The sequence below is a fragment of the Elgaria multicarinata genome, chromosome 6 (assembly GCF_023053635.1).
Source record: "Elgaria multicarinata webbii isolate HBS135686 ecotype San Diego chromosome 6, rElgMul1.1.pri, whole genome shotgun sequence".
NCBI classification, from domain to species: Eukaryota; Metazoa; Chordata; class Lepidosauria; order Squamata; family Anguidae; genus Elgaria; species Elgaria multicarinata.
Window position 1 is genome coordinate 23,837,476 of NC_086176.1, and position 72,089 is coordinate 23,909,564.

At 41.6% G+C, this 72,089-nt stretch overlaps 1 protein-coding gene across 5 annotated transcripts; it reads left to right on the forward strand.

Annotated features, from left to right (window-relative positions):
• Window positions 1-17,790: 17,790 nt before the first annotated feature.
• Window positions 17,791-51,390, forward strand: RAD23B (RAD23 homolog B, nucleotide excision repair protein). 5 transcript variants are annotated; one of them, XM_063129163.1, is made up of 10 exons: window positions 17,791-17,967; window positions 32,995-33,076; window positions 34,950-35,029; window positions 36,878-37,155; window positions 38,455-38,510; window positions 41,989-42,110; window positions 45,104-45,234; window positions 46,418-46,558; window positions 46,842-47,046; window positions 50,024-51,390. In XM_063129163.1, the coding sequence occupies exons 1-10, from the start codon at window positions 17,902-17,904 to the stop codon at window positions 50,135-50,137; spliced, it is 1,275 nt and encodes a 424-aa protein (XP_062985233.1). In that variant the 5' UTR covers window positions 17,791-17,901; the 3' UTR covers window positions 50,138-51,390. The 5 variants fall into 5 exon arrangements, with proteins under 5 accessions (XP_062985233.1, XP_062985235.1, XP_062985230.1 ...); XM_063129165.1 differs by having other exon boundaries at window positions 17,792-17,967; window positions 41,983-42,110; window positions 45,104-45,245; window positions 46,432-46,559; window positions 46,861-47,046; XM_063129160.1 differs by having other exon boundaries at window positions 17,792-17,967; window positions 41,983-42,110; window positions 45,104-45,245; window positions 46,432-46,558.
• Window positions 51,391-72,089: the final 20,699 nt, after the last annotated feature.

A 72,089-nucleotide genomic window follows, 5' to 3' on the forward strand; every position in this document is an offset into this window, starting at 1 on the left:
AGTTTGTTCAATCCATTTGTATTCTATAACACTGATAGGAGAGGGTGAACAAACACAAGTGCTCCCAGCAATGCAGGAAGTCGGAGAGGGTGGGGTGAAGGAAGGGGAGAAACAAAAAGAAGATACACAGGAAAACACACTGTAGGCAGTAAGATCTTAAGGCTAGCTGTGGTCTAAGTTCCCATGCATTAACTAACTGCAATACTGCTCCCCATCCAGTAACTTGCTATCTGCTGTATATCAGCATGGGAGGGCCCTTCACTATTGGGCCCTGTTCAGATGACACACTAAACCACTGGGGATCACTCAGAAAATGCAACACATGGTGGCTTAGCATATTGTGTGGGGGAAGATTTCCCTCCCTATGGTGGCAGATGACCCATGCTTACTAACCAGCTTCTGCAAGATGGTTGGTGGGTGTCCATGATGGTTCCTGTGTCACCTGGCGGGAACTCCATGGCAACCATGGTCCTTGGAGTAAAAGCAAAACTAGCCCTGACACTAAAAATGGCATTTTGAGTTAATAGCAGGTACATCAGGATTAGTGGGCATGGTCCTATTCCACTTCATATCTGCTTGTCTCAACAGCCCTGTTACCTACAGTCTGCGTGCAACCCACCAAGTGCTTATCAAATCAAATGGAAATCATACACTCACCTGGCTTTGGGCGATTTCACCCTCAATTTTTTCCCTTGATGCTACTATCTTGCATGATGAAACTTGTGGGCGGGATAGGGGAGATCAAGAAGAATTCATTACAGCAATTATTACACAAGTAGTAGGGAAATGCGATTGTGCAATTGATAAAAATGCAAAGAGCTCTGATTGTGAGTGGTTATTTTTGTAAACGATCTCTGGCATTAGCCAGAACTGGTCAACTGACGATAATAAGTGCAGTGGTAGAAGCTCAATCTACAGATTACCTACTAGATCAGTTGGGTTTTAACACTAGAAGGGGTAATCTTTTCCTGCACTGAAGCATTTTATATTGGTTTTGGAAATAAACTAAGGATTATCTGCTTTTCCATTCCCCTAATTGGTAACTGTATTTTGTGTTGTATTTTGGAAAAAAGACAATGAACAACAAAATAGTAGTAATTTCACATCTGGATCTGCAACAAGAGTGCATGGCCTAACTTTTCCAACAGGATGAGTGCTGTACTCAGACATCAATGCTGAGAGGCAACCAATCAAAGTAGGCTTCCCCCTCCTGTTACCAGAGAGGGTTGGTTGAAAATGGTGGCAATTGCATCCCATCGCCAAAAAAAACCAGGCACCCTGAGGACTGAGGATATCATGCATGAGTGTTGAGTGTTTAACAGCAGTTTATGGAGGTGGGAGATAACCTGATCAGTCCTAGGGCATGTCTACACCATCCATTTATCCTGGGGTCATCTCTAGGTTGTCCCTGTGTGTCCAAATGATGCACAGGGGATCCTGGGATCAACCGGGGATGAACAGAGATTTTCCTTGGGATAACTGAAACCGGGGATTTCCCAGTTTTCCTGCAGTCCCGGGACAACCCCAAGGACCATGGCCAGTGTGCCCAGTGCTCCCAGGTCCTCCTTCCGAGTAGTGGGGCTCTTTAAATGGGCACAGAACTGCACAGGGTGACTCCGTGCCCATTGGGGGTAGGAGCAATTTCGCCATCCTCAAGATGGCTGCCGGCGTGTTTGTTTAAAGATTATTATTTTTTACTTACTTTTTCAGAGAATCTGTGCACAATTGCGCGACCGGCTCCTCCTTCCAAAAAACAAAACAAAAAACAAGCCGTGCTGGATGTCCCTCTTTCCTTCTGGGACGTCGCACTGGCATATGGATGCTGGAGGATTGCGGAAGCCAGAAAGCCCGAGATCCTCCACCCCGAGTCCCGGAAAGCCCGTAGGTGTAGACATGCCCCTATTCTGCACTGCATGTGGTGTACAGAAGTGCATGCTCTCTCTCCTCTCTCCCTCTTGCTTTCTCAAGGCCTTGCCTCACTCTAAGTACAAGGGTAGAGAAGGTCAACGAATAGAACATTTGAGGAGATGTAGTAAAATTGAACAAGGAGGAGGAGTCTAGATATATCTGCAAAGGAATAGAAAGTGAAACCAAAAGTGAACAGAACACGTTCATGTAGTCCTGACTCCTGAGGAAAATTCTTCTGCATGTATCTTCCACTGTAGAAGGGAAATACCTAGCAAGGCAGCTGCAGGATATAAAAGAAACCCCAGTTGGATATATTGCTTTCTGTACCTGCCGTGGTTGAAATTGCCTAAATTTCATTTGTTACAGAACTTTACATGTAGGTGATGCAACTTCCGATGGCTGAGTAACATCTGGAGTCCCGAGCTCCCGGTCGTTGAAGCGTTTATAAGAAAATATCTCACTTCTGAGAGCAATTAAGAGTGAGTAAATTTTGACAGAGTGAAGCGAAAGCCTCTGACACTGAAAGCGAAAGGAGCTGGAGTTTTAAGAGGCAGATAAGGGGAGAATAAATCAGTTTTGTTACTGGTCTGAAACTGGCGTTTGGCGTTTGGTGTGTGGCCGAAAGCTGATGTCTGGAGACCCTAAATCTTCCTCTAAAGATTGAACAATATATAAACAACTTGAGCTGCTGCGCTGGGGTAGACATCCCTCAGATAGGAATTTGGCACATTTAGAAAGGATCGGAGATAAGGAGCAAGATAAGAGTTACACGGAAGCGGAAGCGGACGCTCCTATGGCTACTGGGAATCAGAAAGGAGTCAAGGCAGCTCCTGTTGCTAAGAAGCCAGATATGACTCCAGAACAGACGCTGGGGAGTGTCAGAGAGCTGATAAGGGATGAGCTACAAACATTCCGTAAGGAAGGAGAAGCAGCTAGAGAAAAACTGCTGCAAAGAGTGGAAGAGAAGATGAGAGAAGCTATTAAAGAGGTTAAGAAAGACACACAAGTTTTGCAGACAAAAGTGGCAGAAATGCAAAGAGGCATTCAAGAGGCAGCTGGACAAGCATCTGTCAGGGATGCTTTAGGGTGGATTCCTGCATTGAGCAGGGGGTTGGACCCGATGGCCTTGTAGGCTCCTTCCAACTCTGCTATTCTATGATTCTATGATTCTATAAGTCTTTGATTCAAGATTATTTAGGGAAATAGAGGAATTTAAAAGAGGGTATGTTATTTTAGCTGGAGATTTTAATATGGTTATGGATAATAGAGTAGACAGGTCTAACCCTACTAGGTTTGAAATAAGAAATAACATTACAATTTTAAATAAAATGATAAAAGAGAAGGATTATGTTGATGGATGGCGATTAACAGGATGGGGGAGCCTGGGTACACATATTATTCTCCAGTTCATAAAACTTTCTCTAGGATAGATTATATTTTTATCTCAAAGGATTTAGCAACAAAGTTATGTAATACAGAATTAGGGGTAATTAAAGTAACGGACCATGCATTGGTAAGCCTTGATTTTAAAGTAAAAAGAGATTATAGGGAGGCGAATAGATGGAAGATGAATACTAGGATCTTAAAATATGATAAGGTGGTAGAAAAAATGCAGAAAGAAATGTTGGAAATATAGGAAATTAATGAGAATGGGGGAAGTTCACCATCAGTTGTGTGGGATACAATGAAGGCAGTGACTAGAGGGATCTGTATTAGAGAAATGTGTAATTTAAGGAGGCAACAAGAGGAAACAGAAAAACCTAGAAGGAATTAAGAAGCTCAAAAAAGAGTATTTGCAAAGCAGAAATAAACAAATATTGATAGAATTACAAGCAAAAAAGAAAGAATTAGATTATAAGAATTTAGAAGAAGTACAGAAGAATTTGATTTATATAAAAATAGTATTTTGAGAATAGCAATAAAAACTCAAAGATGCTAGCGAGGCTCACACAAAAGGAAAAGTCAAGGAACTCGATAGGGATAGTGAAAGATAAACTAGGAAAAGGGAAAATAAAGATATTTCAGGAATTTTATCAAGAATTATATAAAGAGAAGGATACACTAAAGATGAAGATGGAGAGAGATATAAACATATAATAGAAGAGGATAAAGATTTAATGGAGAAGGATATATCTCAAAGGGAAATAGAGGAAGCTATTGAGAAATTGAAAGGGGGTAAATCCCCCGGATTAGATGTGTTGGGATCTGAGTATTATAAAACATTCAAAGAAATGTTGGTATGAAAATTACTGAAACTATATAATGGAATAGTAGAAGGAGAGAAGATACCACCATCGTGGGAACAATCATTAATTCCAAAGCCAGATAAGGACTTAATAGTCCCAGATTCCTATAGACCTATTTCACTAATAAATCAGGATGCAATTTTCCCCCCAGATATAATGGCAAGGAGGATGAATACTTTTATAGGTAATTATATTGGTGATGATCAGTGTGGTTTTGTGGCGGGTAGACAAATGCATAACTTAGTGGGAAGAGTTTTAAACATGGTACAGGAGGTAAAAAAGATAAAGACAAAAGCAGGAATAATAGCATTGGATATATTTAAGGCATTTGATTGTGTGAGTTGGCAAGCACTAAAGAGAATAATAGAAAAAATGGGGTTTGGAAACAGATTCAAAGGTATAATTGAACAATTATACTCACAAAACACAGCTTCAGTGGTGATAAATGATGGAGTTACAGAAAAGATACAACTGGCCCGAGGAACTAGACAAGGATGCCCACTCTCACCAGTCCTATTTGTATTGGTTATAGAAGTATTGGTAAATGTGATAAGAGAAGATTATAGTATAGAGGGAGTAGGATGTAATAAAAAAATAATAAAAATAAATATGTTTGACAATTAAGAATTGTCAAACATTGTACATTGTACATTGTTGACAATTAAGAATCCATTAGAGAAAATGGAAAGAATTAAGCAACATCTGAGGGAGTTTGAAGAAGTTACGGGATTGAGAATAAATTGGACAAAATCAGAGATGATGTTACTTAATTATACTAAAAAGGAAGGGAAGGATTGGGAAAGTAAAGAGAAGAATATGAAAATTAAAGAAATGCTTAAATATTTGGGAATTAAAATTACAAAAAAATTAGAGGATTTAGAAAAGGAGAACTTAAACAACTTGAAAAAAGAAGTTATAGATAAATTAGAAAAATATAAAGGATTAAATTTATCGTGGTTTGGAAGAATAGCTTTAGTAAAAATGAAGATATTACCAAAGGTAAATTTTGTATTTAGAATGTTACCAATAAGAATATCTGAAAAAGAGATAAAAAATTGGCAAAATATTTTAAATAATTTTTGTAATGGGGATAGGAAAGCGAGATTAAATAAAAAAAGGTTGTACTTAACACACAAAAAAGGAGGATTAGGACTCCCAAATATAAAATTATGTTACGTAGCTAATAGACTAAAACATATAATAGAAAGTATGTTAGGAGTAGGAGATTTAAGTTGGTTGGAGGATAGAAAAGGAATGGAAAAAGATTGGAAATTGGAAAATATATTTTTTAGAGAATATAATAAAAAATGGGGGGAAGAAATAGAGAACCCCCTTCTAAAAAATCACTGGGAAATATGGCGTGTATATAAAAAGGATAACACCAGTGATAATGTTAGGAAACTTTCCAGGGAACCTAAAAGATAAATTGGGGAAAATTTTAATGGAGAGGGATATAATGAAGCTAAAAAATTGGTTAAGGAGGATGAACACTCGAGAAAAATTAGAAGAGGCACTAAAGGAGAAGAATTTATCGTGGTTAAATTATTATCAATTAGAACAGTGGATGAAGAAATGGTTAAAGGACAACGAGAGTGTAGAGAAATGACGAAATTTGAGGAATTGATTTTAAGAAGAGAAGTTCAGAAGGGAGAAATTAAAATGATAAAAAGTTTAACGAGTGAAATATATAGAATATTGGTTGGGAACAGGGAGTCAGAAAATATGGGCAAGATGGTGTGGGAAACTGATCTGAAGGTACAAATAGGGCAACAGAGTTGGGAGGGAATATGGAGACAAAGAGTGATGAGAAACATGTCAGTGAGAATAAAAGAGAATTACTATAAGATTATATGGAGGTGGTATCTAACCCCGGTGAGATTAAATAAAATGAACAAGCTGAACTCAGCAAATTGCTGGAGAGGATGTCAAAAAAAAAGGAACGTATTTACATATGTGGTGGGAATGTGAATTTGTTCAAAAAATGTGGAAAATGGTGTTTAAAGAGATAAAAGACATTGTTGGAATGGAGATTGAAGAGACACCTATGGTGGCATTGCTATCATTATATGGAGAATTAAAGTGTAATAAAGAAACAAAAGAACTGATAACGAATTTGCTGACAGCAGCAAGGGTGATCATATCTAGGAACTGGAAGGTACAAGGAGATTATCATCTCGAAGATTGGTATAAAGAGATTTGGGATATTGCTATAAATGATAAATTGACATGTAATATAAAAGTAAGAAGAGGGATAATAAAAATGATTTTGAGGGAATTTGTAATCAGTTCCTAGAATATGCGCTATCTAAGGGGAGTGGAAAACCACCTCCAGAAGAAACAATGAGATTTTGGAAACAGGAATAGATTCCGGGGTTGGGGGGGTGCTTATTAACAGCAGCAAGATTAATAATAGCTAAGAAATGGAAGATACAAAGTGAATATCAGATTGAGGAATGGTATAAAGAAGTATGGGATATAGCTATCAATGATAAATTAACATGTAATATTAAAATAGAAAAAGGAAGGTGCAATTATAATGAATTTGAGATTATATGGAAACTGTTTTTGGAATTTGTTTTGTTAAGAGGGAAAGGATGTACACCTGTACAAGAAATATTACAATTTTGGGAAAAGGGATGAAGGTGTAGTTGGTCCTGGTGATGGGTGCACTGTTGTTTTATTTAATGTAAGGTATCTAATAAAATAATAATAATAATAATAATAATAATAACAATAATAATTAAAAAAAAAGTTTTGGGAAATGTTATTTAAAGAAGTAAATGAAATAATGGGGTGGAAGGTAGAAATAGGCCCAAAGATAGCATTATTATCAATATATGAAGGGGTCCAATGTACGTAAAATAGTAAAGAATTAATAACTAATTTACTAACAGCAGCTAGACTGATAATTGCTAGGAATTGGAAAGAACAAAGAGAATATAAAACAGAAGAATGGTATAAAGAAGTCTGGGATATTGCTAGTAATGATAGGCTAACGGGTTGTATGAAAGTTAAGAAAGGAATTTTAAAGCGGAACGATTTTGAGGAGATTTGGAAACCATTTGTCAAATTTGTATTAGGAAAAGGGAAAGGGTGTAAACCGTCACAAGATGTGTTACATTTTTATTATGGTTATTAATATTATTGTTGTTATTGTTATCATTATTAGATTGTTGTATTAAGTAGGTTTTTTCTTTGTTCTTTATCGTTATTATTGTAGTAAAAATAAATTTATTTATTTATTTTTAAAAAAGAACTTTACATTTATCTAAAAACTGAAAAACCATTAAAAAAACCCATGCTCGTGGTTTGTTAACCTTGTTTGTTGAAGAAGAAAGCTAACCAGAATAATAAACAATCTTATCAGTACAATTTTTAAACCTGTTTGGTGGTGGCGAGTCTGGCACATCGTGACAGAAATATCATGGTTAATTGAACAGTTGGAGCTGGTTCATCTCCTGAATGACTTCATAAGTTCATTTTGCTTTAGAACTAAAATGACCAAATTCTCATCCCATTTTTTGATGAAAATTAAACTGAAAACAATTCAGAATAATTGTTTAGCGTGTATCTACCTTCTAATGAAACCTACATCGCTGAAAATGTATTGAGGTTATATTAAACAATAATGTACTTCTACTTAAAAATGATGGTTTTTAAGACCACAAATAGGGATTGAAAGCAAATAGTTTTCTGTTGTTGTTCTACAGCTGCTGGAACGGAGATACATATTGCCTCTGAATCTGGTGACTTCATCTGGCCATCATAGCCTATAAAGACTACCTACAATTAAAGAGGAAATCATAACTGCTAAATCAGTCTGGAACCAGTTCAAATGTATAATGTAGATGTGTCCTTTGATTACATATTGTTGTTCTGACTTGTTCAAAGGTGAGTAAAATGATGATACTCCCTACCTGTGAAATGATGACACACCATAGTGCCTGCTTGTTCTGAAATGGCTATATCTTGTTTCTTTGTGCCTCTAGTCATGAAAGCATAAACTCATTTTACAGAGTATGTTGTGTTTTGTTTTCTTAAAAGCATGATACCAGCTTTACCTGCTGTATATTCCATGCACTGTCTGTAACATTTGCACCGAAAGGACTGTAAGGAGAAAGATTGATTTCTCCTCTTGTCTCAGTACAACTATTGTGATGGATTACCCAGACTCTCAAGCCCCCTGTTGCACATTTGGGGTTCTCCCCACCACTGTCTCCCTCCCCTTAAAAGCAACAACCCTACATCTCTGCTTGGGCAGCTTTCTTATTTCTGACGTTAGGGAGTGAATGTCACCAATTCTGCACCTCAAACTTGGATGGTTTCAGCACAGATCCTGGCTGTGGCGGCTACAAAACCATTAGTGAAGGAAACAGTTGAAATGGACAGGGCTTCACTCGGAGATATTCTGTGGAGGCAGCTGCTGCCACCTACAGGCCTCAATCTCAGACTTCGCTAATTCAAAAACATGCTGGTGGGCATCACTTGTGTTTGTTGTAAAATTAGGTAACGAGTAATTAGAATGCGTATATGAAAAATTAGTTTATAAGTGAAAACTATAAATCTCCAGAGGAGATTCGTCAACTTGACAGTCTTTTAGAATTTAAAAAAGCAATAAAGACTAATCTATTCCGGCAGGTCTATCAAGTGAAATTTTAGAATGTTTTCAGGATGTTTTCATCATGTATGGTGTGTTTTAATTCGTTTTAATGTGTATTTTATATCATGTTTTTATACTGTTTGTTTTACACTTTGAATTGTTTTAGTTTTTGTGAACTGCCCAGGGAGTTTCGGCTATTGGGCGGTATAAAAATGCAAATAATAATAATAATAATAATAATAATAATAATAAAACAAGCACTTTGAGCCTGAGCCTGGAAACTAACAGCAGTCTTACCCAACCTCATGCCCTCCAAATATTTTCTATTACTGCTCCCAGGACTTCTGACTACAGCCATGCAGTGGAAAATGTTGTCCCATCAACAGTACTGAAGACAACTTAATCTGTCCGTCCAGTCAGCTTTTGTACATAGAATGGGAGGGGTGCCATCTTGTTCATCACTTCAGGCAGCAAAATGTCTTGGGCCAGCCCCAGTTACAAGTCTTTTGGTTGGAATAGGTCAGCTGTGGGCTGCTCCATTCTGAACTAGCTGAAGCTTCCAGCCAGGGTGTACAGATGTGCATAATTTTAGAGGTCAGTCTGCTATGGAAACCCACTCACCACTTTTGTGATGCACATATACCCTTTTCCCCAGATGGGACTAGAGGGAATCCTGTTTTTTATCATTGTAGCAGAAGCTGGATTTGCATAGCACTGATTGGCCAGCCCTTGTGTTAATCACAAGGCCCTCCCACCCCAGCAGTTATTGAATTGTAAAAACAAAAGTGTTAACTTTTTTTTTTAAGTGACAAATGAAAAGTGACACATAAACATGCAGGCACTCTTCCATGGACAAAAGCAGATGGCTTCTGAAATAACAGAGTATTGCTGCTGGCAAATTGGGGGATGAGACCACATTTGTAGATTCTTCACTCCCCTGAAAATCCACTGAAGTGGGGGAGGTGGTGCTGGGTCTGCCGAGGGAGGGAGGAATCAGCAAAGATACCTTTCCACCAGTGGGAGCATTCTGAGTGGAACTGCCCTCAGGGAATACACCCACCAGCACAAAAAATTGTTGGGTCCAACCAAACCGTTCTTTGTGGTTAAACCAGAATTGAATAGGACAGCCCTTTAACTACAGGACTGTCCTCTTTACAATAGGACACATGTCCACCTAAGTTGTAAAACCCTTTCTTAAATAAGGTTCTGACATAGTTTTTTGTGACATAGGTTATGTATTTATTTTATTACAGTGACTTACCTGCTGCTGCTTGCTTCCTTCCTGTTTCCCTGAGTTCTTTCCCAGCCCACATGGTTACTGGTAATAAATTCCTTGGGAACATGGGAAAAATGGCAGCCAGCCAGAACATTCAGTCTCAATGCCCTACCTAAAGCCATGTAGACAAGAGGTTGGATCCAGATTTAGAACCATGAAGTTGGCCTAGCAGAAGTGCACTTCTCTGTCCTCTCCTGTCCATGGCAGCAACTCCAGTCTCTTGAAAATGCTACACACAGGGTTGGGGGATCTTGACTGGGGTTATCTGTGGTACAGTGGGACAGGGGATTCCTGAAAATTGGGTGGAGGCGCCTTCAATGAGTGGAGCTCTCCTATCCATGGAAAGCAGATTCTGGATCTAGTCCAATAGGGGATTTTTGCTTGGAGGTGATGACAGCACGGGGAAGATGTGTGCACAGCATCCTCTGTTGGGGACAAGAGAATGGTGGGTAGGAGGAAGTGATTGATGCAAACTCGGGAAGCGAGTGACTCCTTTCTTGTGGGATGGAGAGACAGTGTGTGTGTGGTTGGATGGGGAAAGGGTGGATGGGTTGTCACTGCCCTATCTGACCAAATCAAGAAATCACCCCATGCCTATAGCCACACACAAATAAGACTTCAGTACAATAGTGCTCATGTTCATTAGCAGAAGCATACTGCTTCTGATACTGGAGGTAATATGTAGCCATTGTGACTACTAGCCATTAATAGCCTTATCTTCCATGAATTTGTCTAATCCCCCTTTAAAGTTGCCTACATTGGTAGCCACCACTACATCTTGTGGTAGCGATTCCCATAATTTAACTAGGGGCATGATGTAAATAGAAAAGAAAGTCGAAATTCCACAAGGTGTGAGCAAATTCTTGGGTGTGTAGTAAAATTTGATCTTTGGGATGTGAAGATGTATCAGGAGGAGAGAACATTATAATGTAATGGTTAAGAGAACAGGCTATGAGCTGGGAAGTCCTCAGTTCAAATGCCACATCGACCATGAGTTCACTTGGTAAACTGCTTAGAGAAACTGCTATCATTCTGCTCGCTCCGGCTATTGGGTGGTATAGAAATGTAATAAATAAATAAATAAACCTCTCCTTTCCAACTGTAAAACTGAGATAATACTACCAACCTGCGTTACAGCCTATAAGGTAGGAAAAAAATAGTGAAATAAAGTACTACATACTAAAGAGTATTAACTATGGAGACCCAGAATATTGTTCATTGTAGGGTCCCCATGTAACCCAGTGTCAGTTAGTTCATTATGAACAAGCACTGTTTGTGGCTGTTTATGATCTCACCACTTTATCCCATGGGGATAAAGTTACATATGGTACATGGTCAACTGAAACGACCCTATGTTTTTTAAGACTACAATTTGATTGCAGTGACTAAATATATGGTTTTGCCATTATATACTTGTAACAAATAATCTACACAAACAGCAGATCACATGGTACAACTGTTCCTGGAGTGTACTGCTGTAGGTGGGAAATTACATGGCTGAATGACCCCCCCCCCCAACACACACACACAAAAACAAAACAAAACACTATATTTCATGAGGAAGGAGCATGCAGAGATTAGTTTGTTTGTTTTTAACATGAGAGCATTCAAACAAAACCTTCCTCACATGCAATCTGAAATAATGCAGTCCAAGAACAAATGTAGCAGATGATCTGCAGTATACTTTGCTGTGACTGTAGAAGTGGATCAAAATATTGTTGATACATTGTGCTTTAATAAATTTTGACAGGTATTGCGACCTATGAGATAGAATTACTTTCTCTTAAGTAACAGAGAAAGCAACAGAGAAGATGTATATTTCATCCTGATCCCTGATGAACCCACAGAAACTGCAGTCCAGCTGGAAAATTACCTATTTGCTAAGAGAACCATCTATTTTAGAAACAACATTATTCCACAGCAGATGGTGTATGCGGTTTGTTTAATAATGTGGTAGCAGCCCCAAGGCATGTTGCAGTGTTCTGTATTCTATAGTCATTATACGCATAATGTAGAAGTATGGGCGCAAAGGGCAACATACCCAAATCCATAATTAGGCTCCTAAATATAGCCACTTCTACCCTCCAACTTTAATCACATCCATTAGGAAATGTTGACCTCTGTATTTGCTCAGAAACACATAAAAATAGCTTTCTTAAGACAAATAGTTATTCTGGAGGCATGTTTAGAATGAGTATTCTGCGTCAAGCGTAGCCCTTATTATTGTATTTAATACTGTGTGCAATTACCTTTTTAGAGTAGGTGCTGTTGCTGATGCCAGCACTGCCTGCCTCTGTGATTGCTTGCTACCTGCTCAACCTGTATATTCATAAATATATTACAAAGACACCATAAATTTCCAGTACTCTGTCTTTACAAGGATGCTGACTCTAGAAAAGATTGCCTACGGAAATTCCTACTGCTTGAGGAAGCATGGAAGTTAACACAAGTTACACCTATGTTTGTAGTTACATGTCCTGAAGTCAGGAAACAAAATGTGAGTGAGGTTCTAGTACAAGCAAATTATATGCACTTTTCTTGCATCAAGGATTATATTTAATTTGAAAGCTTGCAACCCTATCTGATAAGCACATTTGGACAATAAAAGGAATCTGAACCTTTTAAATTCCATCCATACGACAATCTGTCTTGCCATTAGGGCAGTCTTATTCTATTACTACTTTTCCATCTTTTTATAACTGGCAAGAAACATCCCTAATAGATCTACTTTTCTAAAATGGAAATTAGCATATTTATCATGCTTTCCCCCAGGAACTTAGGCCAGCATACAAGGGGTAATCCCATTTCATTATTATGACAACTTTATAATAATAATAATAATAATAATAATAATAATAATAATAAATTTATTTCTTACCCGCCTCTCCTTTTAGATCGAGGCGGGGAACAACATTAGAACAGGAATCAATACATCTTAAAAAGTCATGATTTTACATTGATCTGGATAGGCCTGCCGGAAAAGGCTAGTCTTTAAAGCTGCCTTAAAATCACACATAGAGTTAATTTTACGAATCTCCTCCGGCAGGCCATTCCACAATCTGGGGGCGACAGAAGAAAAGGTCCTCTGGGAAACTGATGTCAGCCTAGTTTTAGCTGACTGAAGTAAGTTCAATTATTATGAGGTAGATTAGGCTGAGAGATGGTGACTGATTCAAGACCACCTAATGAGATTCATGACAAAGCAGTGATTTGAACATAGGTTTTCCAAGTAGAGATGTGAAGGCCTGGAAAAAAACCGGAAAAATTCGGGAAAAAACCGTTTCCCCCCGAAGCCTTTTTAGTTTTTTTCCGAAAAATTGAAAAAAATGAAGAAAAAACAGGTTATGGGATGTTTTATTTTAGCATGATGAATAAAATGTTTAAGACAAGGTGTTCAGATATTTACTTCTCCAAATGATTTCTAAAAACTGTACAGTATCAGATTATTACAATGTCTGTGCTCCAAGGACAAGCAAGTCCTAGGTTGCAAACTCAGACTACAACTTTCAAACGCGAGAGGAAGATGCATTTCTGTATCTAGGGGGCAATGCCATAGAATCATAGAATAGCAGAGTTGAAGGGGCCTACAAGGCCATCGAGTCCAACCCCCTGCTCAATGCAGGAATCTGCCCTAAAGCATTCCTGATACTTTCAGCACAGACTGAAACTAATACTGATAGCTATAGGTCAGAAAATGAGTCTGATTAAATTTCATGCATATTCATTGAATCTTGGTGTTGTCGTCCCCCATTTTTCTCAGTTCTTTTTATGGGAATGGGGCCTTTATGTCTTGACACTGGAGGACTAGCGGAGACATAAATAATTTTCTTTGTTACTAACGTTGGTGGTTTCTTCAGTTGTTGTTTTTTAAAATTGTTTTTTGCCTGTTCCTCATAAACTGGCAGAATCAAAGAGATTCCTTACAGTTCAGGTGTTCCTAACAATTCAGGAGCTTGTAGCTCCATTTGTTACCAAAAAAAAGTAAAAAAAGTAAATTAAATTTGTAATAATTGTTTGAATATACTAGTTTTAATATACCAAATGTAATAATTTTATGCCAAACCAACTTGGACATAATTACATTTTATGTTCCTAAAGTAACTTTCAATCTGTAAAAAGTGCTAATATTGCATTATTTCAATTTTTCCTAAAATTTCCATTCCCCCCCCACCCCAAATTGGAAAAAAACAGGTTTTTTTCAACAGCTTCAAAATTTCCGGAAATTTTACATCTCTATTTCCAAGTCCCAAATACTAGCCAACGTTATGTCAGTCACACTGGTTCTCTTACACTCTTACTACTGGCTTTTACATTACAGCTTGAGATGGGATATCACTCATATTATTTAAAATAATGATATGTACAAAAACACTGCATTTCCTGTCATATCAGAGATTACAGGACCAGTTATGCTATGCTTTCATTTTTGTAGATGTATTGAGATCTAATGTAAACAAAAGGTAACTCAGCTAGGGTAGAGCAAGAAACTGCTTAATCCAAAACCTACTGAATTCATTATCAAAAATGCAGATGTCCTAATGGAGACACAGTATTGTAAATGATCACTATTAATGTGATTGTCATCATCAGTACTTTCTGCACTTTTGACAACTGCCTTTTAAACTCACTCAGCAGGTCCACAGATCACTTTAACCCCCGTGGTGGTTTAATAAGCTATACACAGTAGCTTATTTTGGAAATAGCCCACTGTACCCCATCACACAATAGGGCAAATGAGCTACTCTGTGTAGTTTATTTCTTTCCCCCTCACCCCTCCTCCTCTGTAGTTCTCCCACCTGGGCAGGCAGGTATACTAGCTTCCTTTGTAGTGAAAACCATATCCCACCATCCCTCACACCACCACTATGTCACCTGCCTGTTCTGGTAAGTCTGCTCCGCACTAGGGGCATCTTCTTGTCTCTGCTGGTTCCCCACCATTCTCTATGTGGCATCAATCTTTAGCCGCTTCCTTGCAACTCCTCCCCACCCACCCCGATTCTCGAAGTCTTCCTTATTTATTTATTTAAGGATTTTTATGCCGCCATTCAGCCAAAAAAAGCTCTCATGGCGGCTTACAAAAGTATTTCTTGACAGTCCCTGCCCACAGGCTTACAATCTAAAAGACATGACACAAAAGGAAAGGGGATTGGGAGGGAGGAGGAGGAGGGGGGAAAGGAAAGCAAATTCAGGCACTACAATCTTAGTTGGAAAGTTCAGCAGTTAACTGAACTTCCTTCCCACTCCAGCCCCCCCTCCCACTGCTGCCTCTTTTGCCCAGCCAGTTTTCCAAGCTTTTCCCTTATCTCTGACTGTGTGCACCAAAACAAGGGGGGCGGCTCTAAACCTTTGAAAGTCTGTAGGACTGGGAAGAAATTTCATACACAGGCTCCCCTCATGGGGAAATGTATAGTGAAAACCCTGCGTAGCTAGGCAGCTCTCAGAGAAAGAGATTACCTGAGATGAGCAGAGTGTCGGCAGCACTTTTGACTGCTCTTGGCAAGCAACTCTGTAGGTGAGCAACTTAACCCTTAGTGCAGACTGTGGGTTATCAGGGTGGCTTATTTCAGGGAAATAAGCCACCGTGGGTGGGTAAAGAGCTCACAGATAAACATGCTAAGCCATCAGGGGCTAAATAAACCAAGTGGGGCTGACATTTTGTACATATCATTATTTTAAACAATATGAGTGACATCCCATCTCAAGCTGTAATCTAGAAGACAGAAGTGTAAGAGAACCAGTGTGACTGACAATGTTTCTTTCTCCCTACGAGACACACACCTTACAGTCATGGAGGATTAAGGAAGTATTCTCTTTCTTGCTTTCCTAAAACTACTCCCTTTCTCCTCAACCCCAACTTCCAACTGCAGTAAATGGAATTCTCACCTCCCTCCAACTGCTCTCATAATCCCATTGTCCAATCCCAACTCAGGAAAGAAACCCAATAATATTGAAATTCTATAATCCCCACAGCCAGTTAAAACTGAACAGTCCTATTCAAGCGTTCCTAATCTGTGGATAGTAAACATATTGTCACTTCTAGTGCCTTCAACACATGGATGGGCAACTTTATTTATTTATTGCATTTATATATACCGTCCCATAGCCGATGCTCTCTGGGCGGTTTAAAAAACCTTGTGACTTTGTGACAAGAAGAGCCATGGTCTCTCAATGCAATGCGGAATGCCTGAACAGGACCTATGCTTGCCTTCCTTCTCCTTTCCTGATAATCCACATATAACCTCTAATATTTTTTATCCTATATCTGTGAACTTTACGTATGTGCCTCTTCCCCCATTATTTTTTCCAAGAGTCAGCACTTATTATTTGCCTTCCTCATAGCAAAGTCAGCGTGTGTGAGAGAGAGAGCGCACTATGGGTATATAGTACTATAAGCACAGTGTAGAACTTTAGCTATAATTCCCACTTCCATCTAAACATGTAAAAACAACACATGTACAGCTCTACTGCAAAAAGCTCCATTCTCTATTAAATTGTAGTACCAACACAGACAGAAGTGCTGAGATCTCCTATAACAATAGCACTTTAAAACTCCCTATTTATAAGCCTAACATTGGACTAGGTTGCTCAGTGCTTTGACAAATTTTATTTAATTTTTCTGATATTACAGTAGGATAGGGTGCACATTTAAATTCAATAAATACAAAAGATTTGACTGGAATTTTAGTGATATGTAGGGGAGGAAAGGATTTACAGCACAATCCTATGTCTATTGAGAAGTCAGTCGCTCTGAATTCAATGGGGGTTAGGGTTCAATCCTATGCCTGTTTAGACAGGAAAAAAGTCCTACAACTCCCAGCATGCCTCACCCAGCATAGTTGACTTCTGGGACATGCTGGGAATTACAGGACTTTTTTCTCTGTGTAAACAGGCATAGGATTGGACCCTAACCCTCACTGAACTCAGGGCGACTAACTTCTAAATAGACACAGGATTGTGCTGTAAATCCTTTCCTCCCCACATATCACTAAAAATTCCTTTCAAATATCTAATCTCGGGTAAAGGGTTGCAATGATAGACATTCGCTTCAGACTGAGGCAGCAAAAGAACAGCAATAAAGGCGACACATGTCGTAGAGATGTGTAACTTAATGGATTATGTAATTTTTACCTCCCACTCTCGCCTTTCACAGAAAGCACAACTTGGAGGAACAGCGCGGTAAGATGCTTTGGGTAAAACCAAACCCAAGAAAATACACTCCCGCCTCTAAGAAGTTCTAGGGAAGACTCGTCTTTCTCCTTCCCCTCGCCCTCCAAGCCCGTTTCCTTCCTCGAAGACTCGTTCCCCTTCATTTATTCCGCCTCTCCCTTGATCCAGCCTCCTTCCTTCAGGGCGGCCTTTTCCTCCGCCCTTTTTCCCGCCTGCCGGCCCCTCCTCCCTCTTTAACAGCGCTCCCGGCCCCGCCCAACCCCTCTTCGCACATGCGCAGTCTTCCTCTCACGTTTTAAAAAGTAAAAAAAAAGAAAGGATAAAAAGAAAAACACGCCGCCTCCTTTTGCGCTTGCGCACTCCGCGCGGTTTCTGCCTTTCCTTTTGCTTACCTGGGGCTGTGGCGGTCGGTCGGTCACGAGGAGTCCCGCGTCATCGTCAACATGGCGGCCGTCGCCTTTGGCCCATGAGCGAGAATCCTGTGAACGCCTCCTTCGCGCGCGAGAACATTTTGCTTCCTCCTAGCTCCGCCCCCAACTCCTCCCTCCCTTTTTCTCCCACCATAGCCTGAGCCAACCTAGGCCGGAGTAGTGAGTGGAGGACCCAAGGGGAGCTGCCGCCGCCGCCGCCGCCGCCGATCGTCCTCCGTTGAGGCAGCCTGCGGGGTAGGCTTTGCCGGGGCCTAAAGCCGAGCAGCCGCAGCCATGCAGATCACTCTGAAGACGCTGCAGCAGCAAACCTTCAAGATAGACATCGACCCCGAGGAGACGGTGCGGCGTGAGGAAGGCCTAAGCCTGGATATGGGGGGAGGGTGGCGGTGGCGAAGGGGGAGAGCAACGGAAGGCATTCTGAGGCCCGTTTCAGCAGTTATAGTTCAACTTGTGGTGGGAAAACTTGGGAGGCCTCCTTCGGAAGGGAGAAGGCAGAGCAACTGAGGTGATCGGGCGGGGTGGGGGGAGCGTGGAAGGCAATTGAAGCCCGCTGTGTGGGGGGTGAGGGGGGGTCGTGGAAGGGAGAAGATGAAGCGGTTGTGGGAAGGAAAGAGGGGGCAGGCGGGTGCGTGTGTATGTAAGGCCTCCCCGTGCGGGAGTTGGTTGGAGAGGCTGGGGCTTCCTGCCTTGGCGCCAGGCCTTGGCGCAGGCTGTTTCGAGCCCTTGTTGCAAGGCGGGGAAGGGGCTGTGCTCCTTCCCACTCCCCTTCCTCTCCTCCGCTCCCACCCCCGGTTGGTGAGAAGGGACTTCAGTAATAATTCACAGTCCGTCCAGCCTATCCATCGCTGCGCAGGGGATTCTAATAGTTTGTAATGGGGCGGGGGGGGGGGGGTGGCCAAGTCACTTAAGGAAGGGAGAATTGGTGGCCGCTTCGCCTTGGAGCGGGGCTTTGCTATGACTCTGCATTATTTCGTTGTGCGTGAGGAAGGGGTGTGTGTGTGTCTGTCTGCCTGACTGTGTGTGCGCGCGCAGCCGCTCGCCCCCGTGCGCGCGCTCTGGATATGCAGCGAGAAGGCCGTGTGTGCTTGAGAGGTGGACAGAAGAAGGTATTGCTAGATTTGGCTTTTGCTCCTAAAGCTGAACTGGTGGGTTGTGGGAGCGAGTCATGCTTTCCTGTTTAGGTGGAATCAGCACAGGACTTTACCTTTTCGAACTGCACACGAAGTAAGTTGTTTTTGCTAAACTGTGCGGAGTGTAGGGGAGAACAGTCAATCCTTTGCCTGTAAAAGAGGAGCATGGTTTGCACTTGAAACATATTAAATAGTAGTTTTTGAGGCAATGTGGTGTAGATGTCTGTGCTTTTCCCCTTCCCTAGTGAGAACAGTATTGATCTGCTCAGAAGGGGAGCTGGGAAGATGGAATATTTCCTAGTTGTTGGTAATAGTGGCTTAATAACAAGTCTTTTTGAGAAAATATGAAGAAGAATATTCTATATTTTATCCATGGCACACATTGGGCCTGTTCAGACAATATGCGAAGACATTTTGCAGCAAGTGGTTACTGAGCATGTTTAAACCGTGGTTATGTAGCTATCATGGTTAGGAGTGGGTCACACAACACGCTAAACCATAATGTTTAGCTCAAAATGCTTAATCATCTTTAGCGTGTTGTCTGAACAGGGCCATTGAGATTTGGACTAGGTATGGAGTGTTTAGCCTCTCAGGTGATATTATTATTATTATATTTATTTATTTGTATCCCGCGTTTTCCCCAATACTGGGCCTCAAGGCGGCTTTACAAAATTAGTAGGTCAATTAAAAGCCTTTTTGTCTGTTCCTCATCGCACATCAACAGCTGGAGGTTGCAGATATGCACCTTTAATTTAGTTCTGTATTGAACTACCCTGTGTTTTTGGCCTCCTGCTTCAGGGTTTGTGTCCCTGACTGTAGGAACTGAATCTTGGTGAAGGACACTTCAGTCTCACAACTTGGAAGAAGATTTATACAATTTCATTAAAAACTTAATACGTAGAAGTTTAATGTTTTTCTTATATATCAAGAAAAGGCTTTTGATCAGGACAATTCTGTCTGAAATTCTAGGAAACGTTAGCAAGAAGGTAAAATTTGCAAGTCATTCCCTAGAATTGCAAAATATTCTGGGAGTATGTTGAAAATGAACAAATAAACTAGGAGACTTTATTTCAATAGATTTGCTGAAGTTTTGCTGCATTCTCCTTGGGCATAGGAATGGGCCAAGAGCCTATTTACTCTGAGGTAAGCCCTCAATAGGATTTATTTCCAGGAAAATGTGCATAGGATGGCAGCCTAGGAGTGCATATTCAACTTTGGGTAGCTTATTTTGTCTCAAAACTATTTTGAAACTTTTCTTGGTATACAGCTATAGCATCCTTACCCAACCTGGTATCTGCTAGGTATTTTGGACTACAGCTCTCATCAGCACTACCCATTAATGCCGGTTATCCGGGATAAGGGAGGGTTGCTATCCAAAATATCTGGAGGGTATCAGGTTGGGGAAGGCTGCTTTATAGCAGTATAGATGTACAGATAAAATAACCTTTGAAAATATTGTAAGCAGTAGAACAACTGGTTAGTGCTTTCTTCGTGCCAGATTTTAAAAGGTGTGACCAATTATTTGGTTATATGTCCCTTTCTGCAGTAATATAGGATATGGCTGGGTGTTGTGATGGTTCTATCCAAATTTTTATGCATTCTCCTTGAAGGATTATGTGCAACTTCTTAGTTAACTTCCTTTTTGCTAAATATTTTCTGAAGGCTTCCAATAACCTTAAACGTGTGGATTAATTACTATGGAAAGATATGTGTGTTGAACAATCATCCAGTGCAGTGATTAGAACAGCCTTCCTTAACCTGGTGCTGTACAGATGTGTTGGACTACAACTCACAGTATTCCAGCCCATTTGCCATGCTGACTGGGACTGATGAGAGTTCATATCTAAAACATCTGGAAGGCACCAGGTTGTGGAAGGCTGAGTTAGAATATTGAACTAGGACTGGGAAGGCAGAGGTTCAAATATTAATCCTGCAATTAAGCTCATTACGTCATCTTGGGCCAGTTGCTGAGCTTGGGCCAGTTGCTATCTCTCAGCGTAACCTACCTCACGGGGTTGTAAGGATAGCATGGGAAGAGGAGAACTGCATGCTACCTGGAGCACCTTCAAGTAATGGTGGGATATAAATGTAATGTTATATCTGTGTCTATGAAAGCTTTTCTTATTGACAGACTTGATCACAGATCTAGCATTTTGTTCTTAGCTTTGCAAATCAGTAGGTACAACACTAAGATCTCAAAGTACTGCTGATGTTTGTGCTTTGGGGCAGAAAAGAAAACCTATCAATGTTGCATTTGTTGAATATGAGGAATAGTTTACATCAGTATTCAGAGCTCACTGGGTGGCTTTAGGTAAGCTATCTCAACCTCAAATCTTTCATTTGCAATATGGGGATAATAATGGACTATTGTACATAGTTGAAGGTTTTCTGAGAGAATGGGCTAGTTTGAAGCAAACAGACCAAGAAGTCTTCCATTAACTGTAGTTTCCTAGTTCTGTTAAACTGGGAAATGATGCTTTATGATTCTGGAAGAAGCTAGGATATGAAGCCAGCTTCGGACCATAGCTTCATATCCTGGCATGTTCTGAAGTCATTAACCACCGTTTCTTGATTTGGACAAAACAGGAGACATAGTTAACTGGAAACTGAATGGTTTGTTCATTTGTGTGAAGGTGTAGGAGCAAAGGGGCTCTATGCACAGCCAAAAGGTTCACCTATATATCTCAGTTGATTTATGTTTGTCCAAATGCAGTCAAAGTATGGGAAGCAATTTGAGCTATTAGCATTTATATACTTAATTGGCAAAAGGCAGAGGAGTTATGTGCATTTTAACAAACGACGTTGTGTTAGCGTGGTTGGGTTTGCACATCACAACAACCCAGAATTCAACAACCCATGGGTTAAATAAACTGTGGGTTAACGTCATGTGTGAACCAGGGTAGAGTGGTCACGGATTCTCTTAGGAGATGGGTATATTGTATTCGGATTTCAGTTGAATCCAAGCTATTTAAAGACAACTAATATCACTGTTCAAATCTGATTTAAATAAAAATGGTCATTTTTTAAAAACCATTGATTCTTTTATCCACCATAGTTCCTATTCCAGGCGGGCTGGATTCCTTAACCAGAGCACTCCTTGTAGGTGGAGATGCAGAGCAACATTTTGTTACGTGCTCCACTTGTGTGATACATTGAAGTTTTAATTGCATTGCTAAATACCAGAATTGTTAATGCAGAAATCCTAAACTTGAATCTACCTTTTGTGTCCATGTAAGCATTTTTGTGCTTTTAGGTGATGATTACTACTATTTCAGCTTGGGACATTGCAAAATAAACCTTTTGGCTAGCAATCTGAAACCTTTAGCCTTTAATGTTACAGTGCCTTTTGTAGGCAGTTCACATTCCCTGCCAGGTAGAGATTACGACAAAGGGAAACCTTGGACCATCTAGTGGTCTTGTCATGACCTCGGTAGGTAACTTTAAGCAAGTCATTAATCTTAGCTTCAGCTTCTCATTTTTAACATTTGTTCATTCATTCAGTTTATGTGTTGCCCTATATCTAAAGCTCTCAGGGTGACATACAGGACTGACCTTTCTTAGGGATCTTTCAAGGATGAGATGATAATGCATGTAAGCAGTAAGCTAATTCTCATTAAGCTTTGTGGGCCTTGAATTGTCAGTTCTTAGCACATCTAATGATTGCTTCAACTTCAGTTGAAGTCCCGGGAATGCCAGATATGGCATTGAAGTGTTAAGGTAAAAATTAGAAATTGTAATATTTTACTCTGATTCGTAAATTGCTGCAGGCTTCACACCGTTGCAGTCTGTATTTAGAACTATAACATCAGAAAATTAGCATGTGGGTATCATTTTGAAGAGCTGTAGTTTCCAAACGTGAACAATCAGATGCTAGCAATTGATTGCCCATATAGTTTCGCTTTTTGGTGGTTTTGTGCTTGGCTGAGGAAAACACAAGATGAGCACTCTGATTTGTCTGAGTACTTGCTTACTTAAACTAATTCTTGTAAATAGCCACTCGCCTGCTTGTCTGTGCCAAGGAAAATTGGTATTTGGGTGAATCCCTCCAGAGTTCTTTAGTTTTGGAGGGGTGATAGAGGAGCTGCTGTTAATGCTGCACTATGGTAGTTCGTGGAAAAACCACAGTATTTATGTGGCGGGGTGATATTAGGCAAGTGGGGCAGGGGGTTGACATATAGAGAGGACCAATAACAGCTGTAGAAAAATTAAAGAATAAAAAAGGCAATTGCAGAAATAGATATGGTTTCCTATGTAATTTAAAGAAATTCTGTATGAAAGTAACTAGAAATGTGAAGTCCTGGAAAAGAAAGCTCAGAAAAATTCAAAAAAAAAGTTTCCCCTTGTTTTCTCCCAAAGACCATTTTGTATTTTCTCAGAGAAAGAAATCAAACAGCTTTGAATTATGAAATATTTTCTTTTAGAATTTAAGATCAGTGCTTATATGTTGTTACCAAGCCCTTATTTCACTCCAGCTCCCCAATGATTTCAAAAAGCCATGTAATAAGTCTTATAGAAAGAATACAGATGTAAATTGTCTGAAAATAATAAAGTCTTGGTGGGATTTTTTTAACCCTCCCTGTAAAATTTATTTAGTTATTTATTTATTACATTTATATACCTCCCCGTAGCCAAAGTTCTCTGGGTAGTTTACAGTTCTCAGCATAGCTATTTCTTCTTCGTGGTCTCTGTGCATCACACTATGGGCTCTGCGCTTGCGCCGAGCCTGTACCTCGGAAAGGTTTGTAGCTGAGAAAAAACGTTATTTAGGCGGGAACCCCTCCCCCACCATCCATTGCGCATGTCCCGCGCGTTCCCGCCTTACCCTCAGTTCCTTTGCGACCGCCTTACCTAGCGCCTCGTCGAAAGGTTCCTCCTCGCTTCTTCTTGCAGTAGCTGAGTTTTTTTCTTCCATTCTCTTTTCTTTCTTACTTAATTCTTCTCCAATCTCCTCGCACCCTTTTTTCCTCCTAAAAAAAAAAAAAAAAAAAAAAAAAAAGTTATTCTCTTTTCTATCCTACTACTAACTTCTACTTTGTATGGCCCTTAAGGCCCCTTTTCGAAAATGCGTCCGTTGTAGCAGTAAGCTACCAGCAGCAGACGGGCACTCTCTTTGTCTCCTTTGTCTTGGAGAAACGCACATAGTAGAAACTTGCCACCACTGCCAGGCTTTTTCTAAGCAAACTAGACGCCACCGCTCAGACCGCTTAAAAGCACAACTTTGGAAACAAACTCTCCAACCCGTAAACATGGCGTCCCCTACGACCTCGATACCGAAAGCTTCGACATCGACCGTCACATCGATACCGACAACAATTCCACCGCCACCTTCGACTTCGCGAACTCTTACGGTATCGACAGCAAAGAAACTCTCCAAGAAAGCAAAGAAAGCCAAATCCCCGCCAGAGCCTCACCCAAAGAAACAAAAGAAATCATCACAATCACGCAGACTGGTAGCCGTGTCTCAATTACCACCAACGGCAGAGAGTTCAAACCTGGCCAAACGCCCGACCATTGAACTTCTCTCTACCACGTCTGAAGGCGAGATAAGGGAACCTCTGTCCCCGGCAGAACCCTCTCCGCCATCTCCTGTCTCTCAACAGGACACTCGAGCAGAGGCAATACCGCCTTCTCGACACCATGGGCACCAACGTTCACCAACTCGACATCCCTCTAACAGAGAACCACCTCGCTCAGATGACCTCGTACCCGTACAGCGGAACCATGACTGGTACTATCATGATCGATACTCTCCTAGATCGACATCTCACCAACACTCCCCGCCACATTACAGGGAGCATTACAACCGGTACTACCGTGCATCGCACCGCAGCCGATCCAGATCCCCTCACGATTGGGATAGATACTCCGATTACTACTACACACACCGGGACTACTCTCCCCACTATAGGAGAGAAAGATACCGTGATCCATACCCGGATACACACCATCAACAACGCTACGTTCAAGAAGTAGAACAGGAGGCACAACTTCCCCCTGTTCCGCCACGCTCAACCTCGCTATTGGTTTCCTCCCAACGGCTTCCTCTGCTTCCGGCGACTACAACACCAAGACCCATACTTCAACCTCCTATTGAGGACTATGACTCCGATGCCTCCTCAGCATCCACTTCCCCCCCGTCGATGCCATCACCAGACGACGCAGTGGGAACCAAAGACCACCCATCTCCATCAGAAGAAATGGGGTCTTTCGCTGAACAAATCCTCCACATGGCTACAGCATTAGGAGTCGACGCTCAACAGCAGCAAGAACAAATTCAGGACCCATTTTTCGATGCAATATACCCGGAATCAGCAACCCCAGTGGAGATTCCTTTCTCACCCATCTTACTTCAAACAATAAAGCAAACCTGGACCTCGCCTTCAACAATGACTCCTACATCACGTAAGTTAGAGTCTATGTATAAAGTCCAAACCAAAGATGTGGAATTTTTATTCTCCCATCCAAAACCAAACTCTATCATTGTGGAATCCTCCCACTCTAGATCCCAAAAGACACATACTGCCCCAGTAGACAAGGAGGGACGACGCTTAGACTTCATGGGACGTCGCGCTTACTCAGCAGCAGCTCTTGGTCTCAGAGTTACCAACTACCAAGCATTGATGTCCCGCTATCAACTATTCTTATGGGATAAAATCGGATCGCTTTGCGATTACTTACCTGAAGACCAACGAGAACTCGCCCGCGCATTCCATGCCCAAGCGTCCCGATTATCTAAACTCCAGACCAACTCCACTCGACACCAGGCAGACTGTTACTCTAAACTAATGACTGGCTCTATTGCTTTACGCCGCCACGCATGGCTTCGTTCAGCCACTCTTACTCCAGAGACTCGCTCCCGCATCGAAGATCTCCCCTTCGATGCCGAGGGACTCTTCAACTCCAAAACCGATGAACAACTCGATACTGTTCAAAAAGCACGTAACACCGCAAAAAGAATGGGCTTAACCCCTTCTCAACAGCAACACCAGCCTCAAAGACCAAGACGCTGGCTTCGACCTCAACAACAATACACCCAAAGACCTACCTTTGACAGACTACCAAGGTCTCAACCTTCTCAACAGTTTCAAAAGAAACCAGCCAACTCATCATCCAAATTCCGTACCCAAAAGAAAACGGATACCTTCACCAAACGTCGCCTTTGACGCCATGCCTCCCCAATCTCACAACTTCCAAGATCGCCTTGCCTCTTACTTCCACACATGGGAAAACATTACTTCAGATTCATGGGTCTTAAACATCATCCTTACAGGATACCGCATAGAATTCGACTCCATCCCACCAATCGGCATCGTAAAACGCACCACTCCATCACAACCACTGTTAGAAGAGACCCGCACTCTACTACACAAAGGTGCAATCGAAAAAGTCCCTCACCACCTTCGCGCAAACGGATTCTTCTCTCGGTACTTCACAGTACCCAAAAGGGATGGGGGTCTTCGACCCATTTTGGATTTAAGAGGCATCAACAAATTCATTCGTCCCAAGAAATTCAAAATGATCACCCTGCAATCCATCCTCCCACTTCTAAGAAAAACCGCTTGGTTTGCAGTAATAGACCTCAAAGATGCATACTTTCATATTGCCATCAACAAATCCTTCCGCCACTTTCTACGTTTCAGCATAGGAGACAACGTCTACCAATTTCGGGTGCTCCCGTTCGGCCTATCGACAGCCCCGAGAGTTTTTACCAAATGCATGGCCGTAGTATGTGCACACCTCCGTCTACAAGGCATCGAGGTATACCCTTACCTCGACGATTGGTTGATCGTATCGGACTCCAAAACCGACCTCCACAACAGCATATCATACACTCTCACCCTCCTCAACAACCTGGGTCTCTGTATCAACCAAGAAAAGTCGGTTCTACAACCAACCCAATCGGTACAGTTCATAGGAGCCTATCTCCACGCACCTACGGCCAGAGCATATCTCCCTCGAGACCGAGCGCGCCTCCTCACGCACAAAGCACTTCACGTGATGTCCGCTCCACGCTCCTCTGCCCATGCCATTCAACAACTTTTAGGCCACATGGCTTCCACTGTAGCCGTAGTCGAATGGGCCAGATTCCATATGAGACCACTACAACTATGGTTCATTCTTCACTACAACAAAGACTGCGATGCAAGACGTGTATTTCTCACTGTCCCTCACGACATCGTTCGCTCCCTACGCTGGTGGACCATCATAAACCACCTCCTAAAGGGCATTCCTTTCCAGCAGCCACCGCCTTCGAGAGTCCTCACAACCGATGCCTCCACCATAGGTTGGGGAGCCCACTGCGGCAATCTTCAAATCCAAGGCCGCTGGTCCTCACAAGACTCAAAACAACACATCAATTTCCTCGAACTTCAAGCCGTCAAAAAGGCCTTACTGGCCTTCGAGAACCATCTATCTCACCAACATGTTCAGATTGTTACAGACAACACTACAGTTCTCTGGCATATCAACAAGGAAGGAGGCACTCGCTCTCCCAACCTCGTCAACCTCACTCTCCGCCTCCTCGAATGGACGATCCCTCGAGGTATTCGCCTTACCGCTCTTCATATCGCAGGATCAAACAACGACCTGGCAGACACATTAAGCCGTCAGTTCCATCTCCAACACGAATGGAATCTCGCACAACCTGTATTAAACACCCTCTTTCGCACCTGGGGCCAACCTTCCATCGACCTCTTTGCCTCAGAGGAAAACAGCGTATGCCCTGCATACTGCTCCAGAGCAGGAATAGGTACCAATTCTATGGGAGACGCCTTTCTCCACACCTGGCAAGGCACCCTCTTCTATATATTTCCGCCATTTCCACTACTCCACAAAGTAGTCACCAAGATCATCCTAGACAACACAGACTGCATCCTCATCGCCCCTCGTTGGCCCAGACAAGCCTGGTTCTCTCCTCTCCTCAAAGCAGCGAGGGGAATATTCTACCCTCTACCACCAACAACAGACCTGCTGTCATGCAACAGAGGCCTCATCCATCACCCGGATATACAGACCCTCCATCTAACAGCATGGAGAATCCACCCTTAGAGACTACTATATCCTCAACAAATTTTTCACCACAAATAAGGACCATCCTATCTGCAGCCATAAAGCCATCAACCACAAAGTCATACCAAAGAAAATGGGACTACTTTACCCAATTCGCACAACGCAACTCTTTTCAACCAAACACCTGCTCTATTCAACACATCCTAGGCTTCTTACATCACCTATATGACAAAGGTCTAAAATATACTTCTATCAGAGTATACCTAGCGGCTCTCTCCACATTCAGAGGAGAAATTAACAACAGGACTCTTTTCTCTACACCCATAATAAAACGGTTCATGAAGGGGCTAAAGAACCTCATTCCGCCCATCAAACCAATAACTCCAAGTTGGAGCCTCTCTGTAGTCCTCAACATACTCACTGCAAAACCTTTCGAACCTCTTGCAACAGCTCCTTTACATCTCTTAACATGGAAAACAGCCTTTCTAACAGCAATATCATCTGGAAGAAGGGCTAGCGAACTCTGTGCTTTGCGCATCGACCCTCCCTTCACTATCTTTCACAAAGATAAAGTGGTTCTCCGACCAGATCTAACCTTCCTTCCCAAGGTGGTTACTGATTTCCACATTAATCAGCCTATAGTGTTACCCACCTTTTTTCCTTCTCCATCTTCGGATTTAGAAAGGAGACTTCACTGTCTAGACGTACGTCGCGCCCTAGCATTTTACAAAGAAAGGACACAACAATTTAGAAAATCACAGAGACTCTTTATTTGTTATGGTGGAAAAGAGAAAGGTCAAAATGTCTCCATACAACGCTTCTCAGCTTGGATAACACATACCATCAAACTTGCATACCAATTATCTAAGCTCGAGCTCCCACATGGGGTCAAAGCTCATTCCACTCGAAGCCTAGCCACATCCACAGCATTCGCCAAGGGAATCCCTCTAATCGACATCTGCAAGGCTGCTACGTGGTCACGACCACTGACTTTTGCCAGACACTACAACGTTGATACCAGGTCTCGCAATGACTCTTCTTTCGGCAGAGCAGTCCTCTCAGCAGTTCTACAATGACACCGACCCTCCACCGGTAAGTCATAGCTTGGTACTCGCCCATAGTGTGATGCACAGAGACCACGAAGAAGAAGAACAGGTTGCTTACCTGTAACCATGGTTCTTCGAGTGGTCATCTGTGCAGTCACACAACCCACCCACCATCCCCTCTTCGGTGTCTCTGATGCAGAAGAGGCCTGCCTTTCTCTCGGTTCATAACATGTCGCAAAGGAACTGAGGGTAAGGCGGGAACGCGCGGGACATGCGCAATGGATGGTGGGGGAGGGGTTCCCGCCTAAATAACGTTTTTTCTCAGCTACAAACCTTTCCGAGGTACAGGCTCGGCGCAAGCGCAGAGCCCATAGTGTGACTGCACAGATGACCACTCGAAGAACCATGGTTACAGGTAAGCAACCTGTTCTTCTTCCATTTCTGATAAAACTATTGATCCAATATATCTTTTACTGATAGACATTTATCAGAAAGCACTTATCCTAGCCAGAAGAACAATGGAAGTTATGGTACCTGCACAGCAGCTGTTTAATAAATAGGGCAACACAGTAAGCTATATTATATTGGAATGTTCTGCTCTGTAGCGGCAATTATGTTGTAGGCTTTTAGTAACGTTATATTGCTGGTGTTTGGTTTCTGAATGGGTGCTGCCTTATTTCTGTATCTTTTTTGTTAAATGGATTTTAATATTGTAAGTTGCCTTGGGAGGGTTTCCGCTCTGAAGGGTTGCTTAAAAATATATCTAATAAATAACATTTTATCAAATCAGAACATTGGCCCATCTAGCTGAGTACCATCTTCACTGACTGGCAGCCAGCTCTCCAGGATTTTAGACAATGATCTTTCCAAGACCTGAATGTCAGGAACTGAACCTGGAATCGTTTGCATGTGAAGTATGGTTGCTTCACATCTTACAATATCAAGTACTGAGAGTCTGTTGCCACCAAAGGTATTTGAACATAGATCCCAACTTCATCATAAACTCACATTCAACTAGCTAAAAAAGCTAAAAGGTTCCTGCGGCTGTTTTAAACCATACAAATGGTCTCCTTAAGTGAGCTATAGAAGAAAACATGTCCCAAGCAATTTTTATTAAATAGTATTAAACTACCAAATCCCTTTAGAGATGTAAAGGTCCTGGAAATCTTGAAGCCATTTTTTCTATAACAAAAATTTAAAAATAAGCAATACTTATTTACAGATCTAAACTCACTTGTTGCTTTGGGACAGCCTTCCTCAATCTGGTGCCCTCCAGATATTTTACACCTGAGCTCCTATAGTCCTCAATCAGGATGGCCAATGGGTGAACCTTAATCTCTTCAAGAAATTGTTTTGGATACATTTTGAAGAATCTAATTCTAATTTTTGGTTAGTTTCTGTTCTAATCTCTGCTCAAGCAATATTCTGCATTGAATCTTGTCTGTTTTCTAACTTCATTAAACTTGAAGCATATTTTATCTGGTGGAAGCAGTTGAGCTAGATATAATTATAGTCAGCAAGTCATGTGACCTGTAAGAGGAATAAGACACCTATCATTGATAGGATTTGGCCTCTGAGGATTATCGCTTTGGAGTGTTCCTGGATCCAATTGTATAACTTGCTTTTCAAATTTCCTCATTGGCTTTGAGTATTTGTTTACAGTTCTTACTGTTAAAACACTCTCTTTTCATTCTTATTTGGACCTGTGGCTGTCATTTACCTTTGTAACCTCAATGCTACATCATCAGTGGCTCTTTGTTGTCTTCCAGATATGATTAAAGTAAGAACATAAGTGCCATGCTGGATCAGACCAAGGGTCCATCTAGTCCAGCACTCTGTTCACACAATGGCCTACCAGCCATCGGCCAGGGATGAACAAGCAGGACATGGTGCAACAGCACCCTCCCACCCATGTTCCCCAGCAACTGGTTCTGATAAATCCTTAAATGTCTATCCCATCAAGATCTCTCAGATCAGCTGAGAAAACACCTAAAATATTCAATCCTTTAGGAAAGTTGTGTTTAGTGGCTCGTTACGAATTTAGAATTTCCCCTGGGAGATTTTTCAAGACCCAAGCTTAATCAACTTACAGTGGTGGTGTCGTGTTGTTGTTTTAAAAAATGGGTTAGTGTTTGGTAGGGGGAAATATCTTAGAGGTTTATTTTGTCAGCCAAATGTTTGACATGTATTCCCGAGGGAATCTAGAAGCTGGAACTGTACTACTATTCTATATTGCATGGTGGTCAGATGTTGGGTAGCAAATGATAATATGCGTTGTCATCAATATAATGTGGGGGGACTTAGTGGGGTTTGAGAAAAAATCATGTAAGTCTTATTAATAAAAGGTATAATTTTGGAAATAGTTAGCACTAAGTTATAATGTGTATTTCCTGCATCTTTTTATATCAACTAACACTTGGAGGTATTTTCTAACATTTACAACCCAATCCTATGGCTGAATTTACTGGCTGAATGTATTCCCAAGTAATCATGCAAAGGATTAAAGCTTTAATAAATGAGAACTTTTATTGTTTGCAGAATGGATGAATTTGAGAGAACTTTTCCTGATTGCTATTTTTATTTCAAAAGTAACCTTACCACTTAAAATATTATACGCATAATGCTTTTTTTATATAGGTTTGGTTGAGCTTAGCAGCATTTTTCATGGCTTCTGCACTGAACCATTTTCATATAACTTTGCAAAAATAATGGTTCTTGAAGTTATAGCTTGTCATATTTTCTTTCTTGGGCTTGAAATATACTCATAGATAACTCCTGAAAATTTTATTTCCTTTCAGGCAATAGATTTAAATAAAAGATCATGCTTGTTGAATGCTGTTCAGATCAGTTTTATAGGTTTTGATTTACAAGTCTTCATTTTATTCATTTGCAGTTCTGCAATTTTTCATGTACATATTTTCAGAGGCAGCTTGGAAAACCACTTTCAAGTTTTAGCACCCAAGATATGAGGTTGTATCCAATGGTAGTCTATTTGAAGTTCCATTCATTTGAATAAGTCTACTCTATGTAGGACAAATATTGGATACAAGCCATAGTCAGAAGAACCCTGACTTCTAACATTGGGAATATGCAGCAGTGCTGTTAGATTACCTTGAGCATGATTTTGAACAGAGACAGGAATGAAGAGGGAACAAAGCTAGTTCAAAGTATCAGTTAGCATTTCTTTTGTCAGGAACTCTGATTTTTCTTTCTGACTAAAGTGCATGAGTGGTCTTAGGCATAAAGATAAGCTTCCAAGCTCCTTGTTGTTGCTATTGTAAGGTAGTGTCTTCTGTTGTTTTCCTCGGTTTGCAAATTCTTTCACGAACTACTTGATCTGCATCTCCTGGATTAATGTGCGGATTAGAATTTAATTATTCATCTGCTTTCGCACTTCCTAAATGTTCCAGCTCAGTTCTTTGCTCAACATTTATGTGTATTTTGAGCGAAAATATATTTAGAAATGTTTGTGTCGATTTAAATCACAAATTAAAGCAGAAATAGGATAAGACACTTGAGTTGAAGGCTACCTTAAGATTTCTTTGGACATTGCTAGCATGATAAAGATCTCATGTACTCTTGTGAGGGGATGGCAAGGAGTAAAATCTGTTTATCGAGAATGGTTTACATTAGTCATGGGTTACCAGGGGTGCTGCAGTGGGAATGGTAAATCACCCAAAATCTGCAGAGGCAATGTATTTGAGGAGCTCTGCTTTTCCAGCGGTGCAGGAATGGGAAAGTCCCCTTCCATAAATTTCCTTCTGTTCATGGGTCTTGGCGTCCATGTCTGAATGCTGAGAAATTTCCAGAACTAGTTGCTAATAGTTACTTAGTGTTTTAATCATAAGCTGGAAAGCAGTTGGCCAGCTTGAATGATCACAACGGCTATGGTGAATTGTGTGCTGGGGCAATTTGCACATTCAACACCCAGCTGCGGCTTAGCATGTTGTCTGAGTCTGGGCAGCAATGGCTTGTTGGAGGGTTAAGCAACTTTCAAGTAACCTTTTGGTACTGCGGCTCACAACAAGCCACTGGGGTCAATGTATGTTAATATTGCTTTCCTTAGAAAATGCTGCTATCATAGTTGTCTTGATTTTATATGTGTGTGTGTGTGCATATATATTTAAAATACTGTTGAAATAAATTATGAATCTTGTTCTAACTAGAACTCTTCGTTATAGGTAAAAGCATTGAAAGAGAAGATTGAATCAGAAAAGGGAAAAGATGCTTTTCCAGTAGCTGGCCAAAAGTTAATATATGCAGGTAATGTATTTACATCTAAAGACTATTTTTAAATGTCGGTTGGAGAGAAAATGGGACCTCTCTAATCAATTCTTGAAATAGCAAGTGAATAGCATAAGACACTTACCTAGCTTGGAGGAGGAACTTGGATTAAATCTTAAGAGTGAGTCAGTTTTGCTTTGATGGATTGTGGAAAAGGAAAAAAAAGTATTTTCCTGTTTACTTTGCTTGTATGCACATATATTTGGAAGAAAGCTCCACTGAACATCGTATAACTTCGTTCTGAAGAATCATGCATAAGCTGCTGCACTTGTACAAGTTAGACGAATTGTAATAAAGTTGGGCTATGTGTAATCTGAACATGTCATTCAGTGTAGAAATTGATGAAAGTCATAGATGGTTGAAGTAGGACGAAACCAGTTTTACTGTGTTTCTGTTCCTATGCATTAACAATTCCAATGAAAGGATCAAGAAAAAGTTAAATTGGAAAATTTTCTGGAGAAAGAAATCTAATTTGCAGTTATTTGGATCTCGAAATTTTAAGTTTGTACTGGAAATTTTTCTGTTCTTCTTCGTGGTCTCTGTGCATCACACAACAGTAGGCTCTGCGCCTGCGCGGAGTTTCATTCGGGAAAAAAGTTCTATAGCTGAGGTGTTTTAGACGGGAACCCCTCCCCCACGCTGTACTGCGCATGTGCAAGGGGGTTCCCACCTTATCTCAGTTCCTGGAAATTTTTCTGATACCCGAGCGAGTGATCTGCTTTAGCACATTTATATTACTTGTATTTAGTAACAAAGCTAAGAAGCTAATCTATGTTATTTTTTTATCCATATAAAACACAATTTGACATAAAATATTTAAGGGGGGAAATCATGTTATGTAAGGCACTCAAGAATTTTCCATTTTGGAAAATTTGCCAACCACATCACTGAAGAAGATTGACAATGGGTAGGCAGGTTCATGGTAGGCTTTTGACAGCCCTGCTATCCATAATTTGGTTATCATGACAGCAGATTATCAAGGTCCTGTGCACCTTTTAGTTAGTTTCATCGTCCCAGGACTGCTTCACATTTTACATAAACGTTGTTTGCCATGGCTATTCAAACACATTTAGTGTTTTCTGTCATGTAAATAGTGTGCCAGGTAGAAATGTATTCCTAGGTATGAAGTGGGCACATGCTAGGAAAGTCTTATTACCTATGTAGAAATGTATCTTATCACGTAGATGAGTCTACTGGAAAAATGCTGGTTTAGCACCTGTGTAGATGCTGTGCATACAGCTTTCACAAAGTGTGAAGTGGCTTTGTGTCAATAACAAATCCGTCATGTGCCATGGACTTCTGGCAAAAAATGCCTGATATTTTAAACAGTTTTTGTGTTGGTTTTGTGTACTAGCTGACTTCAGTTAGATGAATATTTTTGCTTTCCCTGGTAATTCTGAAAACCCATTAAGTTGGTAGAAATTATGCACTTGTCTGGTTAAACTGTTAGAGCAATGGATGTTACATTGAAAATAACCAATCTGTACTTACAGTGAAATTTAGTACAGGGTGGAATTTTAGAAAGAATGCTTAGACAACTGTAATGAATTAATTGACCATAGCATGAAAATAGACAACTAAGAAGTTTTTATATAATAGCTTGCAGCATGGCATCTATTACTGTTTCACCACCCCGTAGGCCAGTAAGTGAGAGGCATAGAAACAGTGGACTTGCTATTTGTGTGGCAGTTTCAGAAAACCTGCTCCCTGAGTAGTTCTAGTTTTTAAATGAGTACTGCAGTTTGTTTCTACTTACAAGTAAGTAATGTGAGCACATTACTTATCACTTCTATGTGATTATACTAATTGCTAAGGAACGCTAATCTCATATTAAATGTCTCTAATTTTCTAGGTAAAATCCTTAATGATGATACTGCTCTTAAAGAATACAAAATTGATGAAAAGAACTTTGTGGTGGTTATGGTGACAAAAGTAAGTTACTGTTCATCACTTTTACGCTGAGGTGTTCTGGGTCTTGTAAAAAAAAATTAACAGAATATTCAGTACTACAAGGACATCAAAATAAATGCATATTGAAACTTGTGCTGTAACTCAAGTTTGCAAGAATTTTCTTATTGCGGATGCAAGGACTTTAACGCAAGGACTTTCTCTGCTTTCCACTCACCCTCTCTAACCTTGTGTAATCTTAGAACGCCATTATCTAAAATTTTGTTCTAAGTTAACTTTTTGTTTTGCCTTTGTAACATATGCCTTCAATCTGAATCGCCACATCAGCAGTCAGCAAATTCTTGCAAACTTGAGTTACAGCATGATTTTTCTATGGGCTTGCTGCTTGCAAGATCACTGCAGCCCACTGTAGCTTTATTTGAGGTGGTTTGTTAACCACAGCTACAAACCACCGTGTGCTTGGGTTCACATCATGATAAGTTGCAGGTTGAATATTCACACACCTCAACCCACTATCATGTGAGCCAGGCGAATTCAGTGCCTATTACAACAGGCTGATTTTAAGGTTGTGTGTGTGTGGGGGGGGGGGGGCGGTTTACTTTGGAAAAAAAAAGTCATAAAGTGAAAAATGATCTGACTATGAAATAGAGCAATGGTTTCTCAATCAGCTATAATGTGCATTGAACTTGCTGCTTGACCAGTAATAGTCTTTCATTATTCACCATGTTCCTCTGAGAATGTGGCTTGCCAAAGGCTACTATAGATAGCAATAAACGGAACGCAGGACCAGACCTTGGTGACCCTATTAACTGTGTCTGTTTGAACATTTGGATGGCTGACAAATCAGCTTTTTGGATAAACAAGTTTCTGATGAATTGGCTTTCAAACAGCCTGATGGTGTTCCAAGTAAAACACTGAAAGATAGAAAACATTTGCTTTTTAACTGGCAGGCGTTTAGCTTATTGTATAGAATTATGCAGGAAAGGGTCATGATACTTTACCCTTTCCACAATGACTTGTCCCTTTTAGTAACCTCCATAGATCTGTCCAGGTATATTTGTGTGGTGTTGAGATCACATGCCTAGACATACGCTCAATTAGTACGTGGTCCTTGTCCAATCTGTTGACCCTCTTTATCACTGTTTGTGGATTGGGAGTGTGTCTTGGAACACACCTGGCATGCATTGAGCTGCCTACTGCAGTATTAGTTTGGTAATGGTGAGCAAGCTATCTTTCAGCAGAACTCATCTACCACCACTAATCCTCGCTTTGTGAGAATCTCTGGTAAGTTGCAAGAAAGGCAGGATACTCTGAAACCACACAGTTTGAAAACTATTGCTCTGTTAGTAGGTTCATAACTGTGTTTATGTCAGCTGGCTTAAATAAATTAATTTAGAATAACTGCATGGGAAGTTGCTTTGGGAGTGTTGAACAGAAGGGTGCCAAACTTGTAGTGCTCCATGTCATTTGCAGTGATACAAATATGTACTTAATATTCTGGTCATACAATGAATGGTTTTATTCAGATATATCACAGGTTTAACTTTCATAGTTGCAACTTTAAGAAATTCCAAGTAGCTACTGTTATTTGTGAAACATTTTGTGTAAAACGACTAAGTTTTCTCCATGCTAATGCAAACATTTCCTTCAAAACTCTTATGGAGAAGACTGTCATAGAAGATGCTTGCAACACAACAGCAGCAGTCTTTGGGAGTGATTTTAAAACCTCATCTCTGTGATTGATGTAACTTCCAGATGAGCCTTGAAAGAGGTGTATAAAACGACTGCTCACTAGAGCATGTTATCAGATTACAAGGAACAGTAAAGGATGGTTTGGGGATTTGATTCATTTAGAATTATTCTACTTTATAGCCCAAAGCGGCAGCTGCTCCAGCTCCATCCCCAACTACAACTCAGCAGTCAAATGATACCACCACTACTGTTAGCTCTTCTACAATAGCTGCTGCAGCCCCAAAACCTGCAACTGTCCCAGCTCCTGCTCCTGCACCAGTGTCAGCACCGGCACCAGCTGCTTCAACACCAGCTGCAGTGGCCTGTGAACCTGCATCTGTAAGTGCCCCTGTAGAAGAGAAATCAGCGGATAAGCCAGTAGAGACACTAGCTGACACCAGCCCAACATCTACAGACAGGTATGAGCAGATTGTTGGAAACTAGGGTTTTGCTTCTCGTCACAAATCAGAACAAATTTGGCATTGCTGATTCCTTGAAGGACAACAAAACTCTGCAGCTTCTCTGCTCAGCTACACTCTGCACTTCTCTGTATAATTTTATTAAAAGCTAATAAAACCACTGTTTTAATACAGAGTGCAAATGCATTTTTACATTATAAAAATGTTTTTACTGTGTTCTGAAAATATTCCTTAATAGTATACTAAACTGTAAAATTTCTAACTGAGTTTAAATTGTGTAAGGTTGTAGATATGGAGGATGTTGGCTTACTTTGAGCTTTTAGCAGATAGTGGGCCTGTTCAGACAACATGCTAAACCATGGTTAGGCTGCTAACCCTTTTGTAGCAAATGGTTAGTGAATGTGTTTTAACTGATTATATAGCCACCATGGTTAGGAATGCTTTATACAACACGGTAAGTCATGGTTCACATGCTGGTTTAGCTGAAAAGGCCTAACCACCATGGTTTTGCATGTGGTCTGAACAGGGTCATTAATTTCTTGGAGCCTGTACATCTACCCACTCAAGGTGTTTCTGAAATAATAATAATGCATAATACAGCTTTTCCCATCATTAACCAAAAGTAGTAGAGTTTACTACCTGTCTGTCAGCCAAACTGTCTGTCAGTTTTATTAAATATTTTACTGGAGTGCAAGTTGATATCTTGGTAAACATTTCCATTTTTTCCTGAAAAGTGGCCAAATAGGGCATTGTAGATGTTAATTTGTAAGGTAATGTGAATGTTTGCCCAATCACTTTCAGTAAACAATGAAGAATGTAGAGGCTCTATTAGTGATGAATAAAGGTGGCGCGTATTCATATATATTTAACTCGTCCTTTTGGCAGAAATCAATAGACATGGATGTTGTAGTCTAAATCACCTGGAAGGCACCAACTTGCGGAAGGGTGCAACTATTGAGTGTGTGATTTGCATTACTTTGATTCTCACATTCATAACACTGGTTGACTTCCTATCGTCAGCAATAAGCTAAATCTGAGCATTTTTCTTAATTGTAATTTGTATCTCCTTAGATTGCATGTACAGGGAAGGAATATTTGGACAATACTGGTCTACTAGCATATTTTAATTAGGTAAAACAAGATGTTTGCACACAAGGCCTGCTTTTACTATTTTTAGTATAGTGCCTAGAAATTTTAGGTCCTTTATAGGTAATTTTTTAATAAATAATTTTAACTCTAAAAGTATATGAGCGTGTTTCAAGGAAGTGGCACCTGTTAACTGTTTTCATTCTGTTATAGTACAACAGGTGATACTTCACGATCAAATCTCTTTGAGGATGCTACAAGTGCACTCGGTAAGCGTTTTCTAAGAGTTGATTGAGTGGCTCTTCTATAAAAGATTGACAAAAAAGTTTATTGCTTCTTTTCTACTTCTGCAGTCATTGACGCTGGCATGTTGCTTTGAAATTCCACTTTTTGTGACTATTTTAACACGGAAATCGCTTGGGTTTATCTAAGGTAACCATAACCTGGGTTTGGAGGTATGTCAACCAGTTCTGGATGGGGGTTACACTCCTTCTGAAAGACTGCATTCGCAGCTTGGGGGTGCTTCTGGAACCGTCGCTCCAAATGACAGCCCAGATAGATGCGACAGCCAGGAGTGCCTACTATCAGTTTCGGCTGATACGCCAGCTGTGCCCCTTCCTAGAGTCGGAAGACCTAAAGGCAGTAGTGCACGCGCTGGTAACTTCGAGACTGGACTTCTGCAATGTGCTCTACATAGGGCTACCTTTGTGCCTAGTCTGGAAACTTCAACTAGTTCAAAATATGGCAGCCGGGCTGGTCACTGGTACACCTGGGGGTGACATTACGCCAGTTTTAAAATCTCTTCACTGGCTGCCAATTAGTTTCCGGGCAAAGTATAAAGTGTTGGTTATCACTTTTAAAACCCTACATGGTTTGGGTCCAGGCTACCTGTGGGATCGCTTTCTGCTGTGCAATCTTCCCCACACACTCAGGTCCTATGGGAAGAATTTGCTCCAGTCAACTGTTACCCAGAGGACCTTTTCCTCTGCCGCTCCCACATTATGGAATGACTTGCTGGGAGAGATTCATCAATTTAACTGTCTTCCAGATTTTAAAAAAGCTATAAAGACTGATCTCGCCTACCCAGTTGAATTTGAAGATGCCTTTTAATAATGTGCTGCTTTTAATAATGTGTTTGTTTCAAATGTTTTAATTCTATGTGTTTTATGGTGTTTGCATTTGTGTTGTACCCAGCCTCAATCCAGAGGGAGAGGCGGGTAACAAATAATTTGTTGTTGTTGTTATTTCCATTCTTGTGGTATAATATGGCCATAAGCTTCAATATACCTACGCGCAGTTTCTCAGGCTTCCTTCAACTTTGCCCAAACTGGTGCCCTATAGATGTGTTGAACGTCAGCTTCAGCTAAGATAACCAATGGACAGTTCTGGGAGTTGTAGTCCAAAATACGTAGAAAGCACAAGGTTGGGGAAGGCTATACTAGTTTTTTTGTCTCATGTTCCTACTGCTAGGTTTCTGTTTTTCTCATTTTTCATAAACTTTGGCTTGAGTTTCCTAATTGTAAATTTCACATTGGACTTGAAGGAGGGTGTGCTGCTTCTTCTTATTCTCTTTTGTCCAGACGCCTACTTTAAAGAAGTCTTTTGCTTTTACAATCTTTGGCTCTGATGTTATATTGCTTTTATCATCTTTCGCTTTTGATCACTCTTCTTAGGCTTGTTTGTGCCTTCTGTCATCATGTTCATTTTGAGCCTCCAGTATCATTTCCATAAGCTTTATGAATGGATTTAAGATTCATGACTCTTCTTGTGCATTTTACTTAAACTTCTCTCATTTTGAGAAATTTTCTTTTTTGAGATTGAATAACTACTGATTTCCCCCCAGAAATTACCATTTTTAAAAAAATTGGATACTGGGGAAGTTGTATATTATGAATTAGATTAATTTCTTTCATTTCCTCTTAATTTCTGCCTGCTATAAGCTTTTAATTGATCTGTGCTGTCCTTGGATCACCTGTTTTGGGTGGGGTGTCTTCAATCGCATACACCAGTGCCTAGTTCTGAAGTTTTACCCCCAATGTTCCCTGTTCATATACTGCACCACAGTCCAGTGTTTCAGCAGAATGTAATCTTAGTGGTGTTAACTTGAAACATAGAATTATGTCCTGAATAATAAGTTCCAAATTTCATTCAGATACCTATTCAAGGAAGATTACCAGACAGGTGAATTAAACTTTCCTCTGCCCATTACTTAGAATCATCAGATAGCAGAGTTGGAAGGGGCCTACAAGGCCATCGAGTCCAACCCCCTGCTCAATGCAGGAATCCACCCTAAAGCATCCCTGACAGATGGTTGTCCAGCCGCTTCTTGAAGGCCTCTAGTGTGGGAGAGCCCACAACCTCCCTAGGTAACTGATTCCATTGTTGTACTGCTCTAACAGTGAGGAAGTTTTTCCTGATGTCCATCTGGAATCTGGCTTCCTTTAACTTGAGCCCGTTATTCCATGTCCTGCATTCTGGGAGGATCGGGAAGGGGGAGTTGCCATATTGTAAAATATGTTAAACTTATGGGGAGTCGCCATATTGTAAAATGGGTTAGTGAATGTGTGGCCTACAGACACACTCACCCTTTCAGACCCTCTGCCTCTTTTCCCAGGCTCAAGCCATTCTCTACAAGCACATTTCCCCTGCCTCTCAGCTGTTTCCCACCACCATCAAGGGAGTGAGGCAGGGGAGAGACTCTAGAGATGTTTGAACTTCGCCTCCCTGTGATCTCTCCCTCTCTCTCTCTCTCTCTCTCTCTCACACACACACACACACACACACACACACTCACACACACCTACCTCTCAGCTGATTGGGAAACAGCAGAACCATGGGCAAGAGGAGACAAGGAAAGCATGATCTGGATGGATGGATGTGTGTAGATTGCGGGGTGGTGGTGGGTAGAATGTGTGCATGTGATTTCCAGAAGCCTGCCTGCAAGAGCATGCAGTGCTCAGGCTTAAACAACACCACGGAGGGGTTCCCACTTCTGTGGTAAATAATCCAGGCTTGCTAGAGTAAGAAAGTAGGGGAAACTGACAGACAGCTTGTGTTGGTTATGGGAATATGACAGGGCCAGCATTTTGTGGTTTTTAGCCTCTTGAGCATTTTTGTGTAGGACTGTTAAGTTTCTAAATGTTTTTACCCCAACTGGTTTTTAACCACAACTAATATTTATTGATAATTGAAAAATGTGTTCGTGAAGATGAGGAGTTCCTCCTATTTAACTATTTGTTTATTTATTTATTGCATTTATATACTGCCCCATAGCCGAAGCTCTCTGGGCAGTTCATTAATCCACATTAGCCCTGTCATGCCTCCTCTCACTTTCTTGAAGTAGTTTAGAGTTCTTAGCCAGTCCTCAATTTCAGTTGATTATCTGTATAGTTTTTGTAGTTGTTTGTGACAAAAACAACAACCTGGCAGCCTTGCCTCTATATTCAGCCTTGCACATTAGAGAGCTTTCTTAAATCAGAAATGTTCTTTCAAGGTAAGAATAAAAAGGGAGAGTTGTTCAAATTAATAATACATTGAGTGTTGCAAATACTTACAGCAATCTAAGATAGAATGGAACAGTGTCATTTTGCCAGGATCCAGGCTGCCATAATACGAAGTTCTTTAATACAAAGCCTGATCTGTCCTCATTTCCTTGACTGAATATGCCGGTTTCTTTCACCCCAACCCCCAGTCTGCAGTTATCCTTCCTCTTTCCAACCTTTGCTTCTCTGATCTTCCTAGTTACAGGTCAATCCTATGAAAATATGGTGACTGAGATCATGTCAATGGGATATGAGAGAGAGCAAGTAATTGCTGCACTGAGAGCCAGCTTCAACAATCCTGACAGAGCGGTGGAGTACCTTCTAATGGTGAGATTAGTCTTCTGATTTTCAAAATTTACTGTATTTTATCTGCCATTGAATTACCTTGATTTTAACATAGCTATTAAGAGAAGGCAAATCCAACACATGGAGGTTATAAGGATTAAGACTTTGGTTTAGTTCAATAATGAGTTTCAGAATCCTTCTGCAAGAAACTGAGCATGTGTTGATTTATTTTCTTTTTCACTGTTCTAACAAATGACATGTCCAGTCAAAATCCAAAGAACTGCATCGCATCTCTCTTTGCTGTTCTTTAAAAAGTGTGGCCACATGGGCTGCAAAACCATTTGAAAATAATCTCTGAAAAGCTTTTTATAAAGCAAGTAAAAAGGGCAGTATTTAGTCCAGCTTTCATGATTTCCCTGTTCATTTGTTAAGTGTTCAGTGGTGGCTTGATTTTGTGAATGGTAGGATTTTATAAGGGCCTTCGCTAGGGTGGTGCATTTCAGATGTTTGGGAGGACAACTCCCATCATTAACGATTGTCCATGCTGACTGCGGCTGATGGGAGTTGTAGTCCAAAACATCTGGAGAGCACCACATTGGGGAAAGCTGTTCCAGAATAAGAGACCTGTCGTATATAACTTCCTTAGAGGTGATTTCTGAAGTATGTATTTCTACTACTAGAAATGCAAAGCTCTGCTCCTGAAGTCACTCGAGTTGCTGCATTGCTTATCTGTCTCTTAAGAAAATTGTGTATGAAGCTCTCTCTCCTACACATGCAGTGTGTTCATCATGGAGCTGGAAAAAATGTGAATATTGTTTATTCCATGAAACCATTGGACAAGGCTCCTTAATAGTACAAGGAAGGCCGTTTCTAAGTTATCTGAAATGGCTGAATATAGCAAAAGCAGTCTGAAGATAAGAGCCATAATTTTGAACCTATTTGTGTCATTTCTTCATAGTAGAATTGTATAACTGATTTCTGTAGAAAGTACCGTCACTTTTGTTCCTGTGTCAGGGTTGGAACTAAATGGTTCAGCTGCACTGTTGCCTCTGTTTCTGGAGGAGGCTCCCTACTCTACACCATGACTAGGCACCTTTGGGAAGTTCTGGGGGTTTTCTTTGTTCCCCAGATAACCCACAGCTGTCAGGGTGCAGTTTGCCAGGCAACCCCCCGCCCCCCCCAAAAGAAATAACTATTAGGGATCCATAGCTACTACAGAATCCTAGGAGGGGATAAATGCCACTTTCCCTGTAAAAACACACCAAGAAACCTTTCTGTGGTGTGTGAGGTGGTGGGCCCCCCCAAGTTCCCCACCCCTGTATGCACCATAATAGGAATGCAGCAGTTTTCATAGAGAAAGTAAAATAGAGGCATTGATTCATAGAATCATAGAATAGCAGAGTTGGAAGGGGCCTACAAGGCCATCGAGTCCAACCCCCTGCTCAATGCAGGAATCCACCCTAAAGCATCCCCGACAGATGCTTGTCCAGCTACTTCTTGAAGGCCTCTAGTGTGGGAGAGCCCACAACCTCCCTAGGTAACTGATTCCATTCCTTCAGGAAGAATGTGCAAATCCCTGCCTTTCATAAATCGCAATTCATTTTTCAGTATTTTTGTGCTGTTTTGTGTTGCTACATTAATTTGGTTGTGTAGTTTACTCTATACAAATTGTTCTTTGGACTTGAACTCCTTTGATGCAGTGTAGATTGGACTTTGTATTCCTAGTTCATGATTTTGGCCTTGGTTTGTATTTGAGGTTTTTTTACTGAAAAATACTCAAATATGTCTTAAGTGATATTTCCAAGTCATGTGAAAAGTAATCTCACTGGTTGCGGAAGCTCCACATTGGTAGTTTCTACATGCCAAAAGCTTTTTAGTACAGCATGTAGAAGGAAAATGTATTGCTTTGAAAAAATCAGGAGTGCTTAAAATGTGGAAATGTCAGTTGTCTGCATTATGTGTGATGATATGGGCCAGCTTCCAAACAGCTATTTTAGGTTAAATAAGTTCTCCAAGAGCTTATTCATGCTCAGTGGGGTGTATTCTATCTTTGGTCAAGCGATATACTATGCTACCTGTAGTTTGAGAAGAGCAAGCCCGAGGCTTCCTATCGTGCGTGGAATTAGTTGTGCAGTTCTTCATGTCTTGGTCACAGTTTTTCTTTGATTAAAAGTATTTGTCTCAAAGCCTGGATATGACTTTTGATTTTAGTGGTTTAAGACTGAGTGGGCAGAAGGTAGCTTTCTAGATGTTTGGGACTTGTTTGAACTCCTAGAAGCCCCTGCCAGCATGGCCAATGGTTAGGAAAGCTGGGAGTTGAATCCAAACTATCTGGCTATCAGCTTTCTGCCCACCCCTAGTTTACAAAATGTAGGCATTGTGGAAGAAAATCCTCTCATCCTTGACCCAGTGAAGCTCCCTGCATGCAAATCTGCTGTTGCCAACAGTGTCAGCGGTTGCAGTGAAACCTCTATTGTAGAGGCGTTCTCTTCAGCCCTTGCTATGAACTTATTTGACAATCTCAGACAAACTTTGTGAATGTCTGAATCTGGATACACTGGTAAGTGCTGAGTCATCTAAATGTGATGATAAATATTCACTTGTGAATTTCCAAGAAGAGGGAAAATATGTATCCTATTTTTTGGACGTTAATGGAAGTAATTTGTGATTGTGGACATTCATTGAAGTACATTGGTTTGGATCCAATATAGCATGAGCAAAATGTCTGTTCACACAATAGACTTCCAGTCACGCAACCGAGCTTCCCAATCTCCCCCCCACAAAAAAACCCCCACACAAACACACACGCATCCTAAATCTTCTCCAGAGGGCCTCCCTACTGGAATTGATTTTTTTTGGGGGGGGGGGCAATAGAGGCAAGAAGAAATCCGTTCCACCAGTTATTTCCCTTTCCTTCACTTGATTGGATCCAACCCAGTGTTATTTCCCAACAGCCCTTTGCATAGTACATAACGCTAAGTAAATGTTAAAGGCTGGTTAAACTTGATTCTTTAATACGACTGTACTCATTTTAGGGTATCCCTGGGGATAGGGAAAATCAAGGTATGGCTGATCCCCCTCAAGCAGCCAGCACTGGTGCTTCTCCATCTTCAGCAGTAGCAGCAGCTGCAGCAACTACTACTACTACTACTACAACTACTACTAGCTCTACAGGAGGTAATGTAGCCATATTTCAAAAGGTCCCTGCTGATCTGTAGAACCACCATCTGACTACTCAGATAATCTCCCCATGGCGGCTCTTTTTCCTTAAGATTTGAATCTTTCACCTTTGTCCTTTTCTTTTCCGTAGTACGAGTCTGCAGAAAAGCAAGCGGTCCTTGGTGGTGCCTGCTACAGATGGAGCTCTGAAGGCACATTCTTAGAAATATAAAGGAGACGCAAGTCTAGGTTTCCCAATTGATAGACACCACTCTATCTTGGGAATAGGTTCCATCACACAGCTGTTCTAGGCAGGCAGATTAACAAATTCCCCTTTCCATTGGTAATAGTGGTCTCTAGCATGTGACTGACAAACTGAATCATATTTTTAAGAATATAAATATATATTTTCCTTTTTTTACTCTAAAAGTTCAGCTGTTAAACTTTTGCTTTGTGTGCTTCCTTCACGCACTGAAAATTTGAAGTTCACACATGAAAATGAGATGTCCTCCCAAGAAACATGTACTTTTTTGCATGCTAATTGCTACCCCTGTGAGGTGTGAGTGGGGTGTTTTACTTGGCTTTGTGATTTTCAGCCTATCTCATAAATCACAGCTTACTAAAATTTAAGCACAAAGAGTGGAGATACTAGAAATTATTGGGAGACCTTTATAGGGCAGAAAGGCATTTTAAAAATGAATAAAATATCTGACAGTAAAGGCCTTTGACGTATATTTGATGTATGACGTGGGTCTCTTTAAGTCTCTTTACAATGCGAATAAGTATTAACCTCTTAGGGAAGGTTAAAGTTCTGAAGTTTAGAGTAAATTACATTTTGGACATTATAGGGTCTAAAGCCTGGATTTTGTTTGAATTCTATTTAAAGGCGGTATCTTTTTTTAAACTTCCTTGTAGACTATGCAATAAGCATAGCATTCTCATGAGCAAGTAATAATTTGCACTTGTCATGCATTTCACACCAGAAATTGAGGAATTATTTCCTCTCTGAGCTGACATATCATTTTGAGAGGGAAAAAAGTCTTAAGGACATCTAAAAACATGTCACCTCAGTCAAATTAAAGGCATAATTTTTAGAGTTATTTCTCCCTCCATCCCCAAGCACTTTTAACTACCATATTTTCAATTTTCAAATATTTACAGACCTTAATCATACCTTTAAAAACATATACCTCTTTCCTTTCAGGACATCCTCTTGAATTTTTACGAAACCAACCTCAGTTCCAGCAGATGAGACAAATTATTCAACAGAATCCATCTCTTCTGCCTGCATTGCTACAGCAAATAGGGCGGGAAAACCCTCAATTACTGCAGGTGACTTTTAAAGCATCCTGGGTTGTCTTCTATAGTTTTCAGGCTGTTTTTACGAGGGATGTTAGAATGCATGGTCGGGGAAGAGCAAAACAGCAAGGTAGATGAGCCACCATAACTAGTTCTAACTTTATTTCCATTCACAAATGTAGCACGCTGTAGGGTACTCCTGGTTATCACACTTAATTTTCCCTGTATACTAGCATTTATTGTAAAAACAAGTAATTGTTTTTAAGGCTGTCGGTAGGAATGAATATGCTTTATTTCAGTGTATTGTTTGCTTTTGTCCTCCCATGCACCACAGCAAATAAGCCAACATCAAGAACATTTTATTCAGATGTTAAATGAGCCTGTTCAGGAATCCGGTCAAGGGGGAGGTGGCAGTGGCGGTGGTGGCGGTGGCGGCGGTGGCGGCGGAGTAGCTGAAGCCGGAAGCCGTCACATGAACTATATTCAAGTAACACCTCAGGAAAAAGAAGCTATAGAAAGGGTGAGTTGGATAATTTTTTGAAGTTGAGAATAACTTTCCCATCCCCTATCGTTATTCCCTCTATTTGCGAAGTTCAGAGGTATATAGATTTTTATCTAGCTCAAGTGGCACCATTCATGCACAAGGAGGGAGGAGGTATCAGCAGGCTTCTAAGTTTTGCAGTACCAAAAAAAAAAAAAAAAATCAGAAAAAAACACTTAAGTGAGGGGGGAAACCCCCCCACCCACCCCGCTGCCACACACTCACAGAAACCCCCCCCCCCGCTGCCACACACTCACAGAAAACTACCCACCCACCCACCCGCTGCCACACACTCACAGAAAACAGCCCAGGGTGGACTGGGCAGGGCAACCTGCTTATTCCGCTGCCTCTTGCACTGGCCCAGTCAATAGTGTTAATGAGACAGGAGCAGTAGATGCCACTGCTGACTTGCTCATTGACTCTTTGCCTCTCAAGCAAGCAAGTGGGAACAACGATGAGAAAATTATGAGGAAACAATAATAATAATCTATTTATTTCTTACCCGCCTCTCCCTCTGGATTGAGGTGGAGAGCAACATTGAATACAAAAATACTGTAAGATACATAAAACTGATTAAAAGCATATAAAACTCATACATTATTAAAATAACAGCCAGGCATCTTAAAATTCGACTGAGTAGGCCTGCTAGAAGAGAGCAGTTGGCGACAATAGCTCACTGAAGGAGGAGTTTCTCCTAAAGGCCCTCAAAAACCTGAGTATGCTGAGCATGACCATAGTGCTGGTTGCTATGGGGAAGGGAATGGAATGAAGCATCCCGGAGGAGGTTGTGACTGACTGGCTGGTACACTGATCAGGAACACTGTTCAGAAGCACTGCACACGGCGACATTTGCGCTTGGAAACAAAACACCACGTGGTTATGCTTTTCTATTTCCCAACTCCTTAATTTGCTTTTTCTCTGTTCTCACAGGAGTTAAAGTGAAAGGCTAATGAAAATTAGCATTTTTTCAGTATTCAAACCACTTATTAGCATTTATATAATGCCTTATTGGCAAAAAAAAAACACCTTCAAGGCAATGTGCAACAATTTAAAACAATAAAACCCTGCATCAATAAAATGGGACTATTAAACTTCTCAGTGCATACAACAGTTCATACAAGAGAATGGTAGTTGATACAGGTACAGTGGATGTAACTTGAGGCCTGCCACTTGTGTACTGTGCTCTTGCCCTTTCTGGCTTACAAAAGCAGTTGAGGTGTGGGGAGGGGGAGATACCGGCTGAGTGGGTAAGGGTAGGGGCAAAAGGAGGTGGTAGTAAGACCTTTGTTAAGATTCTCCCTGAACCCCTGTATTGGATAATTTCTGTCCAGTCTCTAATATTCCATTCTTGGGTTAGGAACTGAAGCATGTGGTGTCTCCTCATCTCTAGGAATTTCTGGATGATACAAATTATGTAGATCCCTTTCAATCTGGCTTCAGGCCAGATATGGGACAGAGACTCCCTTTGATCACCCTGGTGAACAGTCTGCACCAGGAACTTGACAGTGGGAGTGTTTCCTGTTGGTTTTGCTGGATCTCTTGGGGGCTTTTGATACCATTGACCATGATTTCATTCTGGAACATCTGTCTAAGATGGGATCGGGAGGCACTGTTGTATGATGGCTCTGGTCCTTCTTGGTGGGGTGATCTCAGAAGGTGGTGCTGGGGATTCATGTTTGATGCCATAGCTGTTGGCCTGTGGTGTTCCTCAGGGTTCCATCTAATTCTCCCATGCTATTTAACATATACATGAAACCGTGGGAGAGATTGTCTGGAGTTTGATGCCACCCGGATGCTGATGACACCCAACTCTTACCTCTCCTTTCCATCCAAATCCAAGGAAGCTGTTCTAGTTCTAAAAGCAGTGTCTGGTGTTAAGTAATGGACTGGATGAGGGCAAGCAATTGAAATTTAAGAGATGTCTGATCTGGCCACAGTCACACTTGCTTTTGGACCATTTGGACTATTGTAACATGCTCTATGTAGGGGCTAATCCCTTCTTACAACAGCTACTTATAATATTTGTGATTGTAACCTGCCTTGAGCATCATTTTTCTTTGTAGAAAGGTGGGAATCAAATGAAATCAATCAATTATGTTCTTAGTTATCTCCTTTACAGTCACTTTATGAATAGAAATACATACTTGCCACTCTTGACCTCCTGGTTCAAAATACATTATTTTATAATGCTTTAATTTTTAGCATTTATATAATGCTTTAAGTTGTCAAAGCACATTATGTACATTCTCCAAGTCTGTATTCATATATTACACATGATTTGCCTGTCTTAACCATAATTAAGATTTTGTCCAAATACAAAAATCATGGTTAATGATTAACTCGAAACTAGGAAGTAAAACTGATTTGAAATGGGTTTGTGAGCTATGATTTGCATTAACCATGGCTTCTCACTGCAGATGTAATTATTTGAGTCATCTTCTCCTTGCTGCTTGCAAAGTGACAACAATTGTCACTATCTACTTACACGTGTCCTGCAGAAATGGGGCATAGCTCAGCAAGTTAATACACCGTCACTGTACATCTAAGGTCTTAACCAAAGTTAAGACAGCAAACCATGGTTGTTTGTGCTAATGTCTTCAATAGTTGCTTTCATACAATTTATAAACTTGAAACTTTATCTTTCATTTTCTGTGTTCTCTTGAAATTTTCAAACAGCTTTGCAATCATTATTTCAGAACAGCAATCTTGCAAGGCTTTTAAAATTGACAGCCTGCTTTCTTTGATGTAATAATGAGGATGAAACAACCTAATTTTTGCAAAGTGTCAGAATTCTGTTATGACCAAATCTATATCCGATGCAGCTGTGTAATGTGTCAAGGGTGGATACTGATATTGCTAACTTGTTGCAAGATCAAAAATATTTGGACTCAATTTATTCTGACAAGTAGGTTTGTGCTTAAAATGTGAATTCTAATAGTTTTTTTTCTTTCTATAGTTAAAGGCACTAGGATTCCCTGAAGGACTTGTCATACAAGCATATTTTGCATGTGAGAAGAATGAAAACTTGGCAGCCAACTTCCTCCTACAACAGAACTTTGATGAAGATTGAAAGGGAAAGACTTTTTTAAAAAACAAATCTCACACATCACACCAGTGCATTACACTAGCTATTCACTGGATTGTCTGGGATACTTGGGCTCATATCCATGATACTTGGTGTAAGGTTTGGGGGGGGAGGGAGGGGAGGGAGAGGAAAATATAGAAAGGATGCAAGGAAAGACAAGCACATCTGTTCTAAGTTGGCAGATGCAGCAAATCAAAGTGTAACATACTATACAACCAAAAATCAGCTTTTTTTTTTGCAGATATTTAGTTCCTTTCTTCTATAAACTGTAAGTTCCTGCCCCCCCAACCCCCCAGGTTTTCACTCTTTTAGTGTACTAGATCCCAAAGTTAGTGTGGTGCCCTGCTTTTGTTTATTTTTAATTAACATTGGTCTTGGAGATAGCAATGGCTACCTAGAATGGACAGTCTGTATTTCATAGTAACACTGGATAACGGCTTCATAAATTTAAGAGAAAATATATTTGAATAACTCTAAAACATGCCAAAAATGTAGGTGGTGGGGTTTTTTTTTGCTGCTTCAGATGTATCTAATTACTGCAAGAGGCCCATTATTTTGAATGAAGTGCTGGATTAAAAATTCAAATTAAAACCACTCATTGTTTTAGATTCTTGATCATTGATTTTGAGAGATCTTTTCCTATCCTTATCCCTTTCTTCCTTTCATAATGAATGGAGAGGCTATATACACAAGCAAAATTATGCTTTCCTTTTCGGCAAATAATACAAGATAACCTAATTATTGCTTACTTCAGTGTTGGGTTACAGTAAAGCTTTTCTTTAAACAAGAACCACCATTGCATGTTTTGGGTTTGATGTATCCCTTTTTGTGAACCGAGCACTTTTTTTATTGCCAATGAAGAAAATGTAAACGCTCTCCATCCTAGTGAAAGTATTTATGAAGAAATCAGATTCCATCCTACCTATATTTTGTTTAAAGTGAAACTGATCAGATGAATACAGCTGCAAGTATTTCAAAACTAGGTGTCTTAAATGCTTGTAATCTTATAGTTTCAATCTCTGGGACTCTAAAGGCTATTGTCATTTGTATTGCTTTAAAAAGGACTGTAATATTCCAGTAACTTGCCTTCTCCTCTGTTTAAAAGCATTGTGGAAATATTTTGCTCTTGAAGAGATGTTCAGAACATGGGGAAATAGATGAACAATCAAGTTATTGGATCCCTAAAGATTATGCACATCCCCCCTTTACTTCCTATTAAAAGTAACATCTAATTGTAAGGTTTTGTGTCTTAACTTTTTTACTCACAAAGGGGTACTATTTTTGCTTAGCGTGATCTATGTGTAGTGGTTCTGAATAGTTGTGTTTTTGGGGGGGGAGGTTTAACCATTGCTTAAAGATACTAATTTGTTCATAACAAGTCTTTTGGGGTAAGGATCAACTCTTGGGCTAAATCTGGCTTCTTGAGGAGAAACCAATTCTCTAATTGTCATACCAGGAATGTGGAGAGAGTGTCAGACATTGCACTGGGGTGCTAATACACACAGCATAGGGCACGGTTTTGGCTTACAGCCCATCATTCTTCATTGACTATGCTAGTTTTAAGGCTGATGGGTGTTGAGGGCCACGAGTTGCCCATCCATGCTCTGTACGGTCACCAGCTATCCCTGCAATCTTGGCTACTGGCTAAACTGTGATCATGAAAACAGCTCTTTGCATGTAGAGGCTACAATACAAAAGCCTCTGATTGTGTATACACAGACACGCATGTGCCCATGCACACGCAAACACACAAGTTCGTGTGAATCAGAAAACATTCATATCCACAAATCAGTAGTATTGCTTTTCCAGACCCAAATACTTCTCTGCAATCATTGGTTACAGATGGTCATTTACTTATCCTATTGTGTTGTCTGCTCTATAGAGGTGGATAACTGAAATTAAAATGTAGACCTTTAGTCAAAGCGTAAGCTTCTACAATGTACAAAGAACACATGAAACTGACCAGTCGAAGATTCTTTGGTTTCACCAGCACATGATAATTATGTAGAACAGGTGGACAACTTGTGGCCCTCCACATGTTAGTGGACTGCAACACCGTCAGCCCTTGACACTGGTGAAGGATGATAGAAGTGGAAGGCCAAAGCATCTGGAGGGCCACAAGTTGTCTACCCTTGATGTAAACAAGGCTATATGCTAGCCTTTTCTCCGTGCAGTTGTATACGCTCAACTGAGCTTATTTCAGTGTTATGTGGTCTACATTACTAAAAACAAACTAGTATCTCTGTGACACTTAAATTTACAAAGTAAGTGCATGCTTGAAATTAGCAGTCAAGCCAGAATGTATTCCAACAGCTTAGTTATCAGACCCCCTATATTGCACCTGTAAATTCAACTAAACAGTTCTGAGGTCCACTGGAGAACTTTTGATCTACCTTCTGCCCATCTTACACGTGGTCATGTAAGGCTATCTGGTGGCAAAGAAGTAGCTCTACAGTTCAGTTTTCCTTTTTAAAAACAAAAGCAAAAACCCATTATACTATTTTGGGAATGCCCTCCCACTCAATGAGTGCTTGATTCACTGTGCAATGGCATCAAGCCATTGAAATTCGTAGAAATGCTCTCCCGCCTGCAGTCTTTAGTGCAATCCAGAATTACCACCTCCGTTTACTATCTTCTTCGTATGTGCTTTTTAGTCACAGGCCAAGCGATAGTGGGAGCAGCCTTCCAGCTTTCTTGCTCCTCTCTCTAGAGCCCCCTGTCCTCATCCCTCCCAGAATGGAACCAGCATGGGCTGTTGCTATTGATTCAGGACTCTTGTTTCCGCGCTGGTGGTAGTTGTTCTGTTTTCCAAGCAGCTTCTAGAACGTAGCCTGCATTAAATGGGCTACATTAAATCTCTCATTTGCTCATTACTCCCATACTTTTGACAGTCTTAATGGGGAGCCACAGCATTGCCCAGTGGTAAAGCAGCATCAAGGAGCAGAGAATGGTAGGCCAACAGTCAGTCTCAATCAGGTTGTTGTTTTTTTAAAGACATGAGCCATGCCTAAAATGATATACCAGTAGTGGAAATTTGTGTAATACGTTGGAGTGCCGCTGGGTGTAGTTAGGCTGTAGAAACAGCCCAAAATACTTGTTGCCCAATCCTGTGCTCAAATTATATTAAACTCTTGTTCGGGTGTTATTTGCTCCAAGCAATTAACGTGGTGAGAGAGTGGAGCTGCATAGGTTGGCCCCTGTTCCCATCATTGCATCCTCTGCTGGCCTTTGCTCCCACGACCCCTGCATTGGGGTGGTTATTCTGCTGGTCCCTCACAAACAGGTGGACACCATCTTGTCTTTGTAACAAGGACATTATTCTGCTTCCTAGATTTTTTTCTTTTTTAGGGAAGTACGGAGTGGACTCTGTTACCCCCTCTGGTGGCCTGTGAGAGGACACGTGTAGACTCTCCCTGTGAGCTGGAATGCTGGCATGTTCAGGACTAATGGCATGGAAGAAATAACATCTGAAAAGGGCTTATCTCTCAAGCTAACCCAATCCGCAATGTTGTGAAGAACTGGCTGTGAATGCACTACATGTAGGCCGGGGACAGTCGAAACAATTTCAGTGATAGAACGTAGCAGCAGCCTGACTTTGGCCCTGAGGGGACTGATGGGTTTAGACGCAGAAACGACTTAGTGAGGTGCCACTGTGTGGCTCCCAGTGATGGCGCCTCTGCCACCGGAAGGGCTTCTGAGGAAACATCTTGCCTTGAGGAGATGAGAGAAGAAGCAGACACAATCTTAGCTGCCACCTTCTAGCTCCCTGTGGTGGACAATCCCAACTGCCACCAGAAGGGCTTCCCCTGAAGGGATGGAGGAAGAAGCAAACACAGCTTTGAATGAATAATAAATTAAAAATATTTGTTAATCACCTTTGAAACAAGGAATAGTAGTAATAAGACAAGACTTGCTAGACCAGACCGGATTGCTCAGCACTCTCTTCCCCAGTAATGGCCAACCAGATACTTCTGGAAAACTCCCAAGCAAGCTGCCCTCTCATTGTTTTTCTCCACAGCATCTGGTCTTCGGAGTTATGTTGTTCCGGAGGCACAAAGCCATCACTCAAAATGGAGAGGGAAGAGTTGGGAGACCCATGTTGCCCCCTCCTGTCACGGGTGGGTAGGTCAACTTTCTAAGCCAGTCTCTTAAAGTGGAGCACAGCTGTGGCCCATTCAGCCTTCACGGCAGCTCCCTGCGTGATTTTAAGTGTTATTTAATACCGAGCATTTGTCTCCATATCAGCAGACATACGGCTGAACAATGGCCCATTAAATGTATGTTCTCTTTATCAAGCCTACATTGCAGCTTCAGCGTTCGCTTTCAGGCTGGGTTTTGTGTATATGTACAAAGGTTTACCATGCATGTTTAAAGTCGGTTGCATACAGAGCTAAGCAACAAAAAGTCATAATATTTTAGAATGGGTGAATTAACACACACACACCCAAAAAGTGAATGATAACGGTTCAGGAAAGGCAGTTATCCTGTTCTTTGTTATAGGCTTGGCTGCAGTCTAGAGGAAGTGAGTTAACTTTCAGCTTTATATGACACATTCTGAATATTTCTAACAAGAAAACATTGCATTCTTCTAAGCGAACGTAAGAGCCATGCCGGATCAGACTGAGGGTCCATCTAATCCAGCACCCTGGTCACACAGTGGCTGACCAGCTATTGACAACAAAACAGGACATGGTGCTACAGCACCCTCTCACCCATGTTCCCCAGCAACTGGTGCACACAGCCTTTCTGCCTTGGATGCTGGAGGCAACACACAACCATCAGGGCTAGTAGCCATCGGTCGCCTTCTCCAGGAATTTATCCAACCCCATTTTAAAGCCATCCAAATTGTAACCCTAACAAGGTAGAGCAGCAGAGCCCATGAAATTGCCCATCTACAGTTAGCGGAGCAGACATACAAGGTAGCTTGACGTACTTGTGCCCACTACGGTGAGAGGTATTAGCTTTCTATTTTAAGTAGAATCATTGTTTCAAAATCTGCATTTATACATATAAAGAAATATAGGCATATTTTTATGCAAATTGGTGACTTCTCTTTTTTGGGGGGGGGGGCAATGCTTAAGTGGCCACCCTAGTTGGAATGGAAGGTGGACGCCATTTTGTTCATGCAGCCTGGTCATGGATCCAACAATCTGTTTCCAACAAACGAGAACCAGATGAATTGGAGCACTTGAAAAGTGGTTATGGAAGCTATGGCCTTCTCCTGTTGTTTGTCTTCCTGTTCTGGGATACCTTGCCTGTTTTGCAAGCCCCTCAGGAGGTCAGTAGAAGATCTGGGAATTTTTCAACAGGCATTCTCTGACTTGCCTTGAAGTTTACAGCAGTGTGCAGAGTGAGGGGATCATGTCAGCTTTGCAAGCCTCTTCAAGGCTGAGTGCTTTGAGATGGTGGAGGAGTGAGCTTGCCACTGTGGCCGTGGTAGGCCTTTGGAAGTATGAGCTCCAAAACTCAATCTGAGGTACATTCAAGATGCCCCTCGCACCTTGGGAGAGGGGAGGCTTGGTGGGCCCCCAGGCTTCAAAGAAGGCTCAGGTCTATGCATGTTTATACAGAAAAAAGGTCCACAATTCCCAGAATACCTGCTGGGGCATGCTGGGAATTGTAGGCCATTTTTCTGCCTAAACATGCATAGGATTGCATCCTTAAAGGGTTATTTTAGAGCTAGGCTTACTGAGATTTAGGTTAAAATATGCTGGTGTCTTAAAGCCGCCCACCAGTGGAAGGCGCTTCTCCGCAATGGACTTCAGTTTCTGCACCCCTGTTTTAGACAAATATGTTCTTTTATTTTGTTTAGCCTTGAATGAGTCAGGATTAGGATGCAGGCTAACCCTCTCTCCCCCCCCCCCCATGTATTGGAATCCCTTTTATCGCTTTCCCTGAGGGAACCTTTCCCAACATGATGCCCTCCAGTTGTGTTGAATTACAATCCTCATCATCCCCAGCAAAGTTTGGCTGGGGAAGGCTGCCTCATAGGAACAATGCTCCAGGTTTGATTCTGGATTTTTCACTTCTGCTGTCTCTTCTTCTGAACGTACATAATTTTGAAGTCCATTACCTTTCCTTTCTCACTTCTCATAGCTACCAAGGCTGCCCAGTCTTGCCTTTCGCTCCTCTTTCTTTCTCTCTCCCCCCCCCCCCCCTTGTAAATAAACTGTTCTCTGGCACATACTCTTTTTGTTGTTGCTACTCTGAGATGACAGGTGCAGCAACAAACTATTCCTTTGGGGGGCACTGTAGCACAGCTTTTACAGCCTCGGAGGACTCATGTATTCCGAAAGCTAGAAGAGCCCAGGACATTTTCATTTAAACCATGTAATTACGTTTGGAGGAAGAAGAAAAAATACTAGCGAGATTTGGCAAGCGTGTGTTGGTATGCAGCCTTTTCTTCCTGCCCCTTTCAGCTGTTATTTACAGAAAGGTCAAGAGAGGTAAGAGTTTTAAATGACAAGAAATTGCAACAGTAGCCAATGTACAGATGCGAGGAGATTGTCTTGTAATAGGAGCTATGCTAACAACACGTCTTCATCTACATAGGCTTCCATTTGTATAGTTAACAGTAGGACTGTGCACGGACCCTCCCCCCCGAATCCGCTTCGTGGCCCGATCCTCTTCAGGCCGATCCACCCGTCCCCCGCTCCGCGGAGCGAGATCCGTCATCGCTGCATGGACGGCACTGCTGCTGATGCCAGGTAAGCCAGCCCCCCATTACCTGTGTCTGTCATTGCGGCCTTCACTTCCAGCTTCAAGCGGGGTCTCAATTGAAGCCCGCGATGGACGCAGGTAAGCCTCCTTCCTCCCTGCCCCCTTACCTGGCTCTGCTCCCACCAGGTAGGTCAACCCCCTGCCCCCTTACCTGCATCTGTCACAGTCCATCGAGGGCTTCAGTTGAGGCCCCAGCTTGAAGCTGGAAGAGGCCTGGGCCTTCACTTCTGGCTTCAACTGGGGCCTCAATTGAAGCCCGTGACAGACGCAGGTAAGCCTCCCTCCTCCCTTACCTGGCTCCGCTGCCGCCGCATGGATAGCAGCGCCAGGTAGACCACCCCCTGCCCCCTCACCTGTGTCTGTCACGGGCTTCAATTGAGGCCCGGCTTCAAGTGGAACCGAGAAGGCCTCTTCCGCTTGAAGCCGGGGCCTCAATTGAAGCCCACAACGGACTGCGATGGACACAGGTAAGCCTCCCTCCTCCCTGCCCCCTTACCTGGCTCCATCGCCGTCACTGCAGGGACTGCGTCAGCAACGCCAGATGAGTCCCCCTCCCCCTCACTTACCTGTGTCCGGAGCTCCAGATTGAGGCAATCCTCTTTGCCTCAATCCGTAGCCCCCCCCCCGACTTGCTTCTCCTCTGCCTTTTCCAGAGGCGAATCAGGCCACCTCACTATTGCTTCTCCGACCCAAAGAGAAGCGGAGCACAGCCCTAGTTAACAGCTGTCAGCATAGATGCCACACTCTCCACGTCTTTTGGGTTAGCAACTGGGCAATTCGGTGATTCAACTTTAGTGGGCCAAACTTGGTCCAAGGGCTTTCAGCTGCTGACCCATAGTCAATCCATTCATGTTTGTTGGTTCTTCTAGAGATGCCCGAAAGACATTAGTGCTACTGTATACAAGTTGACACGTACCCATTATCCTTCCATTTGTTGACAAGCCTTCCCTGTGCCGAGCAGTCCCCGTCCACCTTGTCTGTCAAAACACTAGAACCCAGTTGGGTCATCCCATGAAGCTGGTGGGAAATGAGGGACAGATAAAAGGAAATACTTTTTCACACGGTGCATAGCTAAACTATGAAATTTGCTACTGCAAGATGTAGTAATGGCCATCAATTTGGAAGGCTTTAAAAAGGGGGTTGGATAAATTCCTGGAGAAGAAGGCTATCAATGGCTACTAGCCCTGATGGTTATGTGCTCCCTCCAGTATCTGAGGCAGTAAGCCCATGTGGACCAGTTGCTGGGGAACATGGGTGGGAGGGTGCTGTTGCACCTTGTCCTGCTTTGTTGTTCCCTGGTCAACAGCTGGTTGGCCACTGTGTGAACAGACTAGATGGACCCTTGGTCTGATCCAGCTGACCATCCAGCTTCTTATGTTCTTATACTGCTCGTGTAAGTGCTCTGATCACACCAGAAGCATTCCAAAAATGAATGGCACTTCTCATGTGTCAAACAAGCATAACAGCAAGGAAAGGCGATGTTAAGCCAACCTGCTGAGTGAGTATAACATTGAAAGGCAGTTCCTCAGCTCTATGACCTGAAGCGATTGAACTGATGAGATATTAAAATAACCTGCGCTGTTGATGTGGAGCAGGGAAACAACGAGCCTGAGATGAAGCTGACTGTTAAGATGAACCCAATCATATTTCAATACAAAGGATTAAAAATTACATAATTGTCAGAGACGTTTAAATTATCTCCTGTGCAATCGCTCTTCTACATGTGCTTAATTAGGGATGGATAAACCGGTTCAGAAAATTCATGAAATCACTACACCCAAATATGTCATTCTCTAGAACAGAACTCCAAAACTACTGCATAAAATTAAATGAAACTAAAATAAATTAAAATCTGAAATATTTGTTACCGAAATCGATAAACTGTTGGAAAGACAACTGTAGCATTTATTTTAGAACAGTGAAGTCACTTTGGAGGCACCTTCATAGCAACATATGAATAGCCAGTGGCAGCTGGTGGCTCTGATTTCAGTGGGCCTGTGAATACTGTTTCAGTCAGAACCTGCCAGAACATTAAAAGAGCTATCCAAGATGCCGACCTATTTGGGTATAGGTTTCATAACCTTGGATATCTCCTTTAGCGTAGAGGCTGGTTATGACTAAACCCCAGAACGGATTCAAAGCCCTACCGAAATTGGAGCCACCAGCCTCCACTGTGAACAACATATGAAACTGCCTCAAGCTATTGGTCCGTCTAGCTCAGTGCTGGCTATTCTGATTGGCAATTGCTCTAAATGGTTACATGTAGAAAGGCTACATGTTACACCTCCTACCAGATGCTTTTAATGGGAAGTGCCAGCGATTGAACTGGGACCTTCGGCATGCAAAACATGTGCTCTACCACTGAGTAACAATTAGTCTAAGGTACCCAGTCTTCTCTCCAGCTGAGCAGTAAGGAGATCTGTGGGTGGAAGTTGGATTCTATGCACATATTGTATTCTGCTTCAAGAACTAGACAGAATTCAGATATGATTCCAAATGTACATTACATTGAAAGCGACATAGTATGGACAGGTAGCATCCTCACCCAGATTTGAATGTGCACCTGATCTTTCTGCACAAATTTATGATCCAGCAAATGATGCACATAGGTTGGAATAGGACTTGGAATCATGGGTGTAGGTTGGAGAAAGAAGGGGAAATGTCCTCATCTTTAACCTAACCTCTTCAGCTCCCTCTGTGGATTTGTTTAAAGGATTGACACGAAAAGGGGATAGAAAAACAACAAGCCAGTTTCCTCTCTTGGATCTAGGCCACAAACGCTGGGGTGATAATCAGGTCAAGCTCTGCTAATATGCATGGGAGTTGAACAAAACTGTTGGTGGTCTTGTCCAATTCCCATTTGTTTTTGCGTTAAGGCTTAAATTTACACGCAGCTCTGACCTGGGGCTCCTCACTTATCCTATCTCTATCTGTTTAGTTTCAGTCATTCTATGGCATCAGGAACCACCTAGGGGGCTGTCTAAATGCTCAGAAAGCCCCAAGGTGGTTGCGGTATTGTTTATATGATGCTACTGCAATTGCGCACCCACCACGGGGCTTTCCGACGGAGCTGCGGAGAAAAAAAGTCGCAGACGTAACCCGACTTTTTTCTCTTGAGTGAGGCGAAGATGCGCAAGAAGGTGTCAAGACAGCCCCAAAGCCTCACTCCAGAGTGGTGGCGAAGGCGTGGCTGGTCGGTGCCTGGTGAAAGGCGACCTGCGATTGGTCACCTTCCACCCGGAAGAGGGGGGGGGCCAGCTCCAGTCCCTGGATAGACATCCGGAAAGCCCTCCCTCCCCCTTTGGCATTGGGATTACCTGACATCACCTTGGGTGAGGAAAAATGTGGGGGTTTTGAGTGATGTGGCACCAACCCAGAGCCATGGAGACACCCCCTAGACCATTCACCAGCCCCCCTCCCATTCATTTCAATAGGACTTGTGTAGGTGAATTGCTCAGCGAATTATCCCCCTAGTTACCAAGAAGACTGGCAAAGATCCATGCACTTGCCAGATATCCACATCTTTTTGCCCTGTTAATATCTTTGCTTTCCAGAGGTATTTTTCTTAATTCACATTTCTTGCTTAGATTCTTCTACAATCCTAGCCCCGCAAAATTCTTTAGATGGATCAAATATTGATCAGAACATCAATATTTGGTCCTGGAAAAAAAACCATGATTGCAGGTATTGCTGGTCCTGTAACCCACCCCCTTTCCCTCCCTTAACCGTGCCCATTCAGCACCACACCTTTCCAACTCTGAAGGTGCCCCTGAAAATACAACAACAGGTATGAAGTTATACAAGACAAATGCCTCCAAGGGTGTACGATGGGTCTCTTCCTCACCATCGAGGCTAGAAGGTAGGATCATACTACTCCAAAAATGTATCAGCTGCACTGGTTGCTGTTGCGTTTCTGGGCCCAATTCAAAGTGTTTGTTTTGATCTTTAAAACCTCAAACAACTCAGGTCCAGCTTATTTGATGGACTGCCCATACCGTTATGTATCTGCCCATGTGCTGAGATCACTGGCCCACTGTTAAGACCTGTGAGATTGGCAGACTGTAGATGCAGAGCATTATCAGTGGTGGCCCCTGCTCTGTGAAACCCACAGTGTCCAAGGGATTTACAGCTGTTGAACTGCTGCTGTTTTTAAGATGGTTTGAAAAACGTACTGATTTTCTTTAGCTTTCAAGTGTATGCACTGCTTTTGCTACTGGATTATTCTAAATTGATCTTTCAATTGGTCTTTCAATTCATGTATGACTTTATTCATTTGTTACTGATGGGACGGTACCAAATGTAAGTTGCATCCTATTAAGAGCAGACCTATTGCAATGAATGGAACTTAAGTTAGAGTGACAATAGATGCAACCCATAGAATTGTACGTTTTATATTGTAAGCCACCTTGGGAAGACTGCAGTCTTGAAAGGCAGCAAGAAATGCATCAATTAATTAATTAATTAGTCAGCTGCCTATGCCTACCTATTCAGAATTAAGGAACAGGGCATAAGGCTGGACTTGCACATACCTAAGCACAACACCTTCCATCTTAAAATAAAATAAAATAATACAGGACTTCCTCTTCCCTGTAAAGACACAGTCCCAACTTTACATTGGTAATTTAAACCTGACTGTGCCCACTGAAATGAAACAAAATTGAAAACAACAACAACACCTTATCTTGTAAGTTGTTTTGGTGATTTTGATCCAAATGTGAACACTGGCACCATGGCAACTCAGACACAAATTGTATAATACAGCTTTAGTGGAAACTGAGAATCAAACCTGAACAATCTCTTCAAAGATCTGAAAGAGACTTGGAGCGGAGAAACAACCCAAAAAACCAAAAAACCCTAGAAAAAACAAAATGTAAACGTTGGTGCTACAAAGTTGGAAAGTAATTTATTATGTTACTAAATAAAACACAACAAGAATTACAGGCTTATCACAGTGTTGGGAAACATCAGCAGAGGGGAACGATCAAGTGATTTAAAATACCTGGGCATCTCTCAACTATATTTGTCACTCACTGCAATGTTTTGAGCTATGTCTGTAAATGTCAGGCTGTAATCCCTGTAGATAGTTCTCCTTCCTCTGTTTCATCTAGCAGTATGTTTCCTTGTTTGTACCTGTTGAATATTGCAGAAACATACGGCTGTTGTTTTAAGCAAATACACTGTCTCCTTGCCAACAGGAAAATCCTGTTTCTGAGGGCTTTCTTTTACCAAGATGCCATGATGCATGAAAAATATTTGTGTGTTGCCACATCAGAATATGTTACTGCTTTTCCAATTCTCTCCCTCCTCGCCACCTCCATAACATTGAAAAGAAATTAAATAGTGCATTTAGACGGAGCATTGGCCAATAATCAAAACTGATGCAGAAGCCATGTTAATTTGGGATGCTTTTGCGGATCACACTTGAAGTGGATCAAATTAGACACCCGATTTTAATGTTGTGTTATTTCTTTTCTTTTTCTGTATTTTTTTTAAGCACCAGCACATCGTGCTACATCTGGCTCTGAGCAAAGTATGTTGGCCACTGCAACAATGATCCAGTGAGGTCACCTGTTTATTCAAAAGTGGTTTAGCCAGCCTTTTAAATTTTGTAGCTGGTTGCCAAGGATTTTTTTCCCTTCTTCTTCTAGGGCTTGGTTCAGACATGCTCTCCACCAAGTGGGCGAGAGCCATCTTCTGCTTGTTTGGAATCACAAGAATGAGGAGAGCCTCTCATTTCTCAAGGTTCTGAACAGACTGGATGAGAGAAGTTTGGCAGGCTGGCTGTTCTGTGATCCTTCTGAGACAGGAAACTGGAAGGGAAGAAGGAGAAGAGGCACAATTTATTTATTTATTTATTAAATTTATATACCTCCCCGTAGCCGAAGCTCTCTGGGCGGTTTACAAAAGTTAAAAACAGTGAACATTAAAAAAGTATACAAAATGTAAAACTGTCAAAAATATAAAAACAACAGTATAAAACAACAGTATCCATTTAAACAACAGCAGTTCTGGGGGCCATTAAAAAACAAACTTAGCATATGCTGTTAAATGCCTGGGAGAAGAGAAAAGTCTTGACCTGGTGCCGAAAAGATAATGTTGGCGCCAGGCGAGCCTCATCGGGGAGATCATTCCATAATTGGGGGGGGGGCACCACTGAAAAGGCCCTCCCCCTTGTTGCCATCCTCCGAGTTTTATTTATTAATTACATTTTACATCCTCCGTTTCCCTCGGAGGAGGCACTCGGAGGAGGACCTTAGATGTTGAGCGTAGTGTACGGGTAGGTTCATGTCAGAAGAGGCGTTCTGTCAGGTATTGTGGTCCTAAGCCGTGGATGCTCCCCATTTTGCTTTGTCACTGGAATCCTATACACAATAACTTAGGAAGAAGTAATGGTGCAGCTACAGCTGTTCCTTGGAATTGATGTCCAGGGCTATGCGGTCTAGGAATCCCACCAATGACCACCGAGAGAGTGGCTGGTGATGAAGGCATCAAGGCACCATAAGCAAACTTCATTTTATTCCTGTAGTCTAAGGCCAGATCTACACCTTGTGTGTCATGAGATGGGAGGGAAATCATGTTTCTTTACCATTGCTTCTCTGCCCCCGCTCCTGTTCCACAATACTTCCTCCTTCTATCTGGAGAAGAAAGAGGAAGTAAACACATGATCACGTGGCCCATTCAGGGGACGTTTTTCAGGGGCACAGAGTAGGAAATGGTGGCATATTCCTTTTTAAAAAAAGTCGGATTAAAAGGGGTCCATTTTGTGATGGAAAACAAGCAAGAAGGAGCAGGAGGCTTGCAAGACGTAGACATTGTCATCTAAAGAAGACGTGAACATCTGTAAGTGGGCAGTAAGGAGAGCATGATAAAACACTTGTCTGATGACACCCTTGTGTCAAATCTTTACAAATGTGGAATAAAAAGCAGGTAAGAACACTATGAAAGCAGTATATGGAATGTGTCCTGCGACCCAACAGTTATCAGTGCACTTCAATACCACTATAAAGTGGTAGTGCAGATCTAGCAGTAGATCTAGCCTAAAATAGTGTAGATGTAGCCTGTGTTCAGAGTACTGTTTATTTATTTTTTTATATCAGGCTTGACAAACAGTTTTGTTGTCATTGTTGTTGTGGTTCTAACATATGAGGAATGCAGAAGCAGATGTAAAGCATGAATTGATGCAGGCAGGGAGAAGAGAAACATGAGTTGTGTGGTGTAAGGCTGAAATAATACAAATGGCCATCTAAAGCTCCTCCCCCATTCCGAGGATCATTAAGTTCAGGGTAGAGGTGCTGGAGAAATTCGAGACAGACTAAAAAGGAGTTTGCATTTCTAGGAATCTGACTCGTGGACTCTGCAGTGAACTGACCTCCCCAGGCTGCGTGGAGTTTGCGGACATCAGGATTTTTAAAAACTTTCTCATAATTTATGCAAATTTATTTGAAGGCAATACGTGTGTTTCTTCTGAGACAGATGCCATGCTGTAAAATATACATGGGGTAAAGTTAAATGGAATGGGGGACAATACCCTAAATGTTACCAGCATACATTTTGTAAATTGTTGCAAATTTTCTTATGGAATTATTTGTGTATTTTCCTGCATAAACCCCCCCCCCCCCCAAATTGAATCCATCTATGAATGGACGCCAGAATGAACGACAATGCACAATCTACAAAACACGCACAGGATGGATTTCACAAATTCTGGACCTCCCAAGTTCAGGGTCTAAAATTATCTAGCTCCACTCCTGGGAGTAAGTCTCATTGAACACAACAGAACAGCCTTCCTCAAAATGGTGCCCACACTGGTTGCAATCCAACAAATCTGGAGGACACCATAGAATCATAGAATTGCAGAGTTGGAAGGGGCCTACAAGGCCATCGAGTCCAACCCCCTGCTCAATGCAGGAATCCACCCTAAAGCATCCCTGACAGATGGTTGTCCAGCTGCCTCTTGAAGGCCTCTAGTGTGGGAGAGCCCACAACTTCACCAGGCAACTGATTCCATTGTCGTACTGCTCTAACAGTGAGGAAGTTTTTCCTGATGTCCTGCTGGAATCTGGCTGCCTTTAACTTGAGCCCGTTATTCCGTGTCCTGCACTCTGGGAGGATCGAGAAGAGATCCTGGCCCTCCTCTATGTGACAACCCTTTAAGTATTTGAAGAGTGCTATCATGTCTCCCCTAATCTTCTCTTCTCCAGGCTAAACATGCCCAGTTCTTTCAGTCTCTCTTCATAGGGCTTTACCAGATTGGGGTAAAGCTGCAACAGAATTTATTTCAGATTGTCTAGGATCATACTATTAATTGCACCGAGAACAAAAAATGGTGGTTGTGGCAAATTTAATGGATTATGATTCAGACTTTATCATTATTATTATTATTATTATTATTATTATTATTATTATTATTATTATTATTATTATTATTATTATCCCACCTTTTGCCCAATGCTGGGCCTCAATGTTAGATCAATGTTCTTTTCACCCAAGGACGAGATCCAACATCAAGGCGGCCTTACAAAGTTTAAAACATACATTGGGGGGGGGGGAACATAAACGTTTAAAATACACAACAAAATTATAAGACATTAACATAGATGGAGGGACAGACTTTTCTCCAAAGACCTGCTGGAACAAACAAGTTTTAGCCTGCTTCCGAAAGCCCATCAAGGAGGGAGCCAGTCTAGCTTCCCCGGGAAGAGAGTTCCAAAGCACTGGAGCAGCCACCGAGAAGGCCCTCTCCCATGTTCCCACCAAGCGCACCTTTGAAGATGGTGGGACTGAAAGACGGGCTTCTCCAGAAGATCTCAAAGCACGGGCAGGGTCATAAGGGAGAATATGGTCTTTCAAATAACCTGAACCCGAGCCATATTGATTATGATTCCTTTGATTTAATCCAGCGAGGTAGCAGTTTATGGCTTTGGCATTAAGTTTTCTAGGAACATGGCTTTATAGAATGTATATTAACTTGAAAGGTAGGCAGAATCCTGGTGTCTATTCTACTTGGTTTGCATAGAACCCATGTAAGGTAGAAGACTTACAGCAGCAAATAGCAGCTCTCTCTGTGTGTTTTGGGGAGAGGTGGGGAATAGAACGATTAACCTCCTCTACTTTGCATCACAGGCCCAATCTGGATTGGGGCCCCATGTCTGCTGTTCTTTTTCTTTCCTTTCCTTTCCTTTTCTTCTTTAAGAAGAAGAGAATTCCAAGTATGACATTCAAAGACCTGGTTAATGTCTCATCTTGCTTGAATCGTAGGTGGAAACAGAACTTGCCATTACATTAAACAATCTGAAGATGAATGTACAAATCATGCTAATTTGGGGAACAATTCAGTTAATTCACAGAACATAAATAGTTTCCGCTTTCTGAGAACAATCTTTTGAATCTCCCTCTGTGTCTAGAGTTTAGATCAACCTCTCCCAAACTGGTGGAATCCAGATGTTTTGGAATACAAGCCCCAGCATTCCTGACCATTGGCTATGCTGTTTGGGTCTTTTCAGAGTTGAGTCCCAAACATCTGGGGAGGGCATCAGGTTGTGGAAGCTGGTTTAGGTGGCTTTCTTGTACATGAGTTTCTTCTTGCAATTGCTGTATAATTCTTTTTGGTCATTAAAGCTGATTTTCCCCATAGTAGGTCTAGATTACATTGTCATGTGAGGACTTGACCAGTATGAAGTACTTAATTTCTAGATCAGATGCAGGGACTCAAACATCCCTAGAAGACAAAACCTCCTGCTCTGATTTCCCTGCCCCTTAATCCCAGACATGTGAGGACCAATTGTGGCCATTCAAGGCTGCGTGGAATTAACATTTGCCCAGAGGTACTAACATTATTGTTTCAGGACTTAATTTAGGGATTTCAGAGGGCTAAACCTTGGGGATCCCCCTCTCAAATTAAGACCTGTCAATGTGGCAATCGAAGTACCCTCATCATATCAACATTTTTCTGTGTGGCTGGGTTGTACGTTGGACCTCTTTCAGGCAAAGGGCTGGACTTTATTTCAGTGAAGCTCTTGGAGGCCACATTTCAGTGGTGGACAGGCTGAAGACAGAAGTGTTGGGGTAAAAAAATACCAGCTTACTTTAGTTTAAACCTCCAGCTGCTGGTAACTAAACCTTAGCAGAGGCATTTTAGAAGGGGGTGGGAGGAATAACTGCACAAAAGCTGGGAAACCATCCCAAAATTGGCGGTCCGGAAAAGCTGGTGCGGCCATTGGAGAAACTCCAGAGGGCTGGGCCTCAAGAAGGCCGTTCTTGTTTTCCCTAAGCCTGAGATTCTCTACAACTGCTGTACGGTAATGGCAGGAACACCTATTATGGAAAAATCCATGAGGCATGTTCTAAGGTGGTGACAGAGACAGCCTTATCTTGCATTTCTCACAAACATGGTTTGCCAAGGCCTCAAGGTAATTTTTATCTCTTATATATGCCACAGCATGCCAAAGTGCTGAGATGTGACCTATTTGTAAACTGAAAATTCACAATCCTATGCATGCTTAGCCAGAAGAGAAAAAAAAAGGCCTACAACTCCCAGCATGCTGGGAGCTGGAGGCCTTTTTACGTGCATAGGATTGAGCCCTTGCAGACTGAATGTTGGTCATTATCATGTTAGGGAAAATAGTGAAATATGTTTATCTTCGTCTTTAGAAATAAAATAAAATAAATCATTATCAAGGATTAAATAGGATATTTCCACAGGTGTTGGTAGATCAAGTGAAAGTTCCCTGTGCTGGCTTTGAAAGAGGGAGTAGTCCCAGCCATCTAAAAAACAAACACATGCAAAAACACACACACACACAAATGCAGCTGTGAGGCTGTTCCTGAAGAAGCCCTTGCTGGACTCTGATGATTTTGCCAAATATCGAAAAGTCTTCCCTTTCGGGGCAAGGGGCTTGGCTGAGGGATTAGTTATTGAGTTTATACATTCCTGGGCTAACTGATTTGCAGTGCAATCTTCTACATGTCTAGTCAGAAGCAATCCGCATTGTGTTCTGTGAGGCATGGCTACATGTGGATAGGATTGCCTCCTTAGGGCTAAACTGCACCAAGCAGGATATTGCACTATGAAAGTGGTATATAAAAGGCAGGAGCCACACTACTGTTTTATAGCAGTATTGATGTGCACTGACAACTGTTGTGGTCCATTCACACATACCATACACCACTTTCATGCTGCTATATCCTGCTTGGTGTGGCTCCTGCCTTTTATATACCGCTTTCATAATGCAATATCCTGCTTGGTGTAGATTAGGCCTTGGGCCTTAGCTAGACCTAAGGATTATCCCAAGCAAATTGAGGGGTCGTCCCTGCCTGCCCCCGGGATCCTCTGTGTGTCATTTGGATGCACAGGGATGATCCCGGGATATAGGCCTGGTCTAGCCATGGCCTTAGTCTCATCACAGTCTGTCTTCCAGCCTGATTTGGGGGCTGAAATTGCATTGGTCACCCTGATGGATCACCTTTGCTGGGAGAGGGAGTGCAATGCTTTTGATGGATCTGAATCTCCCCCTGGCAGTGTTGTCCTTCTGAACCAGCAGTTTGGGTTGGTAACCAGGGACACCATGTTCCAGTGGTTCCTATCTGATGGGCTACTTCCTTCCAGTAGGAAGTGCTGGAAGACTGCCCCAAGGCATTTATGCCCGGGACATCAAAGAAATCCATTTGAGGGTGGAGTTTGATGGAATTTCCTAGGTTTGGCCCCCTGGACTGCCTTCCGGTTCCCACTGTGGTGCCGACTCAGTCTGCAGCGAGTCACGCCAGTTCTCAGATTTTCCAGGCATTCTGCATATTCCGCCCCACCCCATAGGTTCGCAATTTGCATAAATTTCTGAGCAATTTTTGCAAAGTAGGACTTGACACACACAAAAGTGCAAAAAATTAATCATGCTTGGAGTTCAAGAAAAAGCATCACCTCGCAATCACAAACTAAGTCATACATGCCACAGAACTCCGTTGAGCCAAGAAAGAACTGGATTTCCCAGCGGGACGGGCATTCCTACTTTGTGCTAGGAGTTTCTGCAGAGTTCTATCTTGTCTCGCATGCTGTTTAACATCTACATGACATGGAAGATGCCATTCAGGGATTTGGAGTAAGGTGGCAATAATATGCTGATGACACTCATGTCTATTTCTTCTTTTCAACGAGGTTTTGAATGTCCTGAATTGATGCCTGGAGTTGGTGATAGTCTGCCTAATTGGTGTTCACACAAGTCAGAGGTCCCACTGGTAGGTGTAGTTGGTTGAGGATTGGGGAATTAAGAACTGGCCTGTTCTGGATTGAGCTGCATTCCACCTGAAAAACTGGGTCCATAGGTTGGGGGATACCATTAAATCCGGCTTCATAGATTAATGCCTCAAGTGGAGTCTATGACTTCAGTAAGTGAACCAGTTACAGATCTTCTTAAAATAACATGATCCTGCCACAGCTATCTATACCCCAAGAATTAGATTAATGAAATGTGTTGAATGTGTATTGACTGCAAAGACTGTTCAGAAGCTTCATCCAGTTCAAAATTCAGTAGTTGTGAACTGGGAGAAGGAAATCTGGGAATATTTGAGTGGGGCTTAATGATCTCCTTCGGTGGTCCATTTGTTTCTTGATACAAATCAGAGTTCTAGTTTTAATCCAGGCTTCCCCAACCTGTTGCTGTCCAGATGTGTTGGACTGCAACTCCTATCATCCCCAGCCATCAAACTGGCTGGGAAGGATGGGCGTTGCAATCCAACACATCGAGAGGGTGCCAGGCTGGTGAGGTTGTCCTAAACTATATAGCCCTAATGGCCTGCGATCTAGATATCTCAAGGATAACTTGAAACCATATGAACCTACTTTCTGATGATCTTCAGGGGTTGCTCTGAGTTTCTCCACCATCAGAGTTAAGGGTTATGGCTACCAGGGAGAGATGGCTGTAGAATCTCTTCTGCCAGGTAACTATAATCCACAGCTTGACTCTTAAGGATACCAAATATTGCTGTCTTTCTGCTGACTTTTGTGTCATGGGTTTTTAACAGTGGTTTGTTTTGATATTTGAGATATTGTTTGTTTTTATTTGCAAGCCACCTTTGAGAGTGACTCTGAGCATATTCAGAATTTTCTCTCTCCCCGGTGACGAAGTGCAGATACCTTCCACGCACATCTGTGTTTAGAGCACAGGTTCTGGCTCAGGCGAGAGGTTGTGTCTTCTGGCAACGCAGAAGACCCAAGCCAAGCACCCATAGTTTTAGATACAAATTGTAAGTCAAGTGTCCTAAGGGTTGTAACCAATGGTAGAATAGACCCACTGAAATGAATGGGATTTAAGTTAGACTCTTATTAAATATGTCCCTACAAAGTTTGTATTGTACAGCCTTTCATTCTGAGGCCAGTTACAAGCGACAGCTCAAAAGCTTTAGAGTACTCCCCTTACCTCCAATAAATAAATAAATTAAATGACCTGAAGTGACATTTCAAGTGAATTTGACAGGGTCCCATCGAGCAAAACACTTGAGGAACTTTGAGAGACACATAAGGGCTTCAATAAGATTAGAGAAATTTTCTCAAATCAATGGCTATTACTAGGTTTATGGCAGATGCTTTGGTGAAAAAACAGTTTAAAGATTACACACACAAACTCCAGACAGAAGAACTGACTTTGTAGAATTTAATACCTTGAATAACTGATACATCACGCTAGTATCCATTTTAAAAAGTGTGCAATTGGTTCTAAGGTGCAGAGACAAAGCAAATTTGGACAGCAATCCTATGTACACTTTCCCAGGAGTAACTCCAAATGAACGCAGAGAATCTTTCTTTGTAGTAAGCAATGCCTAGGATTGGGCTGCACTTATATTTAAAGGCACTGTGATGTTGTTGTTGACTATCCTCTAGAGGGCAGTGAAGAGTTATTTTATCATTTGGCCTGAGCACCTCCAGGACTTTTTAGCTTGTAGTACATAGCTGAACAGGGTCTGGTGACAAAACGCAAAGCTGATAATTTTATTCTCTTTCTTTTTCACAAGCGAGTATTTTTTGGCCAGGAGCCTGACACCGTCTCAGTGTCACTAAGGGTCTTAAGTGGCGTTCCAGTACATTCAAATCAACCTGTTCCTGTTTTTAAATTGTAATAATCTGATAATGATCGCTGAAGGTGTCGACATTAGATTTTTTATTTTTTTTTATCGTGAACTTAAACACGTCTGAAAGCAAAGGTCAATTGATTTGAATTACTTCTTCCGAAAAGAGCATTGAAAGTGAACAATGACGGCTGCTGATTCTGGTCCGGTTTGCAAGTTTAATTTTGCATTACGTAGGGAAGCGCTTCCTTTTGGCTTTGTGTTTAAACTCACTATTTGTGTTTTAAACTCATTGTGTACCTTAGTTTGTGCATTTTACATGAGTCATTGAAGGGATAGAAGGCTCTGTATCGTGTCCCATTCTTAAAGGACAATTCCCTGGGTTTCCAGCCCAGGGGCAGAGAGTGGCTTAACAAGAGAATTCATAGATCAGGGAGCATTTTTTGTGAACCGCCCAGAGAGCTTCGGCTATTGGGTGGTATAAAAATGTAATAAATAAATAAATAAATAAATTGCGAGTGGAGAAGGAAGCATATTTCAGGCCAATATACTACATCCATCCTAGGTCAATATGATGAAGATCAGCGTGTATTTGGACTAAGTCTGCATTAAAATGGGTGTAAGTTTTAAGTGAAACCCAGTCAAGCAATTTTTCAGCACCGTGGCCTTCAAAAGGGGGTGGGGAGATTTCAGAAAGAAGGTGCTTAACTTGGTCTGAATCAGATTGGAGATATTAAAATCTGACATAGATTAATAGATGTGAAGTTGAGCCCCGACTGTGAACACTTTGATCTTTTCTCTCTCAGTTTTACACACAGTGGGATTCTGTATCGCATAAAAATGCATACAAATACCTTGCATAAATTTATGTATATCGGAATACGTTTTTGTGGTTGGATATTTATAAATGCATGTATATGCTAAGGGAACATCTGTTCCTGGAGTTTAATGTATCAAAACCGATCACTTGTACAACTTAGATTGAGGCAAGTTGACGTGAAATATTGGGCAGTTGGGTTTTTTTTGCAATTGGCAAACAGCTTGTGTGCATTTTGTGAGGGGGGAAACTACCTCAGATATGCAAATATGTTATCCTATAATAAAAGATACGAGTTCCTCTCTCTCTTTTTTTCAAGCCCCAAGGGCCAAAAAATATCTAATA

Coding starts and splice junctions, on each gene's coding strand:
- RAD23B (XM_063129159.1), top strand. CDS start 17,902: ATGCAGATCACTCTGAAGACGCTGCAGCAGCAAACCTTCAAGATAGAC. Junction 17,968..32,994: donor ACATCGACCCCGAGGAGACG/GTGCGGCGTGAG, acceptor TCTTCGTTATAG/GTAAAAGCATTGAAAGAGAA. Junction 46,559..46,841: donor GAAAACCCTCAATTACTGCA/GGTGACTTTTAA, acceptor TTGTTTGCTTTT/GTCCTCCCATGCACCACAGC.